The sequence below is a fragment of the Molossus molossus genome, unplaced genomic scaffold, assembly GCF_014108415.1.
Source record: "Molossus molossus isolate mMolMol1 unplaced genomic scaffold, mMolMol1.p scaffold_m16_p_2, whole genome shotgun sequence".
Classification (NCBI taxonomy): Eukaryota; Metazoa; Chordata; class Mammalia; order Chiroptera; family Molossidae; genus Molossus; species Molossus molossus.
Window position 1 is genome coordinate 98,776,925 of NW_023425355.1, and position 72,089 is coordinate 98,849,013.

Consider the following 72,089-nt stretch of genomic DNA (forward strand, 5'->3'; position numbering starts at 1 on the left):
CTCTTGCTCCATGGCCTGGCCCCCGTTCCTCATCTGAGGTTTCCTAAAGCACATTCTCATCATCACCAGATATGAGTGATCAAGGGCAATCTCATCCACAGGGCTTAGATTTGGAGATGCTTTAAATGTATCCAAGTCTAGGACACAGAGAGGACAAATCTCTTGTAGCTTCTCATACCTTCCTGGGCTTCTACGGTCCTGAAACAAGAAATGTCCTTGCAGAGGACACTTTGTCTGAATCTCAAGGCTCTTCAAATGCCCCCGTCTCCAGCTCCTGCCATCACCCACAGCAAGCCCCCTGCATCCAGCACCCTCAGCACAGGACTGCAGTGTGGTCCTCCAGTGTGACTCATTTCCCTCTTATACCACCTTGGCCACAGCTGCCCAAGCTTTCCCCGCTTTCTGTGTTAACTCAATCTTGTTACCACCGACATCACCGATTTAGGCTTTTTACTAGGAAGAGGTAGTGTCTCCTCACCCACAGCTCTGTGGTTACAGGGTAAGAATGGGCGCAGCAGTGAGGGCGGGTCTCCCTGTAGTCCCAGTGCTGCTTAGAATCCCCGCTCCTCCCTCCTCAACTTAAAGCATCTCCTCTGAGGTTCATGCCAATCTCCAACCCCGTGTCATCTATTCAACAGTCATCAGGACCCTTAGGAATTTCTGGTACCTGCAGCTCGGGGTGTTCTCTCTTGTTTTGGTCACAGTAAAGAACATACTGAAAATCAATCAGCCCTCTGCTACTAATGCCGGTGTCTTAATTCCTTGGAAGCCAAGCTTCATGAATGTGTAGAATGTCTGATGGCCTGGAGACTGGCGCCAGGCAAAGTGCTCGACCACTGTCCGGCTTGCTCAGCCTTGCCTCCCACCCTGAAGGGCCTGCCTAGAGCTTGTCCATGAACTCCCATCTTGCTCTTATAGATTCACATTCCAGAGGCTCCATGCATAGCCCCGCAGGGCCAAACCCTAAGGGACAAATTCCAGCTACAATAGGCAGATATAAAAGACACAAGCCCCTACAATGAGCAGGGCTTCTAGGACTCAACCCCCGGAGTCTGTGAACCCGCCCGGAGTGTACCCAATAAACCTGAACCTGTTTTTATCTAATTTGTTGGCCTCTCTGGTTCGTTTTCCCTTCGCTAAATTTCTAACATAGATTACAGTAGCAGTCCCTTTTGGTTACCTCTCTGTTCCTCCTCAGTGACAGTTCAGGACAGAGGAGTGATGATAAGTGCAGGAGCAAAGTCCCCGAGCAGGTGGGGACCCATGGGACCCTGAGCACAGGCGGGGCTGGCTGCAGTCAGGAGCAGATACGCCCAGGAGCAGCAGAGATGTCAGGGCAAAACCAGGTGGATTGGGTTTGGGGAGCTCTGAGAAGTCACCCCTCATTGCTCCTGTCTTCCCACTGGAATGGAAGAGGGTTGCTAGTGAGTAAGGCAGTGGTGTAGGTAGGATGAGGGTGACAGTGAGGAGCAATGCTCTCCTGTCGTGAATTTAAGACCATTCAGTAGGTTAAAATTTTTTGTTATCAATGCTCAGGTCCTCACATACAGGCTGGGTTGAGTCCCTTATTGGGGCAGAACAGGAGAGGGGAGAAAGCAGTAAGAAAGGGGTAGTCTAGCCCTGGCCAGTGTGGCTCAGCATTTAGAGCGTCAATCCTGTGGACTGAAGGGTCTTGGGTTCAGTTCTGGTCAAGGGCACATACGTGGGTTGCAGGTAGATCACGGGCCAGGTTTGGACATTTTGGAGGCACCTTGTGGATGTCTCTCTCTTTCTCTTTCTCTGTGTGTTTCTCTCCACTCCATCCCCTCCACTCTCTCTAAATATCAGGGGAAGATATCCTGGGATGAGGATTTGCAAGCACAAAAAAATTACAAACCAACAAGTAAAATAACCTAAGGGTTAATTTATAGTCCTTGATAGACTGGATAAGGCAGGGACTGCGGGAAGATGAGGAAGGCTGTGGGGTCCACATTGGAGACCCCAAAATTTGAAGGTTGTTTAAGCAGAGAGACTAGAAGGAGGGAGCTGGTTGACTTTTGTACAGTGTTGAGGTGCTGACAGAGGGGAATGTACAAGTGGACACCACGGAGGGTCAGGTGGTTTCCTTTGGTTCAAGGCAGGATGGTGAGGTAGGTGATGCTCAGGTGATCAGGAGAGAACAACACTGAGGTCAGAGAGACTCCAGGGTTGACCTTCTGAGGCTCATGGGTATTGATATTACCAGGAGGTTTCACAAGAATGAAGGCTGAGAGGAGGTAGGTGATTGTGTCAAGGCACCATCGTGTTCATAGGCTAGGGTCACCAGGGAATTGGTACACACCCCATAAGTGGGGCGACTATGGCAGTGGGGCCAAAGGACCTGGACATCATATCCCTGACTTCAGCTGACAGTGTGCAACAAGGTCTCAGGGGGACCATCTAGCTGCGTGGAGCTGGGCACTAGCACCGCCCTCACTTTTGGCCCTAGTGCAGGTCTAGAGGCCTGCAAAGGAAATGCATCTCTGAGTCCTTTCTGGTGACTTCTGAGACCTGAGCCTTCGGCCACTGCTGCTCTGGTATGGAAGCGGGACTGAGGAAGAGGTGGTGCCTGAGTTGTTTTGCTAGGGGTCTCTTGGGCTCATCCTTGCTGTTTTTTAAAAAATATTTTTTCTTTATTATTATTATTTCTTTCTATTTATCATTCGATAGTGTGGGAGTTAGGGAGAGAGAGACCGAGAAAAACATCGATGTGATAGAGCCACCCTGACTGGCTGTGTCATGCAGGCAGGTCCGACTAGGGCCTGGGACAGAGCGAAACCCAGGTAAGACACCCGGGTAAGTGCCCTTGATGAAAATCGAACCCGTGACTCATTGGTCCAGGGGCCCAGGTTCTAAGCACTGAGCCAAACCATCCATCACCCTTGCTTTTTTTTGAGCACCACCGCCATTCGTTATGGTGTCCTAAGAAATAGTCTGTCGTGTTTTTTGGAAATTCATTAGAAAAGTAGAATTTTCGCCCTGGCCGGTTTGGCACAGTGGTTAGAGCATGGGCCTGCGCCTGCGGTCCAAAGAGACCAGGGTTCGGTTCCCACTAAGGGCACATACCTAGGTTTCAGTTTGTTCTGGGCCCTGGTTGGGTCATGCACGTGGCAGCCACTAGATGTGTCACTTTCATATCGATATTTCTCTTTCTCTCTCTCCCTCTCTCTCCTTCCCACTCTATCTGAACAAATAATAGAAAGAATATCATCTGGTGAGGATTAACGAAAAAAAAAAGAAAAGTAGAATTTTCTGTAAAGGATAATGGGTCTGAGTTTCTCTGATCAGCAGGGGGCAGTGTGGATCCACAAAATATTTTCTTCCCCTCCTTTCCTGTTTGAAAAAAACCCATTTGGGGAAGAATTGGCCCATTGTTTCTGCAAGGGAGCTGCTGGCTTCTTCCTGGGGTAAACTGTTCCACTGCAGAGCTTACAGAAAACTGGGTGCCTTGTGTACTTAGCAACATGTATTTCTGGTTCTCACAATGGGCTTCCCATTGGCTTTAATCAGTAGATTTTTCAGTTACCTGAGCCGCTCAGGCCTCCATGTAGGAAAGCTGAAGGACTGATAAATTATAGTAAGGTAACCTAAACCAGTTTTATCATGCACCAAAGACCAGTCATAATTTGTGATACATTTCTTTAGAGGTCTTCCCATCCATAAAAGTGCATTGCACACAGAATGAGGTTCATATTGCATTGTGACTTCAACCTCTTTTATTTTATTTATTTATTTATTTTCTTTATCCTCACCCGAAGACATTTTTCCTGTTTTTGTTCAGCTAGAGTGGGAGGGAAACAGAGAGAGAGAGACCTCAATATGAAAGGGACACATGGAGAGGCTGCCTCCCGAGGACCCAACCAGGGCCAGGGACAAACCGCAACTGAGGTACATGCCCTTAGTGGGAACAGAACCTGGGTCTCTCTGGACCACAGGCTGATGCTCTAACCACTGGGAAACCGGCCAGGGCAACATCTTTTATTAAACTCAGGTTTTTAGCATGAGTTATCTGTTCTAAAAATCATTTGTAAGGACTTGACGAATTTTTACTCATTTCTGTTCTTATTTGTCTATTTAATCTTAAACAGTGAAAATTTGATATTTGATGACTCATAGAGAAACCAGAAGTAATGTGTGACTCTTATCTCAACGAGAAATACAATACTGTAACTTTGCTAAGGACAGGAGCTGGAATTTTTTGTTTGTTTTTGCTTAACACTGTATTTTCAGCATAGGAAATCCACTTGTCTTGTCTGTCCTCCAGCATCCTGACTTGGCTGCCCCCATGGGGAGGGCCAGCTGCTTCCTTGCTCCTGTCCAGCGGGCCTGGGAATTCACAAAACCTGCTGAGATTATTCATATATTTGCTTCATTATTTTTCCCTCAGGGTATACAGGAAATTCTTCTGATTGTAGTCATTTGGGAAGACAGAAACCCCAAAGGAAAACAAGAGTAATCACCCATGGCCCAGACACTTTCAACATGATTTGCAGACCACCTTCATTTTTACATCCTTGTGATAGTTCTGTATACAATATAGAATTGGGAAGTTTTTAGACTTGACATTAGGTAATTCATACATTTTTTTCAAATTCAACCTAGTCTGTACTGAACCAAATGTATTTTCTGCTACTCCCACATGATTTTTGAAATATAAAAAGTAATGCCCCAGCTGGTTTGGCTCAGTGGTTGGAGTGTCAGCCTGTGGACCAGAGAGTCCCAGGTTCAGTTCCCCCTAGGAGCATGTACAAAAAAAAAAAAAAAAAAAAAAAAAGCTCTGTGTTTAATGCCCTGGCCGGCTTGGCTCAGCGGTTAGAGCATCGGCCTGCGGTCCTGAGAGACCCGGGTTCGGTTCCCGCTAAGGGCACGTACCTCGGTTGCAGTTTGTCCCCGGCCCTGGTTGGGTTGTGCGGGTGGCAGCCACTTGATGTGTCCCTTTCAGGTCGATGTTTCTCTCTTTCTCTGTTCCTCTCTCTCCCTCCCACTCTACCTGAACAAAAAATGGAAAAATGTCCTCGGGTGAGGATAAAAAAAAAAAAGTAATGGCATGACAAACTTTTTGAAGAAATCTATGCTCAGATTTTAGGCAATTTGCCTTGCACAGAATTTTACAAGTTCACCTACCTGGCCACATTCCTTTAACCAGGAACAAAGCCAGGGCCTGCTCTGTTGTATCCTGTGAATACTGAGGATTCACTCTGATAATTTGCTATGTTCAGAAGTGAAATATATGTTTTATTGTTTAAAAATAATTCTTAGTATTTGTGAGATTCAATATCCTTTCATATATTTAATACCTATATATTCATTGTGTATTTTCCTTATGTAAAATAATTGATGAGAACTCCTATTAAGAGATTTAATAAATGTTTAAATTAAACATTTAAATTAGTTTAAATTAGTAGTTAAGAAAATAAGAAAAAAGAAATAACAACTAGAAAAACAAAAAAAAGAGGGGGGGAATGATGCTAGACAGAAGTAAAATTCATTCACCAAATACATAACTAATGTGCCTTTTTTGTTTTCACTCTGACAGGAATGCTCCTCACCTGAGCCACCCACTCACATCTACTCAGGCCTGCAGCTGTGTCCTGTTCAGACAGACCATCCCAGCTCTGATCACAGACAGAAGACCAGAGAACAGACTGCTCCTTCAGCTCCCTGCACAGACCTTCTTGACTCAATTTCCGAAGTTTGTACATCCCTGGGCTTTCCTGTCTGAAAAGAATCAGCTAATAATGAAAGGACTTTATCTTGGCCAGAAGGTTCACCTTGTCTAAGAGGATATAGTGAAAAATACTTACAGCAGACCCTAGTTTTCCTTGCTTTAAGCCCTATCTTATACATTTTTTCCTACTTGTTTTCCATTGTGTACCTTCTTGGTTAATTCCTATTATCCTCAAAATGTAAAAATCAACAAGGCCTACAGAAACAGCTTTGAAAGAACTCCTCTGACGGCTGCTGGAATGCGACTGATTCAAGGACCCAAGAGGCATGAAGCTGAATCAATTCCCAGGCAATCCAACGACACACTGTGACAGCTAAAGGAAACGGAACCCTGAGGAATACCACAGTCATGGCCCTGTCTTCTCCGTTCCCTGTACAACATCAAGTTGGCTATAGCTCAGAGTTATCTGGTCTTAAGGAGAGAAACATCAGCTGAATGAAGCCAGTAACCTCTATCTGAGTCGCTGTTACTAGATTTTTCTCATGTTCCACCACTATTTTCACCCAAATTTTCCAGCATGCAAAGAAAGGGTTCTACAGGTCCATTTGCACGAATTACAGTCACTACTGGTGGATACAAACATTTCAAGACAAGCACCAGTGTTCCTGACAATGAGATTCCAGGGAAACTTCTCCCCAGAAACATCATAGGGTTCATGTCATAAAAACACCTATAACAGTGATCTCTCTAAGTAGCAATTTCCCTTGTCATTTGTTAAATGAGATAATTCTACTAACCTATAGATAAGGTATCTGTGAGGGTTGGCACCACACTGCATGCAAAGGAGTCAGTGGAGTGCCTGACACAGTTCATACTGAATACATCTCAGCCACATGAGTCTCCAGCAGCTAAGACCACAAGTTGGGGAATGAAAATTTTAAGGGACTAAAGAATTTCCCTACATCCTTAGATTACAAAGGGATTCTGTACCAAAATAATACAACCAAATATGCTATTAGTTAACCAAAATAGGACAAAGTATGACTTGCCATTTGGAAAATATATTTCGTGAAAAACTCAGGAAGCTAAAAAAATGACTCAAATTTCTAGAGTTTTGTTTTCAGGGATGCTGCCGTCCAGTCATTTATATAACTCAGGGCATAATCTAGTCTTTTGAACAAGGGAGCAAAAATACATTGGCTTTAAAAAAGATACATGTTTCTCTTTCAAGTAATGTTTTCATTACCACAAGGGCGGGTATAGTAACTTCATAGCTATGGGCACCTAAGCTTAGAGCTTATTTTTACTGTCTGCTACTCCTGAGGATGGCCCAGTCTATTCATTTTTATAATCCCATTCCTCTCCATTCTCCCTTTCATGTCTGCAGAACTGAGCACAGAGGACATCTTAGAGATCATGTAGACAGGGGATATGGAACTCTCTGTCAAAGTAAAATAAATGTTTGCTGAAATGAATTCCAATGCAAACAAACAAGAGGAGGAGTTTCTCTGCTGGGAGCAGGGTCTCTCTTACCACACCCTTTCCTAAATGAGCCCCCTGTTCAACCAACAAGTTAGCAGGACTTCTTCATCTTCAACGTGAGAAAACAGCAGGCCTGGAAAGCAAAGAAACGTAGAGAGCAAAAAAGGGAAGCCTGGTAGGGCTGGAACAGGGAGGGAGTTCTCTGGAGACTGGGCCCAAGGCCCTCCAGGAGGAAAATACCAGGGAAGAACTGCATGTCCAATCAAAGGATGCCTCTATGGTAAAGAAGTTGTCAATATAAATGAGTTCAGATTATTTGCAGACACTACTCTCTAAAATGAAACTTTTTGGTGAGAAGTATGGGACTTTTATCAGTTAATCTGAGGCCTGCCAAAGAAGCGTCAGAAGGATTTGTGGGACTTAGGAAGAGAAAGGCCCTGCAGTCAAACCAGGCTTCCTTCATACACCCCCACTCACTGTCAGAGGACCCTGTTCCCAACTCCAATAGCACAATGGTCACTAACCTTCTTAGTGCATGTTCGGTGTATTCTTTATGCACCCTGCCCCTCATTATAAGACCTACATCAATCATCCGAGCTGGCAGGCAGGTGACTGCAGTTTTTAACCACTGGACCAAATCACTTGCAGAATTAAATTTCTATGAAGTGAATATGCTACAGGCAAGTTTCTTCTGGAAAGATTCCCAAAGTACTGACAGGTGAAGAAAATGGAGAGCAACAATAAAAGATGCACCGTCTCTATGAAGGCCATTCTCTGCTCCTTGTTCACTTAAGTCCTATTAAAATTTTTATGGAATGACGGAAAGTCTCGATATTGAAAGACTGGTGCTCTGTCCTGACTCTGTCACCTACAAGCTAAATGGCCTTCAGTTAATTAACTGTCCTGGGTGAGGTCAGAAAATATGACTGCAAGACATTCCAATGACAGAGAAACGCTGACTTGCAAACGTCTAAACTGAAAAACAAACAAAATGTAGAAAACTATATTATAATCCAGGATTAGGAAAAGACAAATTATATATATTTTGTATAAATATTCATATATAAAACAGACCGGAAAAGTAAATGGTGAAAACATTTCACATATTTCCTGGGCACCCCCTAAGTGCTGGGCCTTCCTCCTGGCGCTGAGGGTAGAGAGCAGCAGACATCACTGCAGCTCCTGCCCTCACGGCCTGGCCTGTGCTGCTGTCTCGGGAACACAGGTCACTGCATCTTCCACTTCACATTTAAGGAAACTCTTAACAGTTTGCAATATGTCTCCATTATTTCTCAGAAGAATAGCTAAAAGCATAAAATGACTTTCAGAAATGTATACCTGAGTTTGAAAATAAGACGTTGAAGTCATGATTCAAAAAGGAACCCTAAGCCCTGTCAGTGTGGCACAGTGGTTCAGCATGGACCAAGTCACGAAGAGGTTGGAGTCTCTGGTCAGGACACATGCCCAGTTTATGGGCCAAAACCCCAGTGGATGGCAAGGAGGTAATCAATCCATGTTCTCTCTCATCAATGTTTCTATATCGCTCCCTCTCCCTTCTCTCTCCAAGATGAATAATGAAAAGAAATTGAATATATATATATATACTAACACACACACACAAAATGAGTCGTCTTTGAGAGAAAAACAATCTCTAAAAAAATCACAAAATATTAATAGTCAATATTGGGGGAAGGGACTGTGGTTTGGGTTACTTCATTGTATTTCACATGTCCCTAAATTTCAACAGTGCGGTTTGCGTGACTGCCATCAGTGAAGTATATATTCATAAAGGCCCAAAGAACCGAAAATGAGTTCGGGAAAGCCAATGACAATCCCATGCAGAGAAAAAGAAATAAATGTCCCTGCGCAATGTCGGCAGGCGCTTCCAGGAAAAGGCGATTTGCAAAGCACAGTGTTTCTGCGTCTAAAAGCCAAGTTTTACTGCTGAAGCCCCTGAAGGAGCCTGTCGGTCAAGGTGGCTGCTGAGCCAGTTCAGACCCAGCACACACCTAAGGCCACTGTCAGAGGCCCCAGGAAGTTTTTTGAAGCAGGAAGGGCGGGGGAGTGGCGGGCGGGCGCGTGCACGAGGCACCACTGCCCCCTGCCGGCCAGAGAAAGCGAGGCTCGCGACTCGAAAGAAAAATCCGTTTTCAGCGCTGGCACTGGGAGGTAAGTAAGAGATCCTGTTGCTGGTGGAGTCACAAGTGATGCTGAGCAGTATGAATAAATGGAAAAGAATGTGCCAAAAGGGCCCAGCAAGGCCACGTCCCTAGCGCGGCCTCGGAATCAGAGCCACAGGGGCCCCAGTCCAGGCCACAGCACAATGGCCACCAGGGGCCGGTGTGGCTCCCAAAGGAGCATTGTGAGCATGCGCGCTGGTGGCCAGTGAGGTTTCTGCCAGTCCCCTGAGAGTGTCTACAGGAGGGTTTGTCCAGGGTCCTGCTGCAAAGTGTCAGCTGCAGGACAGGACCTGTGCTGTGCAGGTTCTGTCATCCTGCTGAGCCCGGCGCCCCAGCGCCCCAGCTGTCATCAGTACCCGTCCCCTGTTCATCCACCTCCCGGCCCCTCTCCAGTCTTGAATAAGTCTGTCCTGAGCAATGTTCTCCCTTGCTGGTCACTCCTTGGAACCTTTCAGGTGACCCTGGCCCCAGGAGCCTGACGGGCAACAAGGAGGCTGCACTTCCTCAGGTAGGTTCTTTACTTCCGCCCCATCCTGCATCCACTGTCCAGGGTCATGTTTGGGCATCAGGGAGCCCCGAGCCCTCCATGATATCCATTTCTAGCATTCTCCTGTCTCATCGCCTCAAACCATGCCCTGTTCCTCCAGCTTCCTTCCCCTAATGCCTCTGTTCAGACACCCTTCAGCTCCCAGGGGTCCTTGGTGTGGCCCCCACAGCCTTCCACACCTTCCATCAGCCTTGTCCTTACCCAGCTTACCAGGGCTATAAACTCCCCTCTAACACACATCCTTGCTCCTTTCCACCCCCTCCACACTCCTGCTGTGCCCAAGCAGGCACACATCCCAACCTGTATCTGAGCACATGAGCACTGAAGACAACAGTTTAATTCTTACTTAATTTTGTTAAATCCATAACTAGAAGAGCATGGGTTGTCGCTTTCACCCTCATTCTACCAACACCACTGCCTTACTTACTAGCAATCCCTCTTCCATTCCAATGACCTCCCTTCGTGATTGCTGCAGAACACAGAAGCAGTGAGGTAGGGCTGCAAACCTGGCATTCTCTGCTGTCCCTGAGATTCCTGCTCCTCACTGCAGCCAGCCCTCACCTGTGCTCAGGAGCCCGTGCCTTCCACCTGCTCAGGGACTTTCCTCCTGCACGTAACCATCTCCTGAAATATCACCTGCTGTTTGTACATGGGACCATCTCACAACTAATGGGGGAAACCCAACCCCCTTTCCCACATGTCATTCTGCACCTACTGGCACATTAATGGATGATTTTTTGAGGTAAAGTGCTTCAACTTCTCCTGAGACCATTTGCTCCTCAGTCCCCTTCAGTAATGGCCTTAGCGCCTATCACTGCACTGCAACTGGTCTACTGAGGGCCACGATTAATGTCCCCATTTTCTGAGCCCACAATCACTTTTCTACACTCACCTTAGATAGCCGCTCTGCCCTCTCAGGCACATTTACTCAGTCCATTCTCTACCACCCTATTTCTTATCTATTTTGGAAAGAAGGAAGGGTTTAGTGCCAATATATTCTCCTGTTGTTCTCGACAAGTACACACTGCACTGTCTGCCCTGTGTACATGGGTAGAGTGTGTGACATCCTGCATCTGCAGGTAAGAGAAGCCACAGAAAAGAGCATCAGGTTCAGTTACAGGGGAACGATCGACAGACACAATGGCAGGCAGGGATCAGACACCCCAGAGAAGGGTGGTGAGTGAAGGAGGGAGGAGGAGCTCCAGGTAAAAGTGTAACACCTCATTCACTCGAGGGACATACAGGAGGACACTGTACAGTGATCCAGCGGTCTCTTTGCGCAGAGGGCCTCTGGAGTTTAGGAACATAGCTTTCTGGACCGAATCTTGGTTCCTTCTGTGCTGTAGGTGAGACCCCAGGGAACTGCAGTCCTTGAAGGAGGATGTAGAAAGTGGCTGACCCAAGCCGGGGGTTCCTGAGGGAAGCCTAAAGAGGCAAGGGTGAAATGACCCTATGACTGAGGCTGTGCAGTGGGCACTCCTGTCCAGGGTGGTATGGATGCCACACAGATTCAAGAAAGGTCAGCATAGTTATGTGAAACTGAGTCAGCAATGGAGCCCCAGTTCTCAACCAAGAGGAGAGAGTCAGAAATGCAGTTTCCCCAGCATCATCCAGGAGGGAGCTTCCTCTGTTGGATGGGGGGGACAAGGGTCACCATTTCCATGAAGACCACACAAGGCAAAGTGAGCTGCAGAGGTGTGTCAAAGACCCCTGTCCTCACGGACTCACAAACCACACATGCAAGGCCCTTCCCCAATGTGGAAGGAAGTGGGGCTGTGGGGAAGGAATCTGAGGGTGAGCATTTTCACTGAATGTCACCGAATATTTGTACACATCGACCACTCCTGTTTGCATCTCAGCACACTTAGCAGATCAGAAGCAAACTCAGAGTTCCTTTCCTCCCCTTCATTCCAGTTCAGAGGGCGGGCACTGCCCAGGGAGATCAGCGCCATCAGGCAGAATGAAGAAACCAAAGTGCGCTGCAGCCTGGGGAGCAGCAGTGAACCTGGGATGTCAGCACACCATCCCCACAGGTCCCCCTGTGCCCACCTTCCCATCTGTCCCTGGGAGAGGAGGCCTTGGGGTCCTGGCCTCCCCCTCTCTGTGACCCAGGAGAACGTCTAGCATGCCATCAGCAGACCCCCACAACATCACAGAAAGAGGAGAGGCGCAGCCAGACTCACGGGGTGCAGGAGCTGATGAGGGTTGTCGCTGAGGTGAGCAGGGTCCCTCAGGGCTGTCCTTGTCTCCACAGGCGATGCCAGGCTCCTCCTTTAAGGACACAGGCCTTCGCTTCAAGCAGGACTTGAAGCTTCAGATAAGTGTTTCCAGAGACAGTAAAGGAAGCCTGGGGAGAGATACAGAATGTCAATATTTTTAAAAGGAGAAGATGGTGTTTTCCTTCTTATTTCTTTCAAAGGTGAATCATGCCCTTGTCCTCCATAGAGTTGAGAAGCCGGGGTGAGAAACCCAGTTCTGGCTGACACACCAGGCGTATTTCCCAAGATCTCTTGCAAAGGCCACTGTGTCCTCAGAGAATCTATTATTCAAGGGGGACCTGCCCTTGTCTCCCACACATCGGGGCCCTGAGCACAGGCATTGCCTTTTGTCCAGGGGGAGCAGCGATCAAACCCTCCTCGTGACGGGCAGGTCTCAGGTCTCGTCTTTTGGGCAAGTGTGGTTCGCCTGGTCCCTTGAATGTGTTGTCCCCAGGGAAGAGCCCACAGAATAATGCAAAACCACAATTACAGCCCTGGCCGGTTTGGCTCAGCGGTTAGAGCGTCGGCCTGCGGTCCACAGAGACCGGGGTTCGGTTCCCGCTAAGGGCACGTACCTCGGTTGCAGTTTGTCCCTGGCCCTGGTTGGTCGTGCGGGTGGCAGCCACTCGATGTGTCCCTTTCACATCGATGTTTCTCTCTCTCTCTCTCTCTCTCTCTCTTCCTCTCTCTCCCTCCCACTCTACCTGAACAAAAAATGGAAAAATGTCCTCGGGTGAGGATAAAAAAAAAAACACAAAAAAACAAAAACCACAATTACATGTCAGAAACAGGGTCAGGCGTCACAGGCCTACTTTACACAAACTATGTGACTTAGAAAAATCTACATCCCCATTGCCTTGTATGGGTCTTTTACTCAGAAAGTCGTACCCTCTATCCCCTTCGTCTTAAGGAGACTGAAGTCCTCTTAGGCCCTAGTGTCAAACAAGTGTAAACCAGGGACTAGTGCTAAAGAAGCCACCAGGGTCCTGTTGTCTCACCCTGCTGACCTAAAGGGGTCAAATTGTAGGAAGGGCTTCGTTCTACTATTTCCACAGTCATGTCCCACATCATCCCCTTTCCTCATCTGTTGCTGTCTCAGCTCTGACCCTACCCTCCCTGACCTCCAAAACAGGTTACGGAGCTTTAGACAGACAGGGATTCCTGCACAAAGACCCCAAGTTCATACAGTGCCCGGCTGTGGCCAGGTGGCAATGGCAGAAATCTCCTGTGGATGGACCCTGCTCCTTCACCGAGAGCATATGCCCCCAGCTGTTTCATGGTGACCTGAGCTCTGTGGCCCTCGGGTATAATACTTGAAAAGTCCACTCAGGTTTCTCCTTGCAGTTCTGACAACCCACCCTGCCTGTTTGGTGATCTGGGGCTAGATGGATACCCCACCTCTGCAGGGGCTATATTCAAGAGGGGGTTCTTTTCTATTGCTCCATGGCCTGGCCCCTGTTGATTATCTGAGGTTTCCTAAAGCACATTCTCATCATCACCAGATATGAGTGATCGAGGGCAATCTCATCCACAGGGCTTAGATTTGGAGATGCTTTACATGTATCCAAGTCTAGGACAGAGAAGACAAATCTCTTGTAGCTTCTCATACCTTCCTGGGCTTCTACGGTCCTGAAACAAGAAATGTCTTTGCAGAGGACATTTTGTCTGAATCTTGAGAGTCTTCAAATGCCCCCGTCTCCAGCTCCTGCCATCACCCCACAGCGAGCCCCCTGCATCCAGCACCCTCAGCACAGGACTGCAGTGTGGTCCTCCAGTGTGACTCATTTCCCTCTTATACCACTTTGGCCACAGCTGCCCAAGCTTTCCCCGCTTTCTGTGTTAACTCAATCTTGTTACCCCCGACACGACCGATTGAGGCTTTTTACTAGGAAGATGTAGTGTCTCCTCACCCACAGCTCTGTGGTTACAGGGTAAGAATGGGCGCAGCAGTGAGGGCGGGTCTGCCTGCAGTCCCAGTGCTGCTTAGAATCCCCGCTCCTCCCTCCTCAACTTAAAGCATCTCCTCTGAGGTTCATGCCAACCTCCAACCCCGTGTCATCTATTCAACAGTCATCAGGACCTTAGGAATTTCTGGTACCTGCAGCTCGGGGTGTTATCTCGTGTTTTGGTCACAGTAAAGAACATACTGAAAATCAGTCAGCCCTCTGCTACTAATGCCGGTGTCTTAATTCCTTGGAAGCCAAGCTTCATGAATGTGTAGATTACAGTAGCAGTCCCTTTTGGTTACCTCTCTGTTCCTCCTCAGTGACAGTTCAGGACAGAGGAGTGATGATAAGTGCAGGAGCAAAGTCCCCGAGCAGGTGGGGACACAGGGGACCCTGAGCACAGGCGGGGCTGGCTGCAGTCAGGAGCAGATACGCCCAGGAGCAGCAGAGATGTCAGGGCAAAACCAGGTGGATTGGGTTTGGGGAGCTCTGAGAAGTCACCCCTCATTGCTCCTGTCTTCTCACTGGAATGCAAGAGGGTTGCTAGTGAGTAAGGCAGTGGTGTAGGGAGGATGAGGGTGACAGTGAGGAGCAATGCTCTCCTGTCGCGAATTTAAGATCATTCTGTAGGTTACAAAGTTTTGTCATCAATGCTCAGGTCCTCACATACAGGCTGGGTTGTGTCCCTTATTGGGGCAGAACAGGAGAGGGGAGAAAGCAGTAAGAAAGGGGTAATCTAGCCCTGGCCAGTGTGGCTCAGCATTTAGAGCGTCAGTCCTGTGGACTGAAGGGTCTTGGGTTTGATTCTGGTCAAGGGCACATACGTGGGTTGTAGGTTCCATCACGGCTCAGGTTGGGACTTGCTGCAGGCGACTAGTAGATGTCTCTGTGTCTTTGTCTGTGTGTGTGTTCCTCACTCCTGTTTCCATTCCACTCTCTCTAAATATCAGGGGAAGATATCCTCGGGTGAGCATTAACAACAACAAAAAAACCATAAACCAAAAAGCAAAAAACCCTAAGGGTAATTTATAGCCCTTGATAGACTGCTTGGCAGGGACTGCTGGAAGATGAGGAAGGCTGTGGGGTCCACTTTGGAGGCTCCTAAAGTTTGAAGGTTGTTTAAGCAGAGAGACTAGGAGGGAGCTGGCTGACCTTTGTACAGTGTTGAGGTGCTGACAGAGGGGAATGTACAAGCGGACACCATGGAGCGTCATGTGGTTTCCTTTGGTTCAAGGCACGATGGTGAGGTAGGTGATGCTCACTTGATGAGGAGAGAACAACACTGAGGTCAGAGAGACTCCAGGGTTGACCGAGTCAGGTTCATGGGCACTAATATTATCAGGAGGTTTCACAAGAATGAAGGCTGAGAGGAGGTAGGTGATTGTGTGAAGGCACCATCGTGTTCATAGGCTAGGGTCACCAGGGAATTGGTACACACCCCATTAGTGGGGCGACTATGGCAGTGGGGCCATAGGACCTGGACATCATAAGCCCTGACTTCAGCTGACAGTGTGCAACAAGGTCTCAGGGGGACCATCTAGCTGCGTGGAGCTGGGCACTAGCACCGCCCTCACTTTTGGCCCTAGTGCAGGTCTAGAGGCCTGCAAAGGAAATGCATCTCTGAGTCCTTTCTGGTGGCTTCTGAGACCTGAGGCTTCTGTCACTGTTGCTTTGGTTCCTAGGGCGGGAGTAAGGAAGAGGTGGTGCCTGAATTGTTTTATCGGGTCCCTTTGGCTCATCCTTACTTTTTTTGACCATCACTGATCTCTTTGATTTTAAATTAGAGAAGTAGAATTGTCTTCCAAGAACAATGGCTCTGAGTTTCTCTGGTCAGTAGGGGGCAGTGTGCATCCAGAAAAAACTGTTCTGCCCCTCCTTTTCTGTTTCAAAAAAAATGGCTACAGTCGTTTCCTGGAGAATTGGCCCTTTGTTTCCAAGGAGGAGCTGGCTTGTTCCTGCCTCTGGCTAAAGTGTTCCCTTGCAGAGCTTACTGAACACTGGGTGCCTTGTGTGCTTAGTGTCCTGTATTTCTGATTCTCTGAATGGTTTTCGCATTGGCTTTTATCAGTATATTTTCATTTACTTTAGCCATTCACACCTCCATGCAGGAAATCAGGAGGACTGATAAAATATAATAAAGTAATGTAAACCAGTTTTATCACCCACCAATAACCATTAATAATTTGTGATACATTTCTTTAGAGGTCTTTCTATCCACAAAGGGGCATTGCACACAGAATGAGATTCATATTGCATTGTGACGTCAACATCTTTTATTAAACTCAGGGTTTTAGCATGAATTATCTGTTCTAAAAATCATTTGAAAGGACTTGAAGAATTTTTCTTCATTGCCCTGGCCGGTTTGGCTCAGAGGTTAGAGCATTGGCCTGCAGACCAGAGTGTCCTGGGTTTGGTATCCACTAAGGGCATGTACCTCAGTTGCAGTTTGTACCCTGCCAGGGCTGGGGTTGTGTGAGTGGCAGCCAGTCGATGTGTCTCTCTCACATCGATGTTTCTCTCTCTCTCCCTCCAGCTCTATCTGAAGATAAATGCAAAAAAAAAAAAAAAAGGTCCTAGGTTGAGGATAAAACATGTATATATTTTTTTAAAAAAAGAATTTTTCTTCATTTCTCTTCTTAGTAGTCTATGTAGTCTTAAACAGTGAATATGATAACTGAGAAAGCAGAAAAAATCCCGTGAGTACTATCTCAAAGGGAAATAGCATACTGTAACTTTGCTAAGGACTGGAGCTATATTTTCTGCTTTGTTTTTGTTTAACATTGTATATTCAACATAGGAAATCCACTTGTCTGTCCTCCAGCGTCCTGACTTGGTTGTCCCCATGGGGAGGGCCAAGTGCTCCCTTGCTCCTGTCCAGTGCGCCTGGGTATTTAGAAAACCCACTGAGATTTCTCATATGTTCACTCCATTGTTTTTCCTTCAGGCTCTAAAGAAAATTCTTCTGATTGTAGTCATTATGAAAGAGAAAAGAACAGTAATCACCGCCCTGGCTGGTTTGGCTCAGCGGTTAGAGCGTCGGACTGCGGACCAGAGAGTCCTGGGTTCATTTTTCGCTAGGGGCACGTACCAAAAACTAAAAGAAATATTATAAAAAAAAAGAAGAGTAATCAGCCATGGCCCAACCTCTTTCTTACTTTTTTTTTTTTTCATCTATCCTCACCTGAGGACATTTTCAATTTTTTTTTTTTTTGTTCAGGTAGAGTGGGAGGGATAGAGAGGAACAGAGAGAGAGAGAGAGAGAGAGAAACATCGATATGAAAGGGACACATCGAGTGGCTGCCACCCACAGGACCGACCAGGGCCGGGGACAAACTGCAACCGAGGTACATGCCCTTAGCGGGAACCGAACCCGGGTCTCTCTGGACCGCAGGCCGACGCTCTAACCACTGAGCCAAACCGGCCAGGGCGCCCAACCACTTTCAACATGATTTGCATATCACCTTCATTTTTACATCCCGGTGATAATTGTGTATACAATACAGAATTGGGAAGTTTTTTTTATCCTCACCCGAGGGCATTTTTTTCCCATTTTTTGTTCAGATAGAATGGGAGGAAGAGAGAAAGAGAGAGAAACATCAACGTGAAAGGGACACATCGAGTGGTTGCCACTCACAGGACCCAACCAGAGCCGGGGACAAACTGCAACCGACGTAAGTGCTCTTCGCGGGAACGGAACCCGGGTCTCGGGACCGCAGGCCGACGCGCTAACCGCTGAGCCAAACCGGCCAGGGCAGAATTGGGAAGTTTTTATGGTTGATATTTGGTAATTCATGCATTTTCTTCAAATTCAATTTTGCCTGTATTGAACCAAATGTATCTTCCACTACGCCTCCATGGTTTTTGAAAAATAAAAAATAATGCTGTGAAAACTTTAAAAATAGATCTATACCCACATTTTAGGCAATTAGCTTTGCACTGAATCAAACAAGTTGCCACATATTAGCACATTCCTTTAACCAGGAACATAAGCCAGGGCCTGCACTGTATCCTGCCAGTACTGATAACTAAATTGGATAATTTGCTAAGTTCAGAGGTAAAATGTATGTCGTATTATTTTAAAATAATGTTGAAATATTTGTAAGATTCAATATTAATTTCACATGTTTACTATCAATCTATTTATTTTATTATTATTATTATTTTTATCCTCCCCCGAGGACATTTCTGCATTCATCTTCAGATAGAGTGGAAGGGTCTATAGCCATACCACCCTGAACGCCCCCGATATCGTCAGATGGAGTGGAAGGGAGAGAGGGAGGAAGAGAGAGAGAGAGAAACATGGATGTGAGAGAGACACATAGATTGGTTGCTACCCACAGGACCCCAACGGGGGCTGAGGACAAAAGGCAAGGGAGGTACATGCCCTTAGCGGGAACTGAACCTGTGTCTCTCTAGTCTGAGGGTCGATGCTCTAACCGCTGAGCCAAACCCGCCAGGGCTACATGTATTTATTTTAAATCTTTTTTATATATACGATAATTGACGAGAATTCATGTAAGGTGATTTAATTAATTTTGAGGTGAATACTTAACAAAAGAAAAAAGGAGAAATAAGAAATAAAAAGACAGAAAGGAAAAAAATCAGAATGAGGTTGGACATAAGTGTAATCAATTCCCTAAGTCAGTTCTAAATGTGCCTTTTTTTTCCTTTTCACCCTGACAGGAATGCTCCTCATCTGAGCCACCCACTCACATCTACTCAGGCCTGCAGCTGTGTCCTGTTCAGACAGACCATCCCAGCTCTGATCACAGACAGAGGACCAGAGAACAGACTGCTCCTTCAGCTCCCTACACAGGCCTTCTTGATTCAATACTGGAACTTTGTACATCCCTGGACTTCCTCTCTGCAAACAATCAGCTGACAATGAAAGGACTTCATCTTGGCCAGATGTTCATCTTGTCTATGAGAACACAGTGAAAAATACTTACACCAGACCCAGTTTTCCTTGATTAAAGCCCTGACTCCTTAAAATGTTCACTTCTTTTCCCTGCTATAACTTTTTTGTTCCTATAACACTCAAAATGTAAAAATCAACTAGGCCTACAGAAACAGCTTTCAAAGAACTATTCTGACAGCTGTTAAAATGACACTGCACCAAGGACCCAAGAGGCATGAAGTTGAACCAATTCCCAGCCATTCCAATAACACACTGTGACAACTAAAGGAAAGGGAGCCCTGAGGAATACCACAGTCATGGACCTGTGTTCTCCTTTGTTTGTACATGGACTTCTCATCCCCTTTTGCTATCCATGTACCTCTTTTCACCTTTCCCTGTACAACCTGCAGTCGTCTACATCTCAGAGCTACCTGGTCTTAAAAAGACAGAAATCTGTGGATTGGATCCATTAACCTGTTTGATCACTTTTACTAGATTTTTTTTCTCCCCAATTTCTACCACTAAGTTGACTCCAATTTTCTAGCATCCAAGGCAAAGAGTTCTACAGGTCCACTTGCATGGATGACAGTCATTACTGGAGGATAGAAAGTTTCAAGGCAAGCACCAGTGTTCCTGACAATGAGATTCCAGGGAACACTCTCCCCAGAGACATCATAGGGTTCATGGTATACAGACACTCTTAGCAGTGATCTCTCTAAGTAGCAACTTCCCTTTTCATGTTAAATGAAGACAATTAGACTAACCTGCTAGATAAGGTTTCTGTGATGAATGGCCCACAGTACATACAAAGGACATAGGGAATCCTGACACATAGTTTACACTCAATAACCTCACATGTGTTACAGCAGCTAAGAGCACACGCTGTGGTATCATGATTTTAGGGGGACTAAAGATTTCCCTACAGTTTTATATGACAAAGTGTGTTTGTGCCAAAAGAATACATCTACACATACCATAAATGAACAAATATAGGAAAAAGTATGACTTGCTATTTGGAAAAAATTAATAGAAAACCCAAGAAGTAAAAAAAAAGGATTCCAATTTCTATGGTTTCTCATTCATATGATCTTTTCATGACCACAAAGGCAGGTATAGTAACTTCACAGTGAGGGGACCTAAGTTTAAGCTTATTTTCAGTGTCTGCTACTCCGGAGAATGGCCCAGTCTATTCATATTTATAACCCCATTCCTCTCCATTCTCCCTTTCATGTCTGCAGAACTGAGCACAGAGGGAATCCTAGAGATCAGGTAGACAGGGGATATGGAACTCTTTGTCATAGTAAGATAAATGGTTCCTGGAATGAATTCCAATACATACAAAAAAAGGAGGAGTTTCTATACTGGGAGCAGGTTCTCTCTCACCATATCCTTTCCTAAGGGAGTCCCCTGTTCAACCAACTACTTGACAAGGACTCCGTAAAACTGAGAAACTTTAGGCCCAGACAGTAAAGAAACTTAGCAAAAAACAGGAAGGCTCCGAGAGCTGGGACTGGGAGGGAGTTCTCTGGAGCCCGGGCCCAAGGCCCTCCAGGGGACCCACGGGAGGAAAATACCAGGGAAGAAGTGCATGTCCACTCAGATGATGCCTCTTTGGCAAAGAAGTTGTCAGTATAAATGATTTCAGATTATTTGCGGACACTACTGTTTAAAATAAAACTTTCTGGTAAGAAATATGCGACTTTTCTCAGTTCTGTGAGGCCTGCCAAAGCAGCATCAGAAGTAGTAGCGGGACTTGGGGAGAGAAAGGCCCTTGCAGTCAGACCAGGCTTCCTTCATACACCCCACTCACTGTCAGAGGACCCTGTTCCGAACTCCAATAGCATGTCAGTCACTGACCCTCTTAGTCCATGTTCAGTATATTCTTCTATATGCACCCTGCCCCTCACCACAGGACCCACCACATCAACCATCCAGTGGCAGGCTAGGGTGAGTGCAGTTTCAAACCACTGGTCCAAATCACCTTAGGATGTGTTGGAGAACCGAAGTTCTATGAAGTGAATATGCTGCAGGCAAGATCCTTCTGAAAAGACCCCCAATGTTTGACAGGTGATGAAAACGGAGCAACAAAAAAAGATAAAAAGATGCCCAATCTCTACCAAGGCTGTTCTGTGCTACCTTTTTTTTTTTTTTTAGCTCACCAGAGGACATTTTTCCATTTTTTGTTCAGATAGAGTGGGAGGGAGACAGAAGAAGAGAGAGAAAAATATGGACATGAAAGGGACACCTCGAGAGGCTGCCTCCCACAGGACCCAACAACCGGTGCCAGGGATAAACCACAGCCTAGGTACATGCCCTTAGCAGGAACCGAAGCCGGGTCTCTCTCGGCCGCAGGCCTATGGTCTAACCGCTGAGCCAAATCGGGGAGGGCCTGTGCTATTTCTTGTTCATTTAAGTCCCATTGCAGTTTTGATGGAATGAAGGCGAGAGCCTTGAAACCCGAAAGACTTAGGTCTGTGCTGAGTTTGTCACCAACAAGCTACATAGCCTTCCGTTAGTCAACTGACCTGGCAGAGGTCAGAATAATGATTTTGAGAAATGCTAATAATCTATGGATCAAAAAAGTAAATGGTGAAAACATTTCCCATATTCACTGGGCACCCCCTAAGTGCTGGGCCCTCCTGGCGCTGAGGGTAGAGAGGAGCAGACATCACTGCAGCTCCTGCCCTCAGGGCCTGGCCTGTGCTGCTGTCTGGGGAACACAGGTCACTGCATTTTCCACTTCACATTTACAGAAACTCTCAACAGTTTGCAATATGTCTCCATTATTTCTCAGGAGCATAGCTAAAAGCATAAAATGACTTTCTAAAGTGTATAACTGAGTTTAAAAATAAGAAGTTGAAATCATGATTCAAAAACGAACCTTAAAGCTGGCCAGTGTAGCTCAGTGGTTGAGCATGGACCCATGCACCCAGAGGTCTGGTTCAATTTCTGGTCAGGGCATATATCCAGGTTGTGGGACAGATCCCCGATGGGGGGCATGCAGAAGGCAACCAATCCATGTTCTCTTTCAGATGTTCTTTCTCATTGATGTTTCTGTCTCTCTCTCCTTCTCCCTTCCTATATACAAAAGGAACTTTGTTTTTGAGAGAAAAATCTCTAAAAAGTTGATCACAAAATATTAATGTTCAATATTGGGGGAAGGGACCGTGGTTTGGGTTACTTCAATGTATTTCATGTGTCCCTAAATTTCAACAGTACGGTTTGCGTGACTGCCATCACTGAAGTATATATTCATAAAGGCCCATAAAACCGAAAATGAGTTCGGGAAAGCCAATGACAATCCCATGCAGAGAAAAAGAAATAAATATCGCTGCGCAATGTCGGCAGGCGCTTCCAGGAAAAGGCGATTTGCAACGCACAGTGTTTCTGCGTCTAAAAGACAAGTTTTACTGCTGAAGCCAGGGAAGGAGCCTATCGGTCAAGGTGGCTGCTGAGCTAGTTCAGATCCAGCACACACCTACCGCAGCTGTCAGAGGCTCCAGGAAGTTTTTTGAAGCAGGAAGGGCGGGGGAGCGGCGGGCTGGCACGTGCACGACGCACCACTGCCCCCTGCCGGCCAGAGAAAGCGAGGATCGCGACTTGAAAGGAAAATCAATTTTCACAGCTTGCACTGGGAGCTAAGTAAGAGATCCTGTTGCTGGTGGAGTCACAAGTGATGCTGACCATTCTGAATAAATGAAAAAGAATCTGCCAAAGAGGGCCCAGCAAGGCCACGTCCCTAGCGCGGCCTCAGAACCACAGCCACAGGGGCCCCAGTCCAGGCCACAGCACAATGGCCGCCAGGAGCCTGTGTGGCTCCCTAAGGAGCATTGTGAGCATGCGCGCTGGTGGCCAGTGAGGTTTCTGCCAGTCCCCCTGAGAGTGTCTACAGGAAGGTTTGTCCAGGGTCCTGGTGCAAAGTGTCAGCTGCAGGACAGGACCTGTGCTGTGCAGGTTCTGTTGTCTTGCTGAGCCCGGCGCCCCAGTTCATCCACCTCCAGGCCTGTGGCACCCTCCTCACTCTTGAACCAGCCTGTCATGAAGAATTCTCCCCTACTGGTCACTCCTTGTAACCTTTCAGGTGACCTCAGGCCCCAGGAGCCTGACCAGATGAACACAGAGGCTAGACTTGCTGGGGTATGTTATTCACTTGTTCCCCATCCTGCATCCCACTGCTCAGGGTCACATTTGGGCATCAGGGAGCTCCGAACCCTCCATGATATCCATTGTTAGCATTCTCCTCACCTCAAACCATCATGTCCTGTTCGTCCAGCTTCCTTCCCCTAATGCCTCCTTTCAGACAGCCTTCAAGCTCTTGGTGGCCACCCCACAGCCTTCCACACCTTCCATCAACCTTGCCCTTAACCTGCTTACTAGGGCTATAAACTCCCCTCTAACACACATCTTTGCTCTTTTCCACCCCCTCCACACTCTCCTGCTGTGCCCAACCAGGCACACATCCCATCTTGTATCTGAGCACTTGAGCACTGAAGACAACAGTTTAATCCTTAATTTTGTTAAATCCACAGCTAGAAGAGCATCGGTTCTCGCTTTCACCCTCATTCTAACAACACCACTGCCTTACTTACTAGCAAACCCTCTTCCATTCCAATGACCTCCCTTCATGATTTCTGCAGAACACAGAAGCAGTGAGGTAGGGCTGCAAACCTGGCATTCTCTGCTGTCCCTGAGATTCCTGCTCCTCACTGCAGCCAGCCCTCACCTGTGCTCAGGAGCCCGTGCCTTCCACCTGCTCAGGGACTTTCCTCCTGCACGTAATCATCTCCTGAAATATCACCTGCTATTTGTACATGGGACCATTTCACAACTAATGGGGGAAACCCAACCCCCTTTCCCACATGTCATTCTGCACGTACTGGCACATTAATGGATGATTTCCCAAGCGAAAGTGCTGCAACTTGTCCTGAGACCATTTGCTCCTCCGTCCCCTTTAGTATAGCCTTTATGCCTATCACTGCGCTGCAAGTGGTCTACTGAGGGCCATCATTAATGTTCACATTTTCTGACCCAAAAATCGCTTTTCTATACTCATGTTAGATAGACATTCTTCCCTCTCAGGCACATTTACCCAGTCCATTCTCTATCACTCTATTTCTTCATCTATTTTGGAAAGAAGGAAGGATTATGTGACAATATATTCTCCTTTTATTCTTGACAAGGTACACACTCCACAGTATGCCCCGTGGACATGGCTGGAGTGTGGGACATCTTGCATCAACAGGAAAGAGAAGCCATAGAAAAGAGCATCGGTCTAGTCATAGGGGGAATGATCTAGGGACACAATGGCAGGCTGGGATCAGACACCTGAGAAAAGGGTGGTGAGTCAAGAAGGGAGGAGGAACTCCAGGTAAAAATGTAACACCTCATTCACTGGAGGGACATACAGAATGACATCTCCTGTGAGGCCCATGCCAACTCTCCAACCCTGTGTCATCTATTCAACAGTCTTCGGGACCATTTGGAATTTCTGGTACCTGCAGCTCGGGGTGTTCTCTCTTGTTTTTGTCACAGTAAAGAACATACTGAAAATCAGTCAGCCCTCTGCTACTATTGCTGATGTCTTAATTCCTTGGAAATGAAGCTTCTTGAATGAGTCGTTTCCAATAGCATTCCCTTTTGGTTATCGCTCCATTCTTCCTGAGTGATAGTTCAGGACAGAGGAGTGGTGACAAGTGCAGGAGCAAACTCCCCAAGCAGGTGGGACCCATGGGACCCTGAGCACAGGCGGGGCTGGCTAGTCAGGAGCAGCAGAGATGTCAGGGCAAGACCAGGTGGATTGGGTTTGGGGAGCTCTGAGAAGTCACCCCTCATTGCTCCTGTCTTCTCACTGGAATGGAAGAGGGTTGCTAGTGAGTAAGGCAGTGGTGTAGGTAGGATGAGGGTGACAGTGAGGAGCAATGCTCTCCTGTCATGAATTTAAGACCATTCAGTAGGTTAAAACTTTTTGTCATCAATGCCTGGTCCTCACATACAGGCTGGGTTGTGTCCCTTATTGGAGCAGAATAGGAGAGGGGAGAAAGCAGCAAGAACGGGGTAGTTTTGCCCTGGCCAGTTTGGCTCAGCGGTTAGAGCATCAATCCTGTGGATTGAAGGGTCTTGGGTTTGATTCTGGTCAAGCGCATGTACTGGGTTGCAGATTTGATCATGGCCCAGGCTGGGATGTGCTGGAGGCAACTAGTCCATGTCTCTCTCTCTCTCTCTCTTTCTGTGTGTGTGTGTTCCTCCCCCCTCTTTTCTTTCCACTCTCTCTAAATATCAGTGGAAAAAGTTATCTTTGGGTGAGGATTAACAACAACAAAAAAACTGCAAACCAAGAAGACAGAAAGAAAAAAAAAAAGTTAGTTTATAGCCCTTGATAGACTGGATAAGGCAGGGCCTGCGGGAAGATCAGGAAGGCTGTGGGGTCCACATTGGAGGCCCCCAAACTTTGAAGGTTGTTTAAGAAGAGACTAGGAGGGAGCTGGTTGACTTTTGTAGAGTGTTGAGGTGCTGACAGAGGGGAATGTACAAGTGGACACCACGGAGGGTCAGGTGGTTTCCTTTGGTTCAAGGCAGGATGGTGAGGTAGGTGATGCTCAGGTGATCAGGAGAGAACAACACTGAGGTCAGAGAGAGTCCAGGGTTGACCTTCTGAGGCTCATGGGTATTGATATTACCAGGAGGTTTCACAAGAATGAAGGCTGAGAGGAAGTAGGTGATTGTGCCAAGGCACCATCGTGTTCATAGGCTAGGGTCACCAAGGAATTGGTACACACCCCATAAGTGGGGCGGCTAGGGCAGTGGGGCCCTAGGACCTGGACATCATAAACCCTGACTTCAGCTGACAGTGTGCAACAAGGTCTCAGGGGGACCATCTAGCTGCGTGGAGCTGGGCACTAGCACCGCCCTCACTTTTGGCCCTAGTGCAGGTCTAGAGGCCTGCAAAGGAAATGCATCTCTGAGTCCTTTTTGGTGACTTCTGAGACCTGAGCCTTTGTCCACTGCTGCTATGGTTCTGAGGGCGGGACTGAGGAAGAGGAGGTGCCTGAGTTGTTTTGAGGGGTCTCTTGGGCTTATCCCTGCTTTTAAAAAAAAAAATTTTTTTTCTTTCTTTTTTAAAAATATTTTTTGTTCATTATTATTATTTCTTTCTATAGATTATTAGCTAGTGTGGGAGGGAGAGACAGAGAGAAACATTGACGTGATAGAGCCACATTGATTGGTTGCCTCTTGCACCATCTGACCAGGGCCAGGGATAAACCTGAAGGGGGGTAAGTGCTCTTGATGGGAATTGAACCCAGGATTCATTGATCTGTGGGTGATGCTCTAACCGCTGAGCCAAGCCAGCCATCATACTTGATTGTTTTTTAGCATAACTCCTATTAGTTATGGTGTTCTAAGTAATAGTCTGTCAGGTTTCTTTTATATTTATTAGAAAACTAGAATTTTCTGGGAAGAATAATGGCACAGTTTCTCTGGGCAGCAGGGGGCAGTGTGGAGATAAGAAACATTTTCTTCCCCTCCTTTCCTGTTTGAAAAAAATGTCTAGACCCATTTCTGGAAGAATTGGCCTAGGGTTTCTGTAAGGGAGCTGGCTGTTTCCTACCAGGGATAAACTGTTCCCCTGCAGAGTTTACTGAAAACTGGGTGCCTTGTGTGTGTAGCATCATGTATTTATGATTTTCTGAATGGGCTTCCCACTGACTTTTATAAAGTATATGTTTCAGTTACCTGTGTCACTCAGACCTCCAAGTAGGAAATATGGAGGACTGATAAAATATAATGAAGTAATCCAAACTACTTTTATCACTTACCAATGACCATTAATAATTTGATACCTCTTTTTTTTAAAAATCTCACCCGAAGATACATTTTTTTGCATTTATCCTCAGAGCGGGAGGAAGAGAGGGGGGAAGAGAGAGAGAGAGAGAAATATCGATGCAAGTGAGACACATGGAGTGGACAAACTGCAAATGAGGTCCTTGCCCTTAACTGGAACTGAATCCAGGACTCTCTGGTCTGCAGGGAAAAGCTCTAAAGGCTGAGCCAAACCAGACAGGGCGTGATACATTTCTTTAGAGGTCTTCCCATCTATAAAAGTGCATTGCACACAGAATGAGATTCATATTGTATTGTGACTTCAACATCGTTCATTAAACTCAGGTTTTTAGCATGAGTGATCTGTTCTAAAAATCATTTGAAAGGACCTGAAGAATTTTACTCATTTCTGTTGTTAATAGTCTATGTAGTCTTAAACAGTGAAAATGCAATATTTGATGAATCAGAAAGAAACCGGAAGTAATCTGTGACTCCTAAGTCAAAGGGAAATACCATACTGTAACTTTCCTAAGGACTGGAGCTATATTTTCTGCTTTGTTTTTGTTTAACATTGTATTTTCAATATAGAAAATCCACTTGTCTTATCTGTCCTCCAGCATCCTGACTTGACTTCCCCCATGGGGAGGGCAAATTGCTCCCTTGCTACTGTCCAGTGCGCCTGGGAATTTATAAAACCTACTGAAAGTATTCATATATTTGGTTATTTTTCCCTCAGGGTATAAAACAAATTCTTCTGATTATAGTCATTTGGGAAGACAGAAACCCGCAAGAAAACAAGTGTAATCACCCATGGCCCAAACACTTTCAACATGATTTGCAGATCACCTTCATTTTTACATTCTTGTGATAATTCTATGTAGAATATAGAATTGTGAAGTTTTTATGGTTGATATTAGGTAATTCATATATATTTTTTCAAATTCAACTTAGCCTGTACTGAATGTATCTGCTGCTACTCCTACATGATTTTTGAAATATAAAAAATAATGGTATGACAAACTTTTTGAAGAAATCTATGCTCAGATTTTAGACAATTTGCCTTGCACGGAATCCTACCAGTTCACCTATCCTACCACATTCCTTTAACCAGGAACATAAGCCAGGGCCTGCTCTGTTGAATCCTGTGAATACTGAGGATTCACTCTGATACTTTGCTATGTTCAGAAGTGAAATATATGTTGTATTGTTTTAAAAAATTTTTAATGTTTGTGAGATTCAATATCCTTTCAGATATTTAATACCATATATTCATTATGGGTACTTTATGTAAAATAATTGATGAAAATTCATATAAAAAGATTTAATAAATTTTTAAATTAGTAGTTAAGAAAATAAGAAAAAAAGAAGAAAGAATTAAAAACAAAATGAAAATGAAAACAGGAAAAAATGATTCTAGACATAAGTCAAATTAATTCACTAAGTGATTTCTAATGTGCCTTTTTCCTTTTCACTTTGACAAGATTGCTCCTCATCTGGGCCACCCACTCACATCTACTCAGGCCCTGCAGCTGTGTCCTGTTCAGATAGACCATCCCAGCTCTGATCACAGACAGAAGACCAGAGAACAGACTGCTCCTTCAACTCTCTACACACGCCTTCTTGATTCAATTCCCGAAGTTTGTACTTCCCTGGGCCTCCTCTCTGAAAAGAGCTGGCTGATAATGAAAGGACTTTATCTTGGCCAGAAGGTTCATCTTGTCTAAGAGCACATAGTGATAAATAGTTACACCAGACCCTAGTTTTCCTTGCTTTAAGCCCTATCTTATACATTTTTTCCCACTTGTTTTCCATTATGCACCTTTTTGGTTAATTCCTATTATCCTCAAAGTGTAAAAATCAACAAGGCCTACAGAAACAGCTTTGAAAGAACTCCTCTGACGGCTACTGGAATGCGACTGATTCAAGGACCCAAGAGGCATGAAGCTGAATCAATTCCCAGGCAATCCAACGACACACTGTGACAGCTAAAGGAAACGGAACCCTGAGGAATACCACAGTCATGGCCCTGTCTTCTCCGTTCCCTGTACAACATCAAGTTGGCTATAGCTCAGAGTTATCTGGTCTTAAGGAGAGAAACATCAGCTGAATGAAGCCAGTAACCTCTATCTGAGTCGGTCTTACTAGATTTTTCTCATGTTCCACCACTATTTTCACCCAAATTTTCCAGCATGCAAAGAAAGGGTTCTACAGGTCCATTTGCACGAATTACAGTCACTACTGGTGGATACAAACATTTCAAGACAAGCACCAGTGTTCCTGACAATGAGATTCCAGGGAAACTTCTCCCCAGAAACATCATAGGGTTCATGTCATAAAAACACCCGTAACAGTGATCTCTCTAATAGCAATTTCCCTTCTCATTTGTTAATGAGATAATTCTACTAACCTATAGATAAGGTATCTGTGAGGGTTGGCACCACACTGCATGCAAAGGAGTCAGTGGAGTGCCTGACACAGTTCATACTGAATACATCTCAGCCACATGAGTCTCCAGCAGCTAAGACCACAAGTTGGGGAATGAAAATTTTAAGGGACTAAAGAATTTCCCTACATCCTTAGATTACAAAGGGATTCTGTACCAAAATAATACAACCAAATATGCTATTAGTTAACCAAAATAGGACAAAGTATGACTTGCCATTTGGAAAATATATTTCGTGAAAAACTCAGGAAGCTAAAAAAATGACTCAAATTTCTAGAGTTTTGTTTTCAGGGATGCTGCAGTCCAGTCATTTATATAACTCAGGGCATAATCTAGTCTTTTGAACAAGGGAGCAAAAATACATTGGCTTTAAAAAAGATACATGTTTCTCTTTCAAGTACTGTTTTCATTACCACAAGGGTGGGTATAGTAACTTCATAGCTATGGGCACCTAAGCTTAGAGCTTATTTTTAGTGTCTGCTACTCCTGAGGATGGCCCAGTCTATTCATTTGTATAATCCCATTCCTCTCCGTTCTCCCTTTCACGTCTGCAGAACTGAGCACAGAGGACATCTTAGAGATCATGTAGACAGGGGATATGGAACTCTTTGTCTAAGTAAAATCAAAGATTCCTAGAATGAATTCCAATACATACATACAAAAAAAAAGAGGCGTTTCTCTACTGGGAGCAGGGTCTGTCCCAGCACATCCTTTCCTCGGTGAGGCTCCTGTTCAACCAAGTACTTAACGAAACCCTCTTGTTAAAACTGAGAAAATTGTAGGCCCAGACAGGAAAGAAACTTTGCAAAAAACAGGAAGGCTCCTAGAGCTGGAACTGGGAGGGAGTTCTCTGGAGCCCAGGCCCAAGGCCCTCCAGGAGGAAAATACTAGGGAAAAACTGCATGTCCCATCAAAGGATAGTAAAGAAGTTGTCAGTATAAATGAGTTCAGATTATTTGTGTACACTACTGTTTAAAAGGAAACTTTTTGGGAATAAACCTGGGAAATTTTTCAGCTATGTGAGGCCTGACATAGCAGCGTCAGAAGTAGTAGCGGGACCTGGGGAGAGAAAGGCCCTTCCAGTCAGACCAGGCTTCCTTCATACACACCACTCACTGTCAGAGGACCTTGTTCCCAATTCCAATAGCATGATGGTTTCTGGGCCCCTTTGTCCATGTTCAGTGTATTCTTCTATATGCACCCTGCCCCTCACTATAAGACCCATATCAACCATCCAACTAGGGTGACTGCAGTTTTTAACCACTGGACCAAATCACCTTAGGATGCATTGCAGAATCAAAGTTCTGTGAAGCGTATATGGTGCAGGCAGGGTCCTTCTGGAAAGAATTCAATATATCGGTAGCTTATCAAAACAGGGAGCAACAATGAAAGATGTAGGAAGGCCATTCCAGAAAAAGTAAAAAACAGACCAAAAAAGTAAATGGTGAGAACATTTCACAATATTTCCTGAGCACCTGCTAAGTGCTAAGCTCTCCTCTTGGTGCTTAGGTTAGAGTGCAGCAGACATGCACTGCAGCTCCTGCCCTCACAACTGGGACTGTACTGCTATCTTGGGATCATATGTCATTGCATCTTCAATTTACCATTAAAGAAACTCTGAACTGTTTGCAATATGTCTGTATTATTTCTCATGAAGATAGCTAAAAATATAAAAACCAGTTTCATATATGTTTAACTGAGTTTTAAAAGAGGAAGGTGAACTCATGATGCAAAAATGAATCGTAGCATATGTAAAATTAATTTTTCTGATAAAAATCTCCAGGAAATTGATATAAAAATACAGTTTTTAAAAGCATTTTTTTTCTTTATTGACTTTAGTGAGAGAGGAAGGGAGAGAGAGAAACATCCATGTGAGAACATGGATTGGCAGCCTCCTGCATGCTCCCCACTGGGGATCAGGCCCACAACTTCGGCATGTGCCCTGACTGAGAATCAAACTGGCCACCTCTTGGTACATGGGTTTGTGCTCAACCACTGAGCAACACTGGCCGGCCTCAAAATACTCTTAATGGTCAATATTGGGTGATGGGAGTGTAGTTTGAATTACTTTATTTTTCCTACACGTTTTCTAGTGAGGTTTGCATGGCTCTCATATTGAAAAAGAACCCTAAAACCCAAGAGGATTTTGGGAAAGCAATGACTCTCACCTTCGGAGCAGCATAAATATAAGCTGCTTAGCAACCTAGTGAGGATTTGAGAAGGGAGTCCATTTGAAGAGCAAATTGATTTTGTTCGCAGAAGGAAACCGTTCACCAAGACACTGAAGGAGCACCTGGTCCACCGGAGCCGCCTGGGCTGCTCAGCTGTGGAAAGAATAGGTTAGCGGTTGTGTAAAGTGCCGCGAAGGCTGATTCTTTTCCTTTGCTCCACGGTGTTTTTCAAGAAGGAAAGGCGGGGGCAGGAGGTCCGACGCGTACACTGCACGGCACTGCCCTCTGCAGGCCACGAAAACCGAGGTCCCAATCACGGAAGAAAACCTGTCTTTCCCACTACTTTCCTGTGGAGCAAGGGAGATCACAGCCCTGGAAGGTTCAGTCGATGAAGGTGAGAATCAGATAATGGAGGACAAGGAAAGACTCCGGAGAAGAGCCGGGAAGGCGGCATCTTCACTACCGGCCTCGGAACCAGATAGACGGCGACGCGAGGTACCGGCGCACAGCAATGACGCAAGAGGGGGCCGGGTCTGCGCTCAGGCTGCCGGGTTCTGAGCATGCGCGTTGGAACGCAGTGAGGGATCTGCCAGTTTTCCAGCCAGTGGCTACTGGAGGTTTAGCTCGGATCCTGCTGCAAACTATCAGCTGAGGGACTGGACAGGTGTTTTGCAGGTCCTGTTGCCCGAAGACTCTAGCTGCTTTTCTGCACCAACAGTAGGGCATGTACCAATCCCCTGGTCGTCAGCCTCCTGCCTATCCCTGCTTGTGAACTCACTGGTCTCCTTACAGCCTCACAGTCCTGCTCTCAGCCCTCACTCCTCAGAACCCTCCTGGGTCCTCAGGGCCCAGGAGCCTAATACAGACAACTCCCAGCTTCTCTGCGTTCAGTAGTGTTCTCCCGCTATGCAGCCCAGAATACCCCCTGCCCAAGGTCATGCCCTGGGTATCAGGAAACTCGGGCTCCCTCATTGGTGTATGTTTCTATCATTCCCCTCTCTTATCACTTCAACACCTTTCCCTAGATATCTAGCTCCCTTCCATGCCTCTGCTTAGACAGCCTTCAACGTCTCTGATGCCTCCAGCTTGGAGCCCACAGCCTTCCCACCTTCCACCAGGCCTCTTCTCACCCAGCCTACCCAAGGCTATAAATACCCCTTGAACACATCTTTCTTGCTCCTTTCTCCACCCTTCCTACTCTCCCGTTGTGCCCCAATAAGGGACATGGCCCTGCTTCTACCTGAACACCTGAGCCTTGATGAGAAACTTTATGCCTTACTGAACTGTTGATCTTAAATCCATAACCAGGAGAGCATTGATTCTCACTTTTGCTCTCATCCTACCCACACCACTACTTGACTCAGTAGCAACCCTATTCCATTCCAGTGACCTTCCCTAATAGCTAATGCAGAGCACAGAAGGAAGGTGGTAGAGGTTCTCACTGCTTCCCTAACCCAACGGACCTGTTTGCGGTGACTTACAGTGCTGTCCCTGAGCATACCCGCATCTGACTGCAGTCAGCCCTCACCTGTGCTCAGGATCCCGTGCCTTCCACTTGCTCAGGGACTTTGGTCCTGCACTTATCAATCTTCTCCTGAAATATCACCTACTCTATGTGCAGTGGACCATCCCACAACAAATGGGGTTAACCCAGACGCCTTCCCATGTCATTCTGCACCTACTGGCATGTGATTTTCCAAGTGAAACTGCTTCAACTTCCGAGACCATTTGCTCCTCAATCCTCTTCAATATGGCTTTTGTGCCTCTCACTCTGCTGCGAGTCTATGCAAGGCCACCTTTAATGTCCATATTTTCTGATCCCCAAATCACTTTTCAATGCTCATCTTAGGGAAAACAATCAGTCATCTTGGTCAAATATTACTATTTCATTCTTTATCACTATATTGGGTTTTGTACTTTTGAGGGGAAGTGTTATGTGCCAACTATTCTCATAGTGTTCTTGACAAGGTAAACATTCCACAGTATGCCCCACTGACCTGGATAGAGCATGGGAAGTATTTGGTCAACACAGAAGACAAGCCACAGAAAAGAGCATCCATTCCAGTCACAGGAGTTAAGGCCCACAGAAGCAGAGGCGGGGGAGGTAAGACAGCTCAGACAAGGAAAGTGAGTCAAGGAGTGAAGAGAAGCTCCAAGAAAATGTGGGTTTCACCCCATTTAAGCTCGTGACACTGAGGCGGACACTCTACATAATGACGTAGCAGTCTCTTTGGACAGAGGGATGGCTAGCGTTAAGGAATATCACTTTCTATAGCTGATTCTGCTACCTGCTGTGCTATAGGTGAGACCCAGGGTTCTGCTCTCCTTGAAGCGGGGGATGTAGAAAGTGGTTCACCAGCAGCAGGGTTCATGAGGAAAGCCTAAGCAGGCAAGGGGCCAATCTCCCTGCAGCTTAGACTGTGGAGTGGGCACTCCTGCCCAGGCGCGGTATGGGGGATGACACACAGGTTCAGAGCGGTCAGCACAGTGAGCTAAGACTGAGTCAGCCAGGGAGGACCAGGCCTGACCGAGAGGTGAGAATCAGAAATGCAAGTTTCGCTAGTCACACACATGGGTGATCTTCACCAGCTGGAACTAAGAGTCAAGAGTTATCCTTTCCTGTCACTATTTGCAGATGACATGATACCATATAGAGAGAGCTCAGAACACTCCACCAAAAAACTACTAGAACTGAATAATGAATTCAGTAAAGTAGCAGGGTACAGAATAAATATTCAAATATCAGTTGCATTTTTATACATCAATAATGAACTATCAGAAAAGGAAACTAAGGAAACAATCCTGTTTACAGTTACATCAAAAATGAATAAAGAAATAAATAAATAAAACACCCAGAATCAAATTTATCCAAAGAGGTAAAAGATTTGCACTGTGAAAATTAAAAGATGCTGAAGAAAGAAACTGAAGAAGATACAAATAAACTGAAGCTTAAATATACTGTGCTCATGGATAGGAAGAATAAACATCATTAAAATGTATACACTATTCAAAGCAATTTATAGAATCAACCAATTCCAATCAAAATAACAATGGCATATTTCACAGAACGAGAACAAACAATCCAAAAAGTTATATGGATCAGCAAGAGACCCTGAATAGTGACAGCAGACAGCAGTATTGAGAAAGAAGAACAAAGTTGGAGGTGTCATGCTACCTGATATCACACCATACTACATGGCCAAAGTAATCAAAACAGCATGGTACTGGCATAAAAACAGATATAGATCAATGGAACAGAATAGAGAGCTCAGAAATGAACACACACTTATATTGTCAATTAATAATTGACGAAGGAGGCTAGAAAATACAATGGGTACAGTCTATTCAATAGATGGTGTTGGGAAAATGGCACAGATACATGCAGAAAAAAATGAAACTAGACCGCCTTCCTACATCATATACCACATTAAACTCAAAACGGATTAAAGACTTCAATGGAGGACTTCAAGCCATAAAACTTCCAGAAGAAAACATAGGGAGTAAACTCTCTGACATTTCTCTTAGAAGTATTTTTTTCTGATATATATTGGGGAAAAGGAAACAAAAGAAAAAATAAACAAATTTACATCAAACTAAAAAGATTTTGCACAGCAAAGGAAACCATTAACAAAATGGAAAGATTACCAAGAGAATGGATGAAGATATTCGCCAATGAGATATCTGGTAAGGGGTTAATATCCAAAGTTTTATAAACTCAACACCAAAAGAACGAACAATCCAATTAAAAAATGGGGAGAGGACCTGAATGGACTCTTCTTTAAAGAGGACATACCGATGGTTAATAGACATATGAAAAGATGCTCAATGCAATGATCAGAGAAATGAAAACTAAAACCACAATGATAGTTCTCGTGACAAAATGGCTTCAACAGTAATCTACAAGTGTTGGCGAGAATGAGAAGAAAAAGGAACCCTCCTGACTGTTGGTGGGAAAGCAGAACGGTGCAGCCACTATGTAAAAGAGTATGGAGGTTGCTCAAAAAATTTTTAAATGGAACTGCTTATGACCCAGCGTTTCCACTTCTGTGTATATATCTCAATGAACTCAAAACACTAATTCGAAGGAATATGTGCACCCCTGTTCATTGTAGGGTCATTTACAATAGCCACGATATGGAAGAAACCCATGTGCCCATCAATAGACGAGTGGATAAATAAGCAGTGGCGCGTATATACAATGGAATATTACTCGGCCACAAAAAGAATGAAATGTTAGCCCTGGCCAGTTTGGCTCAGTGGTGAAAGCGTCGGCCCATGGACCAATGAGTCGTGGGTTTGATTCCGGTCAGGGGCACGTATCTCAGTTGCGATTCATCCTCAACCCTGATTGGGGTCGTGCGAAAGGCAGCTACTCGATGTGTCCCTTTCATGTCAGTGTTTCTCTTTCTCCCACTCCCTCCCTCCCACTCTATCTGAACAAAGATGGAAAAATGTCTTCAGGTGAGGATAAAACAAAAAAATTAAATGTTACCATTTTAGCAACAGCATGGATGGACCTAGAGGGTGTTATGCAAAGTGAAATAGGTCAGTCATAGAAAGACGAATACTGTATGATTTCACATATTTGTGGACTCTAAAGAACAAAACAAAATAAATGAACATAGAAAATAGAAACAGACTCACAGACACAGATAACACACTGAAGGTCGCCTGAAGAGAGGGAGGGGGGACTGGGTGAGAAAGGAGAAAGGACTGAGTAGTACAAAGTGGCAGTTACAACAGTCACAGGGAGGTCAGTACAGTACAGGAGACATAGTCAGTAATGTAGTAAGTATGTATGGTGCCAGGTAGAGGCTGGAAATATCAGGGGAAAAACTTTGTAAAGTATATGTTTGTGTAACTGCTATGCTGTACGCCTGAAGCTAATTCATGGTAATGAATATAAAGTGTAACTGAAAAATAAATTTAAAAAGAGTTATCCTTTTCATAGAGACCACCTAGGGCACTGTGAGCATAGCGGTGTCACAGACCCCTTCCCATGTCATCACAGACTCTAAAGCTACACATATCCCTTCCCCAATCTGGAAGGAAGTGGAGATGTGGGGAAGAAATCTGAGACTGAGCATTATCACTAAGAGTCACTGAGCATTTGTACACATCGACCACTCCTGTTTGCATCTAAGCACACTTAGCAGATCAGAAGCAAACTCAGAGTTCCTTTCCTCCCCTTCATTCCAGCTCAGAGGGCGGGCACTGCCCAGGAAGATCAGCGCCATCAGGCAGAATGAAGAAACCAAAGTGCGCTGCAGCCTGGGGAGCAGCAGTGAACCTGGGATGTCAGCACACCATCCCCACAGGTCCTCCTGTGCCCACCTTCCCATCTGTCCCTGGGAGAGGAGGCCTTGGGGTCCTGGCCTCCCCCTCTCTGTAACCCAGGACAACGTCTAGCGTGCCATCAGCAGACCCCCACAACATCACAGAAAGAGGAGAGGCGCAGCCAGACTCACGGGGTGCAGGAGCTGATGAGGGTTGTCACTGAGGTGAGCAGGGTCCCTCAAGGCTGTCCTTGTCTCCACAGGCGATGCCAGGCTCCTCCTTTAAGGACACAGGCCTTCACTTCAAACCCTGAGTCCTGGAGCTGGGCTTCAGAAAACGGTTTCCAGAGCCAGAAAAGGAAGCCTGGGGGAAGATACAGAATGTCAATATTTTTTAAAAAAGAAGGTGGTATTTTCCTTATTTCTTTTAAAGGTAAATCATGCCCGTGTCCTCACTAGAGTTGAAAAGCCGGGGTGAGAATCCCAGTTGTGGCTGACACACCAGGAGTGTCTCACAAGATCTCTTACCCAGGCCCCTGTGTCCTCAGAGAATGTATTCCTCAAGGGGGACCTGCCCTTGTCTCCCACACATCGAGGCCCTGAGCACAGGCACTGCCTTTTGTCCAGGGGGAGCAGCGATCAGACCCTCCTCGTGATGGGCAGGTCTCAGGTCTCCTCTTCTGGGCAAGTGTGGTGCCCCTGGTCCCTTGAGTGTGTTGTCCCCAGGGGAGAGCCCACAGAATAATGCAAAACCACAATTACATGTCAGAAACAGGGTCAGGTGTCACAGGCCTGCTTTACACAAACTATGTGACTTAGAAACATCTACATCCCCATTGCCTTGTATGATTCTTTTACTGAGAAAGTCGTACCCTCTGCCCCCTTCATCTTAAGGAGACTGAAGTCTTCTGAGGTCCTAAAGTTTTTGAAGAGGAAATCAGGGACTAGTCCTAAAGAAGTCACCAGGGTCCTGTTGTCTCACCCTGCTGACCTAAAGGGGTCAAATTGTAGGAAGGGCTTGGTTCTATTTCCAGTCATGTGCCACATCATCTCCTTTCCTCATCTTTTGCTGTCTCAGCTCTGATCCTACCCTCCCTGACCTCCAAAACAGGTTAAGGAGCTTCAGACAGACAGGGATTCCTGCACAAAGACCCTGAGTTCTTACAGTGCCTGGCTGTGGCCAGGTGGCAATGGCAGAAATGTCCTGTAGATGGACCCTGCTCCTTCACCCGAGAGCATATGCCCCCAACTACTTCTTGGTGGCCCGAGGTCTGTGGCTCTCCTGTAGTTCTCACAACTCACCTGGACCCTTGGCCCTGCATCCCTTTTGTTGTAATCAGAGGGGTAGATGGATACCCCACCTGTGCAGGGGCCAGAATCACAAGAGTTCTTTTTTGATTGCTCTATGTTCTGGCCTCTCTGTTCGTCATCTGAGGGACCTCAGAGCACAGCCTCATCGTCACCAGATATGAGTGATATGAGTGATCGAGCCCACTGTCTTCAACAGCGCTTAGATTTTCAGATGCTTTAAATCTATCCAAGTCCAGGACACAGAGAAGACAAACTTTTTCTAGCTTCTCATCGTTTCCTGGGCCTCTGTGGTTCTGAAACAAGACATGTCTTTGCAGAAGACACCGTATCTGAATCTTGGGACCATTCAAATGCCCACGTCTCCAGCTGCTGTCATCACCCCAATCCCAAGCCCCTTGCATCCAGTGCCCTCAGCACAGGACTGCAGTGTGGTCCTCCAGGGTAACTCATTTCCCTCTTATGCCACTTGGACAAATTGCCCAATCCTTTCTCCTTTTCTGAGTTCACTCAACCTTGTTCTACCCCGATACGACTGATTGAGGCTTTTTACTTAGAAGATGTAGTCTCCCCACCCATACCTCTGTGGGTCACAGGGGTAAGAATGGGGGCAGGAGTGAGGATGGGGTCTTTCTTCAGACCCAGTGTTGCTTAGAATCCCGGATCCTCCCTCCTCAACTTAAAGCATCATCCATGAGGCTCATCCTAAGTCTCCATGATGCTGTCATCCATTCAGTATCCTCAGGATCCCAGGGATTTCTGGTACCTGATCCTGTGGTGTTCCCTCTTGTTATGGGGGACACACTCTGAAATAACATACCATGAAAGTGCACGGCCTCTGCTTCTAATACCCTTCTGACACGTCTTCACGTGTATCCCCTTGTATGCTGATGGCTTGTTGTATCACTATGTCTACCTAACCAATCTGAGCTGGGCCCCAGAATCCCTACAGGCCGACACCAATGGGCATCTCCCTCACATGTCCCAAAAGCCCTGCAAATCTACAGGTGACCCCAAACCTATGTTCCCTGTCTGAAGGGCAGGTACCGCCAACCACCCATGTCCTTAAGCCAAAATCTTAGGAATACAACTAGGTGTCATCTCCATTGCCCCATAACTGCCCTGGACCTGCTCTGGAAAAGCTAAACCATGACCTTCGTGTTGCCACAGATGTTCGTAAAGTCCCCTGTGAGGATTCCTTCTTGCCAGGGGCACTGAAGGCGTCCTGGGCAGGGGCTTATGTCCTGGCTTGGCTGCCCCCACCCCCCACAGGAACTCTGAGGAGAACCTGTACCTTGTAATATTCCTGCCACAGTAAAATGCTCATCTTCTACAAGATGTCAACAGATAATGTCTAAAGCCAAGGAATCAGGACACAGCAGAATCAGCCCATCATGGCTAAAGGAGAACCTTTCCTAAGGGGAGTGTCCATGGGTGTGCATGAAACAAGAATTTGCTCAGTCCTGAGCTTCAAATTAAATACCCTGACCTGTCTGGTCTTTCCCTGAGCACATGAATTCACTTGAAAACATAAATTATAAAAAAAATGAAAACCTGGAAGCCAATCCTTCTACATGAACCGGTACAAAGCTCAGCCATCTGCAATTCGCACAGAACTACCGCGATCTGTCTCACGAAGTCCTCCACACAATGTTTTACACACTTTTAAAGCCACAAAACACAAGGGATCTCGACAAGAAATAAAAAGTAGTACGTCTCATTAGCAAATGCAGGGTTTTAACTGTACAATTTTGGTTTCAGGAACATGGAGACAGCAGGTACAGTGCTGGGTTTGAATCACACACTTAGTTTGACGTGTTTTCCTTCCCTGATCCTAAGTGATGTGTGCAGCACAGCAGGTAATGATGAGAACCTGCTGTCTTTGTAAAGAAGTCTCACATTTCCAATGCTAGGTGTCCTCCCGTAGGGCGGTTCTGTTTCCAGAGCTCAAGCTAGGCTTCCACAGGAGAGGTGTTCAATCGTGCTCCTGCTGCGCCCACACTGCGGACCTACTAACGCAGCCTCCGGGCATGGCGCCAGCACCTGTTCTGAGGACGCTCCAGGGGCCACGAAGGCACAGCTGCGGTACAAGGGCAGCCGTGCCTCACCTGTACCGGTTCCCAGCAGAATCCTGGACGTGACAGCCATGTTTGCTATTACTGAGAAATTTCTAAAATTCTGTGATGTGTCTTCTGAGAGCTGTTTATGGGATTCTTACTTAATATTACACTCATATTTAGAACAATTTCAAAGACTGAGGAGTGTGTTTATGCCATAACATCCCCTGCTTGCCTGACACCAGGCAGGCAGAGTGGAGGGAGAAGGGCCTGGCTGGTGGAAGGGCAGCTGGGGTTCTGTCGTCATGGTTACCGCTCTGCTGAGCATCCCCACTGGGTCCCTGAGCTGGGGCCTGGCTCTAGGAAGGGTACAACACCCCTCCCCTCTCCGTGTGTCTTCCTGTGATCAGAGGTTGAAGATAAGGGCCTAGGTTGGTTACCAGGGAAACAGAACCTGGGTCTGTGGGCCTCGTTAGGAATGGTAAACACCCAAGTGGAATTTCAGGCGCCAGATGGATCATGGGAGCCTGTGCTCAGCCGTGGAATTGTGAGTCAACCATTACATACGTCCACCCGAAGGGCGCGTGCGCACAAACACACAGACAGGCGCAGAGCTGCGCGCTCAGCAGCACTCCTGGCCTTACTGCAGTGACTCCCTGTGGGGGGAGCGTCCAGGACAGGAGCAGGAGGCAGCAATGATGGGTCACGCAGGCAGGGCCCAGAATATTGAAGAGGCAGGGGAGTCCTTGCTGTGATAAAGGCAATGGCACAACTTGCCCTTCACACTGACTAGGACATTTGCGTTGCATTTTCTAAATAGCTTTATTGAGGCATAATTTATAGTTAGAGTCTGACGCAGTGACTTTGAGTACATTGGAAGAGTTGGGCCACTGTCGCCACAGTGCAGTTTTAGAGCATTTCTATCACCACAGAGGGATCCCGTGCTCCGTTAGCAGTCAATCCCCATTACCACCTCCGGGCCCAGGCAACCTCTCATCTAATTTCTGTCTCTGTAGATTTACCTTTTCGAGGCATTTCCTATAAACTGACTCATGTGTTACATTTACTCCCACTCTCTCCCAGTACTTTCTGGCCTCCTGGTGCCTCCCGCTCAGTCTCTGGTCTAGAACTGGACACGCTGGACATGTCTGAACATCACTGGATTCTGGCTCCTAGTCTGTAACTTGGGACAGTATGCAGTGTCAGATGTGGCCCCAGAGCTCCTCCTACACCCATACTTGGGTATGAGGACAAAGCCTTTAGGTGGGGAGGGCGACAGTGGCGGACGCCTGGGTGACCCACCACCCTTTCTGCGAGTGCCCTCATGTAGAAAGTGAGCAGTGAGCACGGCCCTCAGCAAGCTCCCATGCCACATCACTCAACCCTGGCCCGTCTCACCCCTCTCTTCTCCTGGCCACCAAGCCTCTCCGGGGACCCACGACACACTCTCTACCACATCTCTGGGTGTCAGATCTCTCTCTCTGATGAAAGGCTCAATTCCCCAGGGCCGAAACCTGCTTTGAGATTCCTGCTCTTCCCCACACCAACAGCCAGCCGAGCACACAGGGGGGACAAGGGGAGACAACTGACACCCTCACAGGTGGTAACCCGTTGTGGATGATGGGACTGACCTGGTGTGGCTGCTGGAGTGAGGCCAGCACTTTCTCACTTCTGCCAGCTGCGCCCAGGCCCTGCCTGCTCTGTAGTCTGCTGTCCCGCCACCTCATAAACCGGGATGGAAATCTTGCTCAATGATGGGTCTGTGGGAAAGGATGAAAGAAGTTGACACAGGGAAGCATGTAGCATATTGTCTGACACACAGTAAAGAATCAATGAAGGTGAAATGCCACGTTAGCGCTGCTCACAACACACCCCAAACGACCAGGCTGAAGTCAAGCCTTTGTGTTTCAAGAAAGACAATCCCTGCCTGGCTGGTGTGGCTCAGTGGCTGAGCATCGACCCATGCACATAGAGGTCGCCGGTTCGATTCCCTGACAGGGCACATGCCCAGGTTGTGGGCCAAGTCCCCAGTGGCAGGCATGCAGAAAGCAGCCAATCAATGTTCTCTCTCATCGATGTTTCTATCTCTCTTTCCCTCTTCCTTCCTCTCTCTCTAAAATCAATAAAGAAAAAAAAATTTAGCCCTGGGCGGTTTGGCTCAGCGGTTAGAGCGTCGGCCTGCGGTCCGGAGAGACCCGGGTTCGGTTCCTGCTAAGGGCGCGTACCTCGGTTGCAGTTTGTCCCCGGCCCTGGTTGGTCGTGCGGGTGGCAGCCACTCGATGTGTTCCTTTCATGTCGATGTTTCTCTCTCTCTCTCTCCCTCCCACTCTATCTGTACAAAAATTGGAAAAATGTCCTCAGGTGAGGATAAAAAAAAAAAAATTTAAAGAAAGACAAGCCCTGCTTTACTGACCTCCTTCCCTGTGGCTGCGAGACGAGCCTGGCAGGGTCCATGGGGCTTCCACGCTCTCTGATGAGATCACAAGTTCAGAGTCTAGTAAATGTACCTGTTCTCAAGCCCCTCTGTCTGCAGAAGACTCCTATATGTTTGCGGCTGCACAGCTCCGGGGCAACCTAAAAACACAAGGACAGAATGCGGAATTTATTTTCACTTCAGATGAACTGCAAGGTCTCTTTCTGGGTCCACATCATCAGGTTCTGTGTGTGCGTATGGGGAGGGGTAGATTTAATCATTCATGCCTCTTGAAACGAAAAGGCATTATGACAAATCCTGACTCTTAATAACTCAATGATGTTCCAGTTCTCATGTCCCAGGCACAAGACTGATGTTTACTGTCACCTACCCGGGGATACCAGGCAACAAGGCATGGTCCCTGGAGTCCTAAGCCACGGGCACCAGCACCATTCGGCAGGACCCTCTACAGGGGGCGCAGACTCTTTTACCAATTCTCCCTGAAAAACGGATCTCTCTTCCATTGGGAGGAAAGACAGAGATCCAGGGTGTGGAAGTGACAACATGTGTCACGGGAGCCAATATAGGGGTTGAGGACCACCTGTGCACGGTCTCCCTGGCCTTAGAAGGCCCCAGAGCGGTCCATTTCCCGGCGGGGAAGGTTAGGACCTTCCTGGGATCAGATCAACACTCATGCTGATAGGACTGTCAGTCATAACTGGTTGAGTTATTCCTCCCACTATTGCTTACTGTTTGATCCCCAATAGGAATCCACACCCAGGCCCTTCAGCACCAGCATCTGTGTTGAATCCATCCAGAGCTCTGTCACGTGGGATGAGATTGTGTTTTCTTTTTCTTTTTCCATGTATCTTCAGATAGAGTGGGAGGGAGAAAGGGAAGAAGAGAGAGAGAGAAACATCAATGTATGAGAGACACATCGAGTGGCTGCCACCCACACAACCCCAGCGGGGGCTGGGCACAAACCACAAACGAGGTACCCACCCTAAGCAGGAACCGAACTCAGGACTCTCTGGTCCAAGGGCCGACACTCTAACTGCTGAGCCAAACCGGCCAGGGCTGTTTTCTTTTAGCCACTGTTTTAGGAGCCTCTGCAACATTCTTTTGCTTTCCTGCCTCCTCTCCAGTTGGAGCTTCTCCTCTCTCTGCTGCTGGGACAGCAGCCCTTCTTGCAGAAGGCCAGGCGATTGGTAGCCAGGCTGAGGGTCAAGCCACTGAGGCTGTGTATGAGGCTTTCCCGCAGGAAGGATTGGGGCCCCATTATCTGCACAGGCATCCCACAAACCCTCGGCTATGCCCCTGGCAGTATCGACATTCACACCTAAATTGATTCTGATCTTTATCACCCAAGGAAGAGATTCTGGCTTCCCTCTGAACCCGATAAGGTGCTACATGATCTACATGATGGAGGTGTCTCCGTCTCACATGTCTGAGAAATGATGTTTCCCTCTCAGGGGACACTGACCTTTCCCACTGCCTCTCTCACCAGGTTTTCTCATCGCTGTACCGCTGCTGGAGCAGTCTCTCTGCTAGAGAGGCAGGGTAGGTGGAGCCAGGACTCGGGTTCCAGACACTGAGGCCCATCATTAGCTGTTTTGAGAAGGAAGGATGAGAGGCTGCTGTGACTTCGCGAGATGTCTCTTCTCCAGAGATCATCGGGGAAGATGCAGAAATCAACGTTGAGCTGTGTTTCTGGAGTGGATCCATGGAGGCCTCAAAGCTCCAGGCAGCCCAGGGGTCTGGACACGGAGGTGAAGATGAGGTTCTCAAAGAGCCAGAAGGTGGCAAGGGACATGTGCGGAGAACCCAGACTGCAATAAGTGGTGACAAAAGAAGAAAGAAAATCCAGTATTAGCCATCTGAACTTTTCTGTCCCTCTTTTCCCAAGCTGCAAAACGGGGATAGTAAAGAGCCCTACCTCCTAGGATTGTTGTACCTGTTAAATGGGATAATACATCTCACGAGCTCCAAATACTGATGGCACACATACAGGCTTTTAGAAAAGAGATCCATTATTGCATACATGTGACAAGGAATAGAACATGACGGGCCACAGTCAACCATGTAAATGCCCTCCTGCCTTTTTACAAACTCTCCTTAAGCATAATTTCAACAATAATCAACGTGTGACTAACATGTACTCTTCTCGTTAGCATTCCCATACATTCCAAAAGTAGACTTTTACTTAGTTTCAGCATTTGCACCATGCTGACACACCCTTTTAAATTTTCTCCTTCATCCACACTGGCTGTTCATATAGTCAAAAGGTAGCTCAAGTCTATGGAACCCAAAATTCCTGAAAGTATACATACAAATTTATTTTAGTAAAAATAAGAATAGAAATCATTGGAATTTCTAACAGGAAAAAATATAGAAACACAATGAAATAAAAACTGGTTCTCTGAAAGGATTGATAACAAACCTCTAGCAGATGAGAGAGAGAGAGAGAGAGAGAGAGAGAGAGAGAGAGAGAAAGAGAGAGAGAGAGAGAGAGAAGGAGGGAGGTTACCAACAGCAGGAATGAAAGGGGTGACTTTCCCATAGACGCAGCAAATACAAAAGGGCAATATTATAACACTACATTAAACTCTACATACATAAATGCAACAACTTAGAAGAAGTGAATCAATTACTCAAAAACCATAAATTACAAAAACTCACCCAAGTGAAATAATGTGCACAGTCCAACATCTTTTATAAAAATCGAATTGGTAGTTAAAAACCTTTGGGAAAATATCCGAGAGAGTAAACACCAGAACAAACACTGCATGAGTTTTAAATTGCACGTTATTCTGAATAGTGTGATGCAATCTCTCACCATCCAACTCCGTGTCATCCCCACTCCAAGGTGAAACTTCGCTTTGCCCAGAGTGTCCCCACTGCATTTACTGCCACCTGTCTGTTAGTAACTTAGTAACTGCCTCAGTTATCAGATCGACTGCTGAGGTATTGCAGTACTCGTGTTCCAGTAACCGTTAATTTTACTTAATGGCCCAAAAGCACAAAATGTGATTCTGGCAATCTGGATATGTCGAAGAGAAGCCATGAAGTATTTGTTTATATTGGAAAAAAACACAGTATACATAGGGTTCGGTGGCATCCGTAGTTTTGGGCATCCAGTGGGGGTCTCGAAATGTATCCCTCATGGATAAGGGGGACCTCTGTATCGAAAAGAATATAGTGAGAAAATCACTTAAGAAATTAAAATGCTGCATTAGAGCCCTGGCTCATGTGGCTCAGTGGTTAAAGCTTCATCGGCCTGCACACGGAAGGGTCGCGGGTTCGATTACCGGTCAAGGGCACATACCTGGGCTGCATGTTTGATTCCTGGCCCTGGTCAGGGCCCATGCTGGAGGCAACCAATCAGTGCATCTCTCTCACATCTCTCTCTCATTAGAATACCTCCATTGAATGCAAAAGAAAACAGTAGAGGAACCAAACAACAGAAAGACATGAAACACAGAAATAAAAGTGCAATGACAGATGTAAGTCCATCTATGTTTATAAAAACATTAAATGTGAACAGATTAAACAATCCAATCAAAAGGCAGACACTGATAGACTGGATTGAAAAAACAAGATGCAATTTGTTTTATGTCCTCTATAGGAGACACAGTTGACATTCAGAGATACAAACAGATTGACAGTGAAAGTAGGGGAAGAGATGAATCATCAAACCAGCAACCACAAGAACTGGAGTGGGTATCCTAATATCAGGCAATTACTTTTAATATTAAACATACATTTATCATATGATGTGGCAATTCTACTCCTAGAGAATTCTTACCGACGTAAACGAAACATAATGTCCACACAAAGACCTGCACTCAAACACTCATAGCACTTTTACTCATAATGGCTGAACCTAGAAACAACCCAGATATTTTCAACAACTGTATATGGATGAAAGAAAACCACGCCCACACAAAGGATTATGACACAGTAATAAAAAGGAACTACTGGTATATGCACAGCATGGATGCGTGTCAAGTGTGCTAACTTAAAGAAGGCAAACACATAAGGCTGCAGGTTCCGTGACTTCATGTCACTGGTATTCTGGAGAAGGCACAGCTGTAGGCACAGGCCAGCACCAGTGGTTGCCAGGGTGTGGGAGTAAGGGAAGAAGTGTGACGGCAAATCCGCAAGGCAGTGTTTTCAAATGACAGACATTTTCTGTACTTTTGTGTGGTGGTGGTTAACAACTGTATACAGTAGTCAAAACTCTATGAACTGGCTCTGGATGGATTGGTACAGCAGTTAGAGCATCCCCTGTGGATGATCGGTCTAGGGTTTGATTTCCGGTCTTGGGCAAGTCCTTTGCTGCAGGTTCAACCCCTCACCCTGATGTGGGAGGTAACCAATTGATGTGTCTTTGTCACATCAATGATTCTCTCTCTCCCTCCCTCTCTCCCTTCCATTCTCTCTAAAAATCAAAGGAAAAATATCCTCTGGTGAGGATTAACAAGAACAACAAAAACTCTACAAACTGTATACTTTAAATGTAATTTATATCTCAATACTTCTCACTTTTTTACAAAAGGAAAAGGAACTATTAAGGAAAGTACTGAAATACTGGTTATTGTATGAGTGCACAGAAATAAGTCTCATTTTGGAATCCTTCACAGATCTGGCCCTCTTCCGGTATTCCCCATGTCAGTGGATGGCATCACCGCACTCGGAAACGCGGTCTTATCCACTTACATCTCCCTCTCCTTCACCTGAAGTCAAATCCTTGCTGGGTTTTGTCCATTTCACTTCGCAAATATCTGTCTAATGCTGACACTTCTCCCCATGTCCCCTACATCTGCTTTCATCAAAAGACTGTCGTTTTGATAATCAAACCTGCTTTCTCACTGGTCTCTCACATCCACTCAGGGTGTCTGACTCCCTCTCTCTTTCCCTCCTTTCTGCCCCTCTCGCTTCCTCTCCCAGTTGCAGGAAGGCCTGGTCCAGCCCCTGCCTACTCTCCAGCAATATGGAAAGCAGAGCTTCCTCGTCTTGTGTCTCTTATTGGCTTCTTTCACGTCCTCCAGTTTCCCAAACTTCTCCACTTACACTGTCCCCTTCCGGAAGACTCCTGATTAGTGAACTCCTGTGCATCCTTCATATTTCTACTCTCCCGATGCCTCTTCAAGGAGAACTTCCCTAAAGATCTAGCAAAAGTCATTTCCTCCCAAGCCTCTGTGTGCCTCTTTGGTACCAGCAATCATAGGAGTAATTTTTATATTTCTTTGTGTGATGAGTCAATTCACTGTTGTCTCCTGATTGGACATAAACTCCGTGAGGGCAGGAATGTGTCCTTTTTAAATTTTTTATTGTAACCCCCGGCACCAAGCGCAGTGCCTAGATCATAGATGGAGCTTGGGGAATCGTATTTAAATAAATAAGGACTCTGTTTCTTAAGCGCACACACATGGTTACCAGCACAGTGATCCAGAACACTCAGCAGTGTCCGAGCCGTCGCCTGAGCTGAACTAGGAGGTTGGAGTACGGGTAATGTTGCTAGCAGCCTCTGCGTCCGTCCATGATAAAGGCAAAGGCCTTCATGCCTCCCCACACTCAGTGCCCCTTGCTAATGCTGATGGCGGGTCCCCAGAACGCTCATCGCTAAGGGCGGGCCGGCTCTCAGGCCCTCGCAGACCTCAGACCAGGACGCCCTCTCACCACAATAATGGACCACTCTCTCCTCCTAAGACCAGAAAACTGACATTTAGCTGTTTATTCCCTCTTTATGCATCTTGTCACCTTCACATTCACTTCCTCCTTTCTTCTTTGGGTCACCCAATCCAACTCTGCCAATTCCCGGCTGATGACTACCACACCTGCATCTCCCTTCCTGTGTAAGGATTTATCAGGGGAGGCTGGCATCTAACCACTGCACTATGCAGTTTCGTCTTTTCCCATTTCTGAACCTGCAGGCTTCCAGAATTCAAAAGTGCTGCCGATCACCCACAAAAGGAGCGGGGCTGCAGGTGAGGATGCGACCCTCATTCTCATTCTCATCGAAGCTCAAAGCACTGCTGCCTTAAAACCACACGCTGCCCCACCGCGCCACACCAGCCAAAGAGAGGGAGCGCCAGAGACGTCCTAATGCAGAGACTCCTCTCCATAGAGCAGCAGCCTCTACCAGAGACCGGCAAGGTGTTGTCTGGTTTGGGCCTGTGCCACCTGTGGCTTTTTCACAACACCCGCAGACTTAGCTAACCTTCAATCTGGAGCCCCAGCTCCCCCCTGCAGGTCCTCTCTGCTGCACCGCAGACCTCTCTTCCGCTCTGGGTGCTCTGATGGGTTTTCCACCTCACAAGGATATCAAAGCAATTTCTTATCCCGAAGTGTCCCGATGCCAAGACAATGGATCTTCAAAAACACTATTTCAAAAGCATAATAGAAACACTGCCTGTGTAAGGAATTGATGCAGCAAATAGATATGTTAGTTGAAAATTATCTAGAGGTTCGCACTTAGAGAAAAGGACTTAGTGTGTAGTTATTCCCTTCCAGACTTTTTTCTACGCATTTTGACAATTGTTACATTGGAGGGGAACAGTGATGTGTTACAATCTTGTATCTGTTGCTTTGTTGGCTTAATTAATACCACAAGCTACTTTCCACGATGATAATGATGATGAGATCGTTGGTACTGACCTCGATAGCAGCAAATACGTGTAGAGACCTTGCTAGGGAGCAGAAACTGGTCTGTGTGATGTGTGTGCTGCCTCGTCACCCCCAGTACTTTGTGCACAGAGGAGACATCGCGTTCAGTCCGTGCACACCAATGTGTCCCGATGCTGCTGCACAGCTCCACGTGCCTCTTGCTGCAAAGGGCGTCTGACACTGAGGTGCATGCATTCCAGAGCTTAAGGCAGACCCCACATCTCTTTAGGTCTCTATCTGACCTCACTACAAATCTGACTCTGCCCTTGCTGGCTGGCTGCCTTTGGGTAAGCTGCTTCAGCTCTTAAACTCTCTCTCAGCTTCCTCACGTGTAAAAAGGGAGAACATGGATATGCTCACCCTGCTTTGCTGTGAGTACTCAGACTTCTAAAATTATGTATGTAGAGAGAAACTAAAAACAGCGCTGGACCTGTAGCAAGCCTCCAAGTGTGAGCTTTCCTTCTTCGGTCTCTTCACTCCTGCTTTCTGCTTGTGCCCGTTATCCCTCCTTCCTCTTAGCCTTTAACTCCTCTTTCCCTGCCCCCAATGTTCACCCACCCCATTGGCACCCCCTGTCTTCCCTTTGCTTCTTTCTCAGACTCTCCACTGTTTACCTGCTCCTCAGGATTCAGCTCTGATAATATCAATACATCAGCCTTTTTGTTTTTTTGTTAATTCACAGTGGAAGATTTTTTCCATCGATTTTTACAGAGAGTGGAAGAGAACGGGAAGGTGGAGGGAGGGAGGGAGGGAGAGAGGGGGAGAGAGAGAGAGAGAAACATCAATGTGAGAGAGACACATTGGTTGGTTGCCTCTCGCACACATCCCAACCAGGCTGGGGCTCAAACCTGCAACCCAGGTACATGTCCTTAACTGGAATCAAACCCTCGACCCTCTGGTGTGTGGGCTGATGCTCTAACCACTGAGTGTCATCGGCCAGGGCTTAATACAGCAGCCTTTTGTTAGATAAATAATTAACATGAATGATAGAAAAAAATCAATACCATTACACAGACGATGGGAAAACGACACAAGATATAAAGTGTGACTGATGAAAATTTCACCATTATAGTCTGATATATTTACCAGATTTCCATCTCCACAATTTGATGCTGGAAAACTGGACTTCATTGAAATAATGGCAGTAAAAGTAGCCATCGGATAATGTTCTTTAGCCTTTAAATTTCAGTCTTTGAAAGGTTTTTTCTAGCATTATGCAATGACCACGTACTTTTCCAAGCATTGTACAAATCCTATCAACAGGTCATTCGGGTTCTCATTTTCTGGGGAAGTTTCCCATCTGAGTGCATGATTACGAAACTCAGGCATTGCATTCAGGCTTCATTATTAGAATATACGTATGTACACAATCACACACATAAACATACACATCTGTATCTGTCACCGTATCCATGCATACGTGTGTGCATATATTAAAAACCACGACGTCACATGTAGGCCTCCGATTCCAGTGTAACACCTCAGAGATTGTTCTACTTTGTTTCCTTTCCACACTTGAAACTCCCCTTTCTAAAGTCATGGCTCCCGTTACCCTTATATATGTCCTGAACTGCTGAATCCTAATGTATATCAGCCAGCCCTTCCCCATACAGAGGCTGTCCTCACACGCTGTCCTCAAGAATCCCATCCTTGACCTCCACAGCCCCCTCTGCACTGCATTCCTGAGCCAGTTAGCCTCCCCCACCCACCCCCAAGGGACATCCCCCTTACTGCCTGGGGCTCTGTCACCAATGCCCCTGTCCCTGTGTGGGGGTGACTCCTCACTGTGCCTGGGCTCTGATCCACCTAGTCGCTTTCCTTGCTGTGCGGCACCTGATATGGTAGCTTCTGGCCCAGAAGGAAAAGGATGTGAAACAAAGAGCAGGGAAGGGAAAAAGTGAACACATCTTAGTACAGTCAGTTAATTAAAGTGAACCGGGCCAGATCATGGCTACACTATGAACCTCGTGTCTTTTTTCTCATTGTTCTCCAGCGTCCCCTTCCTGCCTCTCTCCTGGGTCCCAGGTCCTCTCTCATTCCTAACATCCTACCCTCCATCAAGATTAGAAATGTTACCATGGGCCTGATTCTTGTATTATCATTTACCTCAGCTGTTGGCTGGTGTTCGGTGTGGGTGATGTCCCCCTGAAGCTCTGCCTCTCATGACGGAGTTGAACATTTCATCCCTCTTTTAGCAATTTCAGGCGTGAGCAGGAGCCTTAGTCTGGAACGTGAGCATGACCCCACCTCCCTCACAGGCCGGAGGAGAAGCAGAGATCACAACAGGGGACACCTCTCACGAGCGCTAGGTGTCAAACCCAGCCAGGAGGGCTTTAGCAGCATCACAGGACTCCTCGACACCCAGGAACACACAGCATGCACTTCCTCTCAGCACTGTTGCACCTGTTGTTCCTTCTGCCTGGTATGCTCTTCTCTCAGGTCATCTACGGCCTCTCCCTCACTTCCTCCAAGTCTCTGCTCAATCTTCACCTTTTCTGGGAGACCTTCCCCGATCACTCTGAACAAAACTCTTTTCCCCTGACCTGGTCTTATCTTTCCCACATCAATTGCCACTCTCACACATGTTATGGATTTACTGACCAACTCCACGAAATCAGACACTGTCTATATTTTTCTCCGTTGTATCCCCAATTCCTAGAACAGTGCTCAGGCACATGCAGGTGCTCAGAAGATTCTTGCGGAAGACTGACTGGGACCCAGGCTCTTCACACACATTGCTAAGATGTACAGCAGTGTCCAGTGTGGGCACTGGCCTCATTTTATTATGATACATATTGAGGCTCAAGGAGACAAGTGACTTGACCAAGGACACACAACCAGGACTTGGGACTCCAGGCTTTGGAATCATATCTGTCAGGTTCCCAAATCCTCAGTTTCTGTACAGAGACCTCACATCCAAAAAAATTTCACCAGAGACATTAGACTCACATAACCAGAGACACCAAAACAGCTCACTGAACACAACCTGAAACAGATTCTCTGCACACAGAGCTCACAGATTGAGTCACAGACTCCCAGAGAGAGCAGAGGCCATACCCACTGAGACAACCTCTCCCCAACAGAACAAAGTCCTCATGCCAGGAATCAAAACTGTCGACACTACACCTCCGAAAAACAGGCTCCCAAAGCACGCAGGCACCTCCCAACTTAATGCAGACACCACACGAACAAACGACAGTTCAGATGACTCAGAAATACCACATAATCTTAAGATAATGTCCCCAGACAAACCAGGGAACCTACACCCTGGACCCAGATCCCCTAAACAGCTGAGGTACTTTATACCTTAAGATAAAACTTCTCCCACCCCCAAGCAGTTCAGAGACATCAACGCTTGGGACCCAGAATCACGAACTGCTCAGAGACCTCATATCCCAGGACGCAGACACCCACATAGAGATCTCACACCCAGGACACAAATGCCCCAAATCTAAAATGCACACGCAGGTATAGAGGCACACGAAGCCCAAGAGACGCTGAGACCACGGCGCACAAAATCCACGCAGATAAAATATCCCATCCACTCACAATCTCCCCAAAAGCTCGGAGATCACATGTACCCAAACTGCACCTGTGACGTCACACCTAGCGGTACGCGTCCCCAAAGGGTCTGACACACTGGACTTCTAGGCAGAGCCCCAATCCTGCTCGGAGACCTCTCCCTGGACCTTAGTTGCGAGCATCTGCAGGGCTGACGGTGCGGTACCAACGCGCCTGACCGGGCTGGCTAAAGGCTCACCGAGACGGAAGGAGCTCGCGTGGAGACAGCACCGTCACCCGCGCGTCCAGCGTCGGACTCTGGCTACAAGCCAGCGAGTGCGCCGAACCTCGCCACCGACCGGGACGGCGTCGGCGGCCCAGGCCCACGGTCAGTTGGTGAGCAGTCCAACTGAGAAAAAGTCTACACTCTGAAAAGCCACATCACACACGCACACGCACCAAGCCTCACCCACAGCTCTAGCTCCGCAAGCATCGCACCACCCCAGGCAGATGGCCGACGGGACCGGGCCGGTTGGGAAGAGGCCCAGGGTCCAGCCGGACGCAGCCAGTCTGCGCCCAGGAAGGACTCAAACCGCCAATCTCGCCGTGGCCAATCACCACCCAGCACGGCGCCTGGCCCCGCCCCCCATCTGGGAACCGTTCGCTCACCCAGTGGCCCGCCCAGCTGGACGTGACCAAGTAGAAGCTGAGAGGTGGAGCTAGAGAAGTGGAGATGAGGGGCGCAGCCTCAGACCAGGACGGTCCCGGAGTGGACTGTCCTACCTCTGAGCCTCTCAGTGGTACTTCCCAGGAAAGAACTGTTCCCTCTCGCGCGCCCCTTGGTGGTGGGAACCCAAAACAGTTCGTCCATGCAGATGCCCATGGACCATACTTGGCTGCCCCCCAGAGGGTGGGAGGGCGAATCGGGATGAAAACACCACAGTTCGCTGCAGTCTTGGACGCTAGAAAGTCTTCCTGAACTGAAATTTACCTCCCTGCAGCGGCCAATATGATAACAGGGGGCAGTATAAGCCTTTTCTATGTGCTGGGCATTGAGCTGGCTTTTGCCTCTCTGGGTAATGCAGAATAGGTCTTGGGGGACTGAGGTCGCATCCAAAGTCCAGCCAGGGGCAGGAGGGCTAGAACTCCTGACTGGGGTCAGAGGCCTTCGGTGGGGCCGGCCTTAGTCCTTCACTGTCTGTAATAAGTGAGAGAGACAGCAGGATCTTTGGTTTTGGTAGGGAAGGGGCCATCTTCCAGAGGCCCCAAGGACACTGAATTAGTGAGATAGGACCACAGGCTTTGTCACCATCTTGTCACCCCTGAACATGTTCCCTAGCAGAATCCTTGGCCTGTCTCCCTTCACAACTTTGCATTTTTTACTCATTCTTTCATTCATTTGTTAACCAAAGATGTTCTGGCTTAATAAAGAGAAGAAAGCATTTATTTGAGCAAAAAGAGTTGCCACCTGAGAGTTGCAGATCTAGGTAGCAATGCAAACTGCACTCCAAAAAGAACAATGAAAAGCAGCCCTGGCCAGTTTGGCTCAGCGGTTAGAGCGTCGACCTGCGGTCCCGAGAGACCCGGGTTCGGTTCCCGCTAAGGGCGCGTACCTCGGTTGCAGTTTGTCCCCGGCCCTGGTTGGTCGTGCGGGTGGCAGCCACTCGATGTGTCCCTTTCACATCGATGTTTCTCTCTCTCTCTCTGTTCCTGTCTCTCCCTCCCACTCCACCAGAACAAAAAAAAAAAGGAAAAATGTCCTCGGGTGAGGATAAAAAAAAAAAAGAAAAGCAGGGTTTATGGAGGCAACTTCCACAAAGTGTAATTCTTTCATGCAAATGAATCACAGCTGTTAGATTAGCAGGGATTGGTTAGTTACAATATGCAAAAGAGGGAGGTAAAAATGCAGGAAGGTAGTCAAGTTCCTATGTGTCTGTACAGTGGTGGTTGTTCCAGGATGTTTATGGTTGGGCCTTGAGCTGAGTTGAGCATCAGGTTAGCAACTTCACAGCAGCTCTGAGAACTGAGGCACGGGATGTGCATAGGCCCTGCCTCCCCCATAGCCTCCAACTCTACTGTCAATGACTTTCTTGGTAATGCTCATTCCACGTCATTTATTTTCCATCTTCACATCCATTCTCTTTCAATTATGTTAGACACTATAATGGGAGTTAGGAATAGAACCATGTGGAAAGAGAAAGAAACCGTAACCTCCTAGAGCTTACATTCTATTGGAATCAGATAGCACACGCACACAGAGACACACACAAATGTAAGCAATTTGTCAGGTGTTGTTAATTGCTGTGATTAAAAATTAAACTGTACACTCTGTCAGTGTTGCTCAGTGGTTGATGACCAACCTATGCATCAAGAAGACATAGGTTGATTCCAGGTCAGAGCACACACTCAGGTTGTTGGCCAAATCCCCAATAGGGGGCATGTAGGAGGCGGCCAATTGATGTTCTTTCTCATAGATCTTTCTATCTTTCTACCTCTTCCTTCCTTTGTGTCTAAAATCGATAAAGAAAAAAAATGTTTTAAATTAAACTGGAGGGGAGCATTTCTAGAAAGAATGGTCAAGGAAAGTTTTTCTAAGATAGTGACATTTGAGCTAAAACCCTGAAGAGATACATATCAGAGAGAAAAGCACTCCAGACACAGGTAAGAGTGAGTGGGAAAGTGTGGGAGTGGAACTGAGGCTAAGGCGTATGAGAAACAGTGTGGAGGGCGGTGTGGCTGGCACAGCGTGATCACGGGAGAGGTAGAAGATGAAGTCAGAGAGGCAATGGTGGACCAGACCACCTAGGGCCCTTGGGAACACAGTGAGGACGTTGACTTACTCTGAGTGAATCATGGAATGTTTCTTAGCACAGAAGTCTCACACCTCTTTCGGAGGCCAGAGGCTCAGGTCACCCAATGCATGGGGAGGAGCTCATGGTTTGCCCCGAGGTTTGCCACGGTTTGCATCCCCAGCTCCTCTTCAGCAACATGCCTTCCCTGGATGATCCTGTGCACTCTGGTCCTTTGTGTTCCCCACAGAGACACACATAAGAAAGAGAGAGCATTAGAGAGTCAGGGACAGAGAGACTCTTTCTGACAGGACAGTGTTGCCACTGAATTAGCACCTACCTGCTGGCCCGCAGCCCTGCTACAGGTTGATGTGCCTGTCTCTTCAGGGAAAGGACACTCCTCCTGAGGGGCTGTGTCTACTGAATGACTCAGCTCCCCATGGCCTGGGCCTCAGTTACACTGTTTTATTTATTTATTTATTTTTATTTTTATTTTTCCTCACCTGAGGACACTTTTCCATTTTTTTGTACAGATAGAGTGGGAGGGAGAGAGAGGAAAGGAAAGAGAGAGAGAAACATCGACGTGAAGGGACACATCGAGTGGCTGCCACCCGCACGACCAACCAGGGCCGGGGACAAACTGCAACCGAAGTACGTGCCCTTAGCGGGAACCGAACCCGGGTCTCTCGGGACCGCAGGCCGACACTTTAACCGCTGAGCCAAACTGGCCAGGGCACACTGTTTTAAAACACATCAGGACCCTCTGCCCATCAGGACAAGGACATGTTCCAGCCACAAGGTGGCTGTACTCAGGGTTCCCCACACTTCCTGAAACCTTTGACTGTCCTTTTGCTAATCTGAGTGCCAGAACAAGGCTTTCAGGGGGGAACTGGGGCCGGGGGTCTCTACATTTGCAGCGGCACCTTGTGCAAATTCATGACTCTGCGGTTTTTCCCCACCTGTGTGGAGTCTCACTCTCTACCTTCCACCACCACTTCCATCGGTAACGTGACGATTACATTCTGTACCTCAAGTACCAGGCATGGTGTGTGAGCGAGAGATAGAGGGACAGACCTCCTGACAGTGAGTCAGTTACACACTCCTTGGGTTCCTGGGCAAACCTCGTCCTTTCCCCTTCCTTGTCACCTCCCTCTGGCTTCAGCTGTTCTGACCTCCCCCTGCCTCCTCCAAGGACCCCATGTAACATCCAGTTCCTCCCTCTCACAAGCTGAGATCTCCCAGCCTCACTGGGCCCCTGGTGACTCACCTGCAAACAGTGAACCCCTCTTAGGAAGCCGCACAGATATTCTGAGTTAATATGTGGACATAGGTTTGTCACGGGGCCCCAAGCAAAGTTGAGGGTGATGTTAGCAGATACTGTTCTTATAGTATTCTTACCACGAGCTCCTTCGAGCTGCACATAACTGAGAACGTGCCCTCCCTGAGGATGCGGATTCTAAGCTTTCGTCTCTGTGGCACCAGGGCAGGGGTGGGACACATCCCAGCCAAGGTGAAATCACAAACCTGGTGACAGCACTGAGCGAGTAAGGTCCATCCTGCCTTCCTACCAGCAACATCCTGGGATGCAGATACAGGAACAGCTCAGAGTCCCAACCCTTTGGACAGAGAAAGACTCCTTGGAATCATTCAGAGATCTCACGACCTGGAGACCCATACATGGCTCAGAGACCTTCACACTAGACACCAACCACAAACAGCTCAAAGATGTCACACCTGAGGAAATAGACCCCAACCAGCTTGGAGAATTCCTACTCGAGGTCACAGCTGCTGTCACTCAGAGGTGTCACATACCTGCCCACAGGGTCTACAGGCTGCACCCAGGGACACGAAGCCACAAATGTTCAGCTCAGAGCTGCTGTGTGGGCCGGGGCCGGGAGCTTTTGCTCTGTCCACCCTGTGGGTGAGAGGCCTGGGCTACTGCAGTCCCTACTGTCCGCAGGCACCACCATGGCCTCGCGAGGAGGCTGCGACAGATGAGGAGGGCTTCTGGGGCTGAGGGGTTCTGAGGGTGACCTCTCATGTCTGAGTCCTGGGATTGGCCGTGTTCTGACCAACTCTGCTCACCTCTGGTCATGGCAGTTTTGCGTCCTGCCTCATGGCGGAGGGATGAACCTCAGATCCAGAGGAGGTGGCCCATGTCCTGTTGTCGCTGCTGTCAGTCAGCACTCACTGTGTGTACTGGCTCCTGGAGTGATGAGAGCGCTCCCCTTACACTGCCTAAGGCAACCTCCCTAAATGCCTCTGAAAGTCCCAGTCCTTTCCCCCATCTCTGTCTCCTGCTGCAGCTGCCACACCTCTCCCCCAAACCTCCCCGCACCCCTCACCAGCCACCAGGCCTCCCTGTCCACACCAGGGGCCTCTGAGTCCCTTCCCCCACCTCTAGTCACTGAGCCTGGGTTACACCCTCTCCTGCACACTTGCACCCTCTCTCCCTGCACCCAGCTGGGCCTCAGAGGACACCCTCAGGGCCCTCCCTGCTCCCTGCAAGCACAGGACATGGTGCAGGCCAGACTTGGCTCCTGCCCCACACAGCAGCCTGTCATTTATAAAGTCTGTTCGGGCAGAACCGAAAACCTCTGGGACTCAGGTAAAACTCCAGGCCCAGACTGGGAGTCCTGGGTGATTCCACCAGGGCGGGGGAGGGGAGTATTTCCCAGAGGAGGATCTCAGGAGGGGGTGACACAGTGCAGGGCTGTGTCTGTGAACACAAGGAAGGGATCCTGGGAAGGACAGGGGAGCCTGAACACGAGGAGTGGCCCAGCTGTCTTATCTGGCGGGGCTCTGCCCCTCCTTAGCTGGACTACCTGAGCCAGTTACCTGCCTTCTCTGGGCCCGAGTGTCCTCATCGGTGGCAGGGTTTTCTTCCCAGAGGCCTAGTGAGGATTGAGATGGCGCCTCGGGAGTACTTGGGGCACTGCAAATCAGACCCAGGATTCCCGAAAACTCAGAGTCCTGCTCACCAGAGTCAGCTGACTCCTAGGTGGTGATGTCACTAAGCCCTGCCACTGGACAGCGGACCACGTGGTGAAGAGTGGGTTCCACTGCCCCCCACCCCTCACCCCCAGTGCTCACGGCCCAGGGGCCACGCACCCACCACAGCCCCTCCTGTGCAAGCTCAGGGACCTGGCTTTGGGGATCTGGCCGGTCCCAGGCAATTGCCGCAGCTGTGGTCAGTGGGGGAGGCGCCCTGGGCAGGCCTGAATTCCTAGCCTTCCTGGTCCCACGACCAATCCATTGTCCCGCCTCGGGCTCCTCCTGTCTTCCACCCTGTAGCAGATGAGCGTGGCCGAGATAGGATGGGCCCAGCTCCCTGGGAAGCGGAGAAAGCATGTGGCAGGAGGCCGGAATTGGGGGCTGGGGCACGAGGCCAGCGTCATCCCCACTTCTGTCAAAGGCCCGCACTGATCACCCTGGGGCGGGAGGACCTTACTGGCCCTCCTTACACAGTCTTTGTATTGTTACCAAATCAATCCCCCTCCCCTGCGGTACCTGCCATAGTGGGGGTTCCATCTCTGCACCCGCAATGGTAAGCTCAGCGGGGCACAGTTGCATCCTCACACCCCATCTCCGCACACACTGGGGAGGCGACACCCAGGGGCGCTGTTTCTCACTTCTGTTCTGTGGATTATTCTGGTGGTTCTAATGCCACAGTGAACCTTGAACGGGCCTCAGAATCACCTGGGGGCATTGCAGAATCTCACCAGGAGTATCTGATTCATTGAGTCTGGGTTGGGGCCCAGGAATTTGCATTTCTAACCAGGCTTTTCCTCCCTCTCACACAACTCAGTGGACACTGATTCCCACCTCCCTCCACCGCATTACTAGTGAATCATCCCTTCTCTCTCTCTCCCTCCCTCCTCGCTCCCCAACACACCCAGATGACAATCCCTTCACCAGCCCTGAAGATCTGCAAGGGAGGAAGGTCTAAGCATCCAGTCCCCTGTCATGGAGGTCCTGCCCCACGAATGGTGAGAAGATGCCAGTAAATAGGCTTTTCTTCCCCTGCACCACTGATGGGCAGCATCGTGGCAGCACCTGCCAGAGGAGAGACCCTTTCAAGGCTGGTCGGAGAGGGCGGGCACGTTTGCTCCTCCAGTTCCCTCATTCTCCCAGTGCCCAGCACACACTGGGTGCTCACTGGATGATTAGTGAGTGACTGAACTCTGACCCAGCCATTCCACCTAAAGCATTGTGTAATAAACACACACATGCTCAGAGGTGTCTGTACAGGGAAGGCAGGAGCACACAAGGGGGTGGTAAGTGAGCAATGAGGGGTTCCGGTTATCCCATAGAGTGCCCATTGACCATGGAACTGAATGAGGGGACGGGTCTGTACTGATCAGAGGGACCTCCTTGAGGACATGTTGTTAACGTAGGGGAGGGAGGAGTAAATGGAAAATGCTTGAGGTGGGACCAGGTGTGTGTGTGTGTGTGTGTGGGGGGGGTTAAACACAGAAATATGTTTGAAAGAAATAAAGAAACACCCAGAAATCACCCAAGTGGCAGGCCCAGAGGGGACAGAATGTGGAGGGTGGGATGACCTGTGTAGGGCACATACTGATGTACTAATGAAATCTTTTACACCAGCCCCATATCCACGGGTTATTTGAGTAACTGTTTAGAAATCAAAGTCTTGTGAAGAAAAAGGCATCTGAGCCACTGATCATTTATGTGTGTAAGGACTTCTGGAGGGTGTCCAGGAACAGTGTCCTCAAACTTACATGCCTCAGGGCCAGGCAGTTAAGTGAACCCAGCTTATCTCAAGGTGAGGCGCAGCCCAAGGCCATGATACATTTTCCTTGCCAATCAGTCTCAGAGTGGGGTCTGTCAGTGCCCCCTGTGGGCGTGGCATCCACACTGTAGCTATGGCCTGTTGTTCTCGTGTAAGAATGAGATTCCTGTGGGGACAGGATTTGTGATTTTCCCAGAGAAGCTGGGATTCTGGCTTCTTGTCATCTCTTGTGTTTTGTTGTTGTTGTTGTTTTTTAATCTAATGATAGAAACAAATTAAATTCACATACATTGGGGCTCGGTCTAGCTCTGTTACAACCCATATAGAGCAACGTTTCTAGTGGTGGGATTGGATCTGAAAGCAGACTTTTCTGGAACCCTTCTGGAGTCCTTTCATAGAGAGCAGGAGTTCAGGTCCTTCCTGCAGAAGGTCCCCTGTTCTGAGCCAGTGATGTCCTCTGTGACACCCATCCTGGCCTTTTTCTCCTCTGTTGTTAGGGTCCTGCATTGTCACTGATCCCCACCATCTGGTAGGTCTCACCACCGGCCTTCTGACCCCCTCATGCATGTGGTGTGTCTTTCCAGTTCTCACTGCACACAGCAGGCCACTCTGATTCCTTCTTCTAGTTCTTCTCCCAGCCATAGCCTCCTCTGGGATGGACGTCCCCAGGCCATACCTCCACCCCCAGCCCTGACCAGAAGCTGGTGTCCTGAGAGTCAATCTCAGCGTGTCCTCTTCATATGACCTATGTGACTGGAGGTCCTTCCCTTTCTGTCTCTGTGCCTCAGTCTTCTCCACTGTTAAATGGTGCCAGTCCTCACAGGTTGTCATAACGAGTAATGAGATGATCCCAGTGAGAGTTTTCACAGGGACTGGCACAGAATAAATGTGAGAGAAACATTAGCCAGTATTATTCTTATTGTTATTTTGCCATTATTATGGTTTCCACAGACACTCTATTTTAACCATCAATTCACTCCTTGAATACTCATAATATCTTTGGGAGGTGCTTCTTATTATTAGTCACTACTTCACACATGAGTAAACTGATGCCGGTGCACGAGCTAACGAGCTTACTCGAGTTCGCCAGAGCCATGCGGTGAAGTGCCAGCACTCATGCCCAGGTCTGTCTGGCCCCAGAGCTCCTGCCCATAACCCCCAGCTGGGCCCTAGTCCACGGCTCTGGCAGTGACAGTGATAGTATTAGCCACTGATGGCACAAGGATAGCCGAAGCCCATCGAAGAGCCCATCTGCACCATCTCTGAAACTACCATGAGCCCCACGACACGAAGTGTGAAGACTAGGTATCGCAGTAATGTCAAGCTCGGTGAGCCATTCCTCTCTGTGCCGCGTCCTATGGGCCGGAGAATCCATGCTGTAAGTCTCTCCTCCTCCTACCTCTTCGCCACCTGCAGGATCATGTCTGAGGCTGACCTGAGCCACACCCACCTCTCCCTGCATTTCTGGTGGGCATGCTGAGGACCCTGTTCTAGGCACCCTCTGCCTCTGGACCCAGCTGACTCTTCCCAGCCTCCTCCCTGGCACTCTCCCCTCTGAGTGGCTGCAGCAGCTCGTATTCACTACCTGATTCTGTTAGTAAACCAGGTAGACTGAGGTACCAACGGGTCAGACAACTTGCCCAGGGTCCCCTCTAGTCCATGGCAAACCTGTGTGTACTGAACTTTATGACTCTAGGTGTCCTTACCTAAAACAAGATCAGTATACAAAAATCAGTTGTATTTCTATACAGTGGCAATGAAAATTCAAAAATTAAAAAAGAAAACAATTCCATTTACAGTACCATTAAAAGTGTAATATACTTAGGAGTAGATTTAACGAAAGATATACGTGACTTGTATACCTGAAACTGAAAATCACTATTAAGCAAAATTAAAGAAGACCAAAATAAACGAAAAGGCATCTCACATTCATAGATTGAAAGATTTATTGTTAGTGTTAATGTGGCAATACTCCTTAAATAAATTACTGAGTCAACGCAATCCCCATCAAAATTTAAACTGTTCCCTCCTGAAATGAACAGGCTGATACTAGAATTCTAACAGAAATGAAAGGGTCCTGGAATAGCCAAAACAATGTTGAGAAAGAAGAATGAAGTTGGAACACTCACATTTCCTGATTTCAAAACCCACAAGAAAGCTACTGTAATCATGACAATGTGGTACTGGCATAAGGATAACATATAGAGAGATAATGGAACAGAATTTAGAGTTCAGAAGTAAACCCATATCTCTATGGTCAACTGATTATTTTCAAGAGTGCTAAGGCCTTTCAATGGCAGAGAATAGTCCTTTCAACAAGCGGTCCTGGGATAACTGGATGTTTCCATGCAAAAGGATGAATTTAGACCTATACTTCACAGTATATACATTTAACTCAAAATGTATCAAAGATCTAAATGTATAAGCTAAAACTATAAAAGTCTCAGAATTAAACATAGGTGTAAGTATTCATAATCTTTGAGTAGGCACCGATTTCTTTAAGATTACCCTGAAAGCACAAGCAACAAAAGAAACACAAACAGGTAACATGACTCTGGCCGGTTTGGCTCAGTGGTAGAATGTCGGCCTGTGGACCAATGAGTCCCGGGTTCGATTCCAGCCAAGGGCACATACCTGGGTTGTAGTTCATTCCCAGCCCTGGTCTGGGTGGTGCGGGAGGCAACCAGTTGATGTGTCCCTCTCACGTCAATGTTTCTCTCTCTCTCCCTCTCTCTCTGCCTGAAGATAAAAATGGAAAAATATCCTCGGGTGAGGATAAAAAAAAAACCAAATAGGTAACTTGGAATCATTGAAATGAAAACTTTTGTGCTTCAAAGGACACCATCAAGAAAGTGAAAAGCAGAGAGATGCCACAGAAGAATATGAGGAATAGGAGATAGGGCATTGTGAAAATTATTCTACCTGCTGTTGCTGGTTCTGAGATGTAGGGACACACAAACAAGTTCTAGGAAAGAGGCCTCTGAGAGCTAAGGCAGGGTTCAGGTGACAGCCAGCAAGTAGGACCTCAAGCTCATAGTACTGTATTCTGTCAACAAGTTGAATGAGTCTGGAAACTGATTCTTCCCTAGGGCCTCCAGAGAAGGGCACAGTTTTGCAGACACCCTGATTTAGACTTTGTGAGACACAAACAGAGAAATCAGTCAAGTACAATGGACTTCTGACATACAAAACTATGAGAAATAAATTTGTTTTTTTATGCACAAAAAAGAGTGTTGAAAAATTATCCAAATTATAGAAGAAAAAATTTACAAATCTTATATGTGTGATAAGGGACTCGTATCCAGAATAAATATGTAAAGAACTCTTATAACAATATAAAAGACAAACCAATTAAAAAGGATCTGAATAGAAATTTCTCCTAAGAAGATATACAAATGGCCAATGAGCTCATGAAAAGATGCTCAATGTTGCCCTGGCTGGTTTGGTTCAGTGGTTGGAGCATCGGCCTGCTGTCCAGAGAGACCCGGGTTCGGTTCCCGCTAAGGGCATGTACCTTGGTTGCAGTTTGTCCCCGGCCCTGGTTGGATTGTGCGGGTGGCAACCATTCGATGTGTCCCTTTCACGTTGATGCTTCTCTCTCTCTCTCTCTCTCTCTCTCCCTTCCACTCTATCTGAACAAAAAATGGAAAAATGTGCTTGGGTGAAGATTAAAAAAAACCCCAAAAAACGTAATAGTCGCCCTGGCCAGTTTGGCTCAGCTGTTGAGTGTGGTCCTGCGGACCAGAGAGTCCCGGATTCGGTTCCTGCGAGGGGCACGTACCACCAAAAAAAAAGATGCTCAATGTTATTAGCTTCAGGAAAATGCAATTAAAATCAGGTGAACCACATCACACCCACCAAAATGGTTATAATAAAAAAGACAGATTATAACAAGTGTAGAGAATTTGAAACTCTCATATAATGCTGGTTGGAATGTAAAATGGTACAGCAGCTTTGGAAAATAGCCTGGCAGTTCCTCAAAGGGTACATACAGAGTTACTACATGATTTGGCAATTCCACTCCTAGGTATATACCCCAAAGAAATGAAAACTTATGTCTACCCAGAAACTTGTGAATGATGCTCATAAGAGCATTATTCATAATTGCCCAAAATGCAAACAATAGAAATATCCATAAACTGACAAATAGATAAATAAATTTTGTATATCTATACAATAGAATGATATTCAGCAATAAAAAAAAAATGAGCCATGGTCAGTGTGGTTCAGTGTTTAGAGTGTAGGCCTGTGCACCAATGAGTCACAGGTTTGATTCATGGTCCTGGTTGGGGTGCGTGTGGAAGGCAACAAATCGATGTGAGGATGTGTCTCTCTCATATGGATGTCTCTCTCTCTCTCTCTCTCTCTCTCTCTCTCTCTCTCTCTCCCCTCCCTCATCCCTCCCTCCTTTCCACTCTCACTAAAAATCAATGGGAAAAATATCCTTGGATTGAGGATTAACAACAACAAGACAGAAAGAAAGAAAGAAAGAAAGAAAGAAAGAAAGAAAGAAAGAAAGAAAGGAAGTAATGAAGGAATGAAGGAAGGAAGGAATGAAGGAAGGAAGGAAGGAAGGAAAGAAAGAAAGAAAGAAAGAAAGAAAGAAAGAAAGAAAGAAATGAAGTACATCATGGCTGAGTCTTGAAAATATCTTTTTAAGTCAGAGAAGCCAGTAGTAAAGAACAACATATTGGCCCTGGCCGGTTTTGCTCAGCGGTTAGAGCATCGGCCTGCGATCCAGAGAGACCCGGGCTTGGTTCCTGCTAAGGGCTCGTACCTCGGTTGCAGTTTGTCCCCGGCCCTGATTGGTCGTGTGGGTGGCAGCCACTCAATTTGTCCCTTTCACGTCGATGTTTCTCTCTCTCTTTCTTTCTCTCTCTCCCTCCCACTCTATCTGAACAAAAAATGGAAAAATGTCCTCGAGTGAGGATTAAAAAAAAAAGAACAACATATTGTATGATGCCTATTATGTGAAATGTTCAGATTAGGTAACTTTATACAAATAGAAAACAGATTAGTGGTTGCTTAGGATTGGGGGAGGAGAGTGAGAAGAAGATTTGGAGAAAAAGGGGAGTGACTAATACAAATTATAGGGTTTTGGGGGCATGATTAAAATGTTCTTAAGTTGTGGTGATGGTTGCACAAGTTTGTGATTATACTAAATATCATTGATTTGTCCATGTTAAATGAGTCAATTATATGTGAACTATATTTCAATAAAGCTGTTACAAAAATTGATAAAAGTTGCCCTGGCCCGTTTGGTTCCGTGGTTGGAACGTCGGCCTGTGGACTACAGAGTCCCGGCTTTGGTTCCTGCTAGGGGCACGTACAAAAAAAAATGATAAAAGTAAACAAACAAACAAACAAACAAACAAATAACACTTTAGTCAATGTCAGATATTTCAAAAGTTTCCCTGGAAATGACTGAGTTCAGTAAATGCTGGCATATGGCATGATGTGGGAAGATAATTGTATTACTTCCTGTGTGATAACAAAGGAAAGTGAGTCAAAGTTCTGGTCCTTTATTAACTCACAGCTCAGTACAAGAGGTCATCCAACACTTTGTACACACAATTTATATACTGGTGCCTACACAAATATCTCCTCCATACTAATTCAATAATTGAAGGAGTGTTCTTCCAATTATGATAATAAAAAAATTAATCAAATAAATATTCAGCAAGGCTTATCATGTTACAGGCAATATCTTCATTTAGCAACCTACACTCTATGTCTCTGCCAATCTGAACCTTTCTGTTCATTAGTTGGCACAATGTCTCTCTGATTTTCACAACCTCACACATGTTAAGTCAGGGATGCTTCATTTGGATGATCGTTACTTACCTTCAGCTCTCAGGCTACACTTCTCTTTCTCCAGGAGGCTCTCTGTCCCTCTGCAATTAACTTATTTTCTGGTACGTGCAGACACGCCCATATAACTTCTTTCTGTCTGGTAGAAAGCACTGTCAGAGTTCTTTGTCAGTGCTTGTTTTATTGAATCTCTTCTATCAGACTAGAAGCTCCTTGAGGGCACAGATGTGGATCCTTTCCTCCCTTGAATTCTAGAACCCAGTGTAATTTGGAACACATACCCAAATATCAGATGTAAGGATGGGGAAACAATCACATAGGAAACCATACATCAAGTTCTTCCAACAAAGGTCAAATCTAAATGAAAGAGTGTAGCTCATGAATTTAATATTTTTACTAAATGGAACATGATAAAATCCATCTGTAACAAAAATAAATAAATTAATTTAAAAAATCCACAAATATCTCAACACTGTATTTAGGATCAGAAAGAACTAAGTGGAAATGCACTCTGACACCTGGGTGCTTTGGGTGAAAGTTTCCTTGCTCAGAATAAGATACACACAGCAAGGGTCAGGCCCTTGTTTTCCATTGAAAGTTGTTGTATCTGGATATGGTACCTAGAATGGCAGCCACAATTTTGGGAGCACAAGGAAAGCCGGCTTAGAAGGAGCCCATCCAGTGTTACTTTATGGCATCGTTGACCTTCAAAATTAATCATGCCTGGAACCACTCTGCCCATGGACATTTTCATCTAATGTTATATGATATCACTTTCCATTAAAAGGTAAACCAATTTAAAACTCCATACACAATAAAAGGACCATACACATACCATGACCAAGTGTGATTTATTCCTGGGATGCAAGGATGGTTCAACCTACACAAATCAAGAAGTGTAATAATAATCACATAATCATCACTGTAGATGCATAAAAAGCATTTGACAAAATACAACATCCTTTCATGACAGAAACCCTCCACAGATTGAGAACAGAAGAAATATACTTCAACATAATAAAGGCCATATAGAACACACCTACAGCTAACAATACTCAACAATGAAAAATTGAAAGCTTTTGTCTAAGCTCCAAAACAAGAGAAGGATGCTCACTCTTATTAACCTTACTCAATATAGTATTGGATGATCTAGCTAGAACAATTATTCAAGGCAAGGAAATAAAAGGCAAAGAAATAGAAAATGAAGTAAAATTATTCTTATTTGCAGATGATATAATTTTGCATGTGGCAAATCCCAAACTCTCAACCAAAAAACTGTTGGATCTAATCAACAATTTCAGTAAAGTTACAAGACATAAACTCGACATATAGAAATAAATTGTATTTTTGTACACTAGTAACAAAACATCTGAAAAAGAAATAAAAAACCCTCCCTAGTCACAATAGCATAAAAAATAAAATACCTAAGAATAAATTTTACCAAGCAAGTAAAAATATGTATAATGAAAACTACAAGAGGTTTATGAATGAAATAAAAACACAAGCAATCCTTAGAAGAGGGGGTGGGGGGGGAGGGAAGAGATAAACCACAGAATTTATATGCATGTATATATAACTGATGAACATGGACAACAAAGCTGGGGATGGGGTGGGAGGGGATGGGGAGAAGGGTGTCAATGGGGGGAAAAAGGAGAAACATCTATAACAAAAATAAATTAATTAAAAAACCCATAAATAGGAAAGCATTCCATGTTCATGGATTGGAAAAATTATTATTGTTAAAATGTCCATACTGCCCAAAGTATTCTGTGGATTCGATACCATCCCTACCACAATGCCAAAGGCATTCTGCACAGTTTATATGGAATAACGGAAGACCCCAAACAGCTAAAACCATCCTGAGGAAAAAACAGAAAACCAGAGGCATCACACTTCCTGGTTTCAAACTATACTACAAAGTTATAGTAATAAAAACAGTGTGTTATGGGCACAAAAATAGACCATAGATCAATGGTTCTTAATAGAGTGTCCAGAATTAAAGCTTTGAATATATGATCAACTGATCTTTGATAAGGGAGCCAAGAAGACAGAATGGGAAAAGGGTAGTCTCTTCAAGAAATGGTGTTGTGAAAACTGGATAACCACAAGCATAGAACAAAAGTGGACCTCTATCTTATACAACTTAAAAAGTAAACTCAATATGGACCAAAGACTTAAACATAAGAAATTATATCATAGAACTCTTAGAAGAAAATGTAGAGAAGAAGCTCTTCAAAACTGGATTTGGCAATGATCTTTTGGATACTACACCAGTAGCACAAACAACAAAATCAAAGATTAACAAGTGGGACTACATCAAACTCAAAAGCTTCTGTACAAGAAAAGAAACAGTTAGCAAAATGAAAAGGCAACCTAGAAAATGAGAGAAAAATTTTATAAACATCTGTAATAAAGGGTTAATGTTCAAAATATATAAAGAACTCATACAACCCAATAACCAAAAAGCAAGCTTATTTAAAAATGGGCAGAACAAGTAAATGGATAGTTTTCCAAAAGAATATATTCTTTGTACATGAAAAGATGCTCAGTATCACTAATCATCAGGGAAATGCAAATCAAAACTGCAATGTGATACCTATCACCTCACAACTGTTAAAATGTGTATAAGCAAGAAGACAAGAGCTACGTTTTAGCAAGGCTGTGGAGAACAAGGAATCCTTGTACATTGTTAGAAATGTAAATTGCTGAACTGCACTAAAAAACAACATAGAAATTTAGAAAAAAATACAAATCAATCAATCTTATAATCCATCAATTTCACTTCTGGTTATATACCCAAAGGAAATGAAATCAGGGTATCGAAGAGATATTTGCACTCCCATGTTTATTGCATCATTATTCACAACATCCAAAACATGGAAACAACCTAAGTACCTATTACTGGATGAATGGATAAAGAAGATGTGGTATATATACACATCAGAATATTATTCAGCCACGAGAAAGAAAGATAGTCTGCTTTTTGTGACAGCATGGATGGACCTTGAGTACATTATGCTAAATGAGGTAAGTCAGACAGAGAAATATAAGTACTGTATGATATCAATTATATGTGGAATCTAAAATAGACAAACTTGCAAAAATGAAGAGTAAAATAGTGGTTATCATGGGATAGTGTTGATAAAAAGACATGTTGTTTAAGGGTCCGAATTTAGGTTAAGGGTAAACTTATATGGTCACCTGAATCAATGCAAAAAATCCCGAAAAACAAAAAAAATTGGACAAAAATTCTACATTCTTTCATGATAAAACTGCTAAACAAATTATGTATAAAAGAAATGTACTTCAGCATGATAAAGGTCATATATGAGTAGACCACAGCTAACTAACATTATACTCAATGTGAAGAACTGAAAACTTTTCCTCTAAGATCAGGAAGAAGATGAAGATGCCCACTCTCACCACTTCTATGCAACATCATATTGGAACTTTTAGCTAGAGCACTTAGGCAAGAAAAAGAAATAAATGGCATTCAAATAGGAAAGGAAGAAGTTGTCTCTGTTTGCAGATGACATGATCATAGAAAACCCTAAAGACTACAAAATATCTCTTAGAACTAATAAATGATTTTGCAAAGTTGCAGGATATAAAATCAACATGCAAAAATAATTTTCTTTTCTATATTATAACAAATCAAGAAAACAATTATATTTACAATAGCATCAAAAAGAATGAAATACTTAGGAATAAATTTAATCAAGGTGAAAGATTGCTACACTGAAAACTATAAAATACTGATCAAGAAAATTAAAGAGATTAATGCTCTGACCTTGAAGAAGACAACTTATCTTCTTTTATTCTCAGTGATGTTGAGACAGGCTAGTAAGCCAGGACAAGTGGAATAGAGAAACTGAGACAGATAACTGAACGAACTGGTCGATCAATTTACAGCAGATACAGAAGGTCACCTCCCTAGAGATACCATGTAGGCAGCTCTAGGCCCAGAAAAGCAGCAAAACCAGGTGGTAGACACCAGGACCAGCTGCAATGACTGAAAACCCCCTGCCCTGGCGCTGACGAATCAGTGGAGACCACGACCCTGAAGGAACACACCTAGAAAACTGATTAATATTCTGCTGAAACCCTTCCCTGAGACTTTCCCTAAGATTCCCACCTGCTAGGCTCAAGACAAAGGGCCCAGTTCAGGTTCTCCCTCTGGGGAGCAGCCCCCATCATTTCCTTTTCCCACTTCCTCTTTTCTTCCCCCACAGACATGCATCTCCTAAACTCTAAGGGACCCCACAAGACTTGCAACCAGGGGAGCAATGGGCAGCGGCAGCCCATCTCAGTCCAATGCCTGAAACTGTTCCCTAAACCCACTTTTCTCTAACTTCCCAAAGAGCTAAGGCAGCTCAGCCTAGGCTCTCCTGTTGCTTCTTCTACGCTAAGCCCTTCCTTGTTTCACTGTCCCCAGCTTTAATACACGTTCCCTCATGGTCACTTGGATTCGTGTTGTGAAATTTTTCCTGCACAAAATCAAGAACTCACACATTACCAGCCCACCCTAGGCAGACCCACTCAGGGCCAGATCCCCTTTCCTGTAACAATGCCACTAATAATATAGAGATAACTGAGAAGATAGATATAATGTTTAGTGAAAAAGAACCGTTCTGATCATTTTAATTTTTAAATGTGAGGCCAATGTGGTTATTTTAGTTTATAAGTGTTGAGTCACAGATGTCACCAGCCTGATAGCGGAATTAAGTATATAAACCCAGTGATCAGTAGATATGGGAAGTCCAGTTGACCTCTTTCACTCTCAGGAGTCTCCCCTCCTAGTTTCCCATCTGCTTCCTGCTCCCCCCAACTCACTGTTGTTGTTGCTTTTTTTTCTGTGTTTCTCCTTTGTACCTCTGCTTTTCTGTTTATGTGTGTCTGCTCCACCACTGTGATATCCCCCATCCCAAGCCCCACCATTGTTGGTCTTTTCATTTCAGGCATCCCAGATATTTCCTGAAACATGGTAGGAATCAATTCATGTCTTTAGAATTTTAATTGTCTGTAATGACTGAGAGGAAAAACCTCTTCTTCATTTATTTGTTTATTTTTCTTTATTGAGTTTGAGAGAGAGAGGAAGGGAGAAGGAGCGAGAACATCGATTAGCTGCCTCTTGCATGCCCTGCACTAGGGATTGGGCCCACAACCCAGGAATCGAACTGGCGACCTCTTAGTGCATGGGTCAACACTCAACCACTGAGCCACACTGGCCGGGTGCCTTTCCTTCATTTAAAAGTTAGTATTATCGATGTTCTATTTTGCAGGCACCATGCACATAACCTTTTATTTTGTGCCAGATATTGTAGGGCAGTGCCTTTGCCTTGGTGCCCTAGTGACTGTGCACGTCCACATTCAGGTCATGTAGGCAAAGCTAGACTATAGGCTGACTGGAATTTTGGCAGATCACTTTGTGATTCCCCTCGGAGCAAAGGGAGATAAACAGCCTATTGAGAAGCTGCCACTATGCAGTTTCTCACCTGTTTCCCACCTAGCTGGAGGCAGACTCAAGGTCATTATTCATCTATCTCATTTCAGTTGAGTATAAGATGTCCCTCCTGGCCCCACCTGAGTACAGCTGTAGACTACAAAACTGTTCTCTGCCTTAGGGTACAACTGTGGGTTCCTCACTGGCAGACTTATGCACCACCTGTGGTGTCTGCCACTGAGCAGACTGTCAATGTGGAACTGGGGACAGAGGGAACTGATACCAAGCTGATCGTGCTTTTGCTGTTTCTGTAAATAAGAAACCATTCGAAGCCACTTGGGTTCATTGTCTCCTTACTGGCCGAATCTATGAAATGGTAACAGCCTGACTTAACAACTGTAGTAGGAACCTGGTGGCCATGTTAGCCTGGTGCAATGCTACTTAAGTACAGCCTGACCAACTGACACAGACTCTGGTGTTACATGACCAGAATACTGCCTTATTTTCTTTGGCATCAAACACAGCAAGGAACACAGGTTTAATCACATGCCATGACTCAGTGTAGCCTTGTCAAACCTTGGTTATTTACAAACTGAGGATGGATGTCATGTCTGACACCAGCTACATTGCTATTTAATCAA

General features: G+C 46.2%; 1 long non-coding RNA gene across 6 annotated transcripts; it reads right to left on the reverse strand.

The window, feature by feature from the left end:
* Window positions 1-1,246: 1,246 nt before the first annotated feature.
* On the reverse strand, window positions 1,247-45,269 carry LOC118635943. 6 transcript variants are annotated; one of them, XR_004960613.1, is made up of 13 exons: window positions 45,162-45,176; window positions 44,419-44,493; window positions 43,966-44,311; window positions 43,233-43,351; window positions 42,483-42,643; window positions 41,701-41,829; window positions 36,897-37,068; window positions 31,426-31,581; window positions 30,535-30,594; window positions 14,924-15,038; window positions 14,402-14,623; window positions 12,079-12,242; window positions 1,247-1,402 (listed from the first exon to the last, which is right to left on the reverse strand). It is a non-coding gene; the product is annotated as an uncharacterized LOC118635943 (long non-coding RNA). The 6 variants fall into 6 exon arrangements; XR_004960611.1 differs by lacking the exons at window positions 30,535-30,594; window positions 31,426-31,581; window positions 44,419-44,493 and having other exon boundaries at window positions 1,255-1,402; window positions 45,162-45,269; XR_004960612.1 differs by lacking the exons at window positions 14,402-14,623; window positions 14,924-15,038; window positions 30,535-30,594; window positions 31,426-31,581; window positions 44,419-44,493 and having other exon boundaries at window positions 1,266-1,402; window positions 45,162-45,265.
* Window positions 45,270-72,089: the final 26,820 nt, after the last annotated feature.